A 72,089-nucleotide genomic window follows, 5' to 3' on the forward strand; every position below is an offset into this window, starting at 1 on the left:
TCGAACCTTTTCAAGAAAGTTCTTCATTTATTTTCAGTTATTCAGTATCTAACGACTTAGTACTTCCAATCTCAGAAAGACTTAAAATTTTAGAACAAAATCTCAGATTAGATCACTTAAATCCAGAAGAAAAATATACAGTTTTAAAAATATGTTCAAAATATAACGAGATATTTTTCTTACCTAGTGATAAATTAACATGTACCGATGTTCTAAAACATGAAATTATTTTATTTAAACGTTACAAATACTACTCCAATAACTTCGAAAATTTACAGATTTCCTGAAGTACATAAAAAAGAATTAGACAAACAAATTTCCAAAATGCTAAAACAAAGAATCATTCGAGAATCAGTTTCACCTTATCCTCCTGAGTCCTGATGTCCAATATATTGGACATCAAGTTTTTACAGTTTTTCTATATATGTACTAGATTTGCGGCAGTGAAACCCTCGGTCCAACGTATTGGACGTTCAGGAGGGGGGACTGCACGCGAATCTGATGCAAAACCATGCTGTGTTGTGGTATTTAGTGCCTATTAATAAACGTGGTAACTATGGCGGTCTAGAATAGTTTTAGTTCATAACATTAGTTATTAAACTTAGTTCATATGCTATTGTACTCTGTCCATTTAGTTGGACCGTAGGACGTACTCCGACATTTTTCTCTAGTTGATATTTTCCTTTTCAGCAATTTTTGGAACAAAACAGTATCCGTCTTGGAGAAGACGATGGTAAAATTGAGCAGCTTTTTGATGCCGACTGCTCCGACCTTGAAATTGATGATTCCTCTGACGATGAGGGTGGTCCTGAAGTTCAACATGATGAGGAAACAGAAGACGCCCCTGGTGAATTTTTGGATGACAATGATTCCGATGACGAGCCTCTCAGTGTGGTTCGAGAAAGAATACTTGCCGAACGGGTAGCTGCTATTGGCCGATTAAAGTGGAAAAAATCGGAAAACTTTATTCCTCCGAACTTCGAATTTCAAGAAGATTTCAACGATATCGAAACACGACGTGAGTGGAAAGTTCAAGGCTATTTAAAAATGTATTTGGATGATGAAAATTTTCAAAATATTTGCGACTGTACGAATGTAAGATTTTTTGAAGAAAAAGGAAAACCAATGAATTTAACATTACCTGAAATTAAAAAGTTTTTCGCTATTTCCTTACTCAATAAGGGCTAATTTGAAAGTTGTTATCGATAGTAGCGTAACACAGCAAGAAAAATCGTCTGACCGTTTGTACAAGATTCGTCCTCTAATTAATCGGATCCGAAAGGGATATTTGATGTTACTAAGGCCTCCAGAGGTCGCTATCGACGAACAAATGATTCCCTTTACCGGCGTTTGCAGATTGAAACAGTTTGTCAGAGGTAAACCAAACCCCGAGGGACTTAAGAATTTTGTCCGTGCTGCCCCTGACGGCCTAGTAGGTACTCGACTTTGAAATTTACCAAGGGAAGAATACATTTTTAAATGAAAATTCAAAAAACCTAGGGATTGGCCCTTCAGCCATCATCAGGTTATCTGAAACTTTAAAAGAAGGTACACATATCTTCATTGATAGATATTTCACTACAATACCCCTCCTGGAAAACATGTTTGACAAAAAGATCACGGTGACTTGTACGATAATGAAGTCAAGAATTCCCAGGAGTGTCCAGTTAACATCTGAAAAGACAATGGCAAGACTTGGGCGGGGTTCCTCTGAAATGTCAGTTAGCGTAGATGAAAAAATTTCGATAATACAGTGGTTTGATATGAAAAATGTTCTGCTTGCTTCTACAGGCTTACAGGTAGAACCTCAAGATGAGTGTAAGCGCTGGTCTAAAAAAGAGTCAAAGTACATAGTAATTCCAAGACCAAATATTATGAACAAATACAACTCCTGCATGGGAGGAATTGATTTAATTGATCGGATGATTAGTTACTATCGAATCAGTACAACAAGAACTAAAAAATGGACTATTAAATCTATTCTCCATTTAGTTGACTTGGGAGTAGCTAACTCATGGATTTTATACAGAGCCGATCGAAAAGAATTAGGGGACAAATCTGTAGACATTTTGAAATTCTTAAATTTTAAAATTTCTTACGTCAATTCTTTATTCGAAGAAGCTAAAAGTCAAACTGACGGGGAAAATAGATTACCCTTAATGGTAACAAGAAGCAATCCCTCCCCGTGTGGTTCCAGAACCCCTACATCTGGAACAAAACCGAGGAGTCTACATCTACCAATTGTGGCAACTGATCTGAAAAATGCTGTTAGATGTAAAAATTAAAAACAAAATTTTATTGCGAAAAATGTAACCTATTTTTGTGTCTAACGGGCGGGCAGTAATAATTGCTTCAGAAGTTTTCATTTACGTGTTAATTAGTAATGATCTCGTCCTGATGTCCGTGAATTTATTGGACATATTTTTTTTTGTACTTCCGGATAAATAAAAATTTTCAAAAAAATTCAGTGGCGTTTTTGTACCAAAAGAAACAAAATTTCCAAATATTAACTTCATAGTACTTTAAATGTAGTCTCGGAACTCAGGAGGTTATAATAGTTCACTATGGATTGTTCCTAAAAAATTAGATGCCTCAGGTGAACAAAAATGGCGAATTGTAGTTGATTATAGAAAATTAAACGAAGTAACTATTGGTGACGCTCATCCTCTACCAAATATCGAAGATATTCTCGATCAATTGGGTCGTTCAAAGTATTTCACAACCCTCGATTTAGCTTCCGGATTTCATCAAATTCAAATGAGTGAAAAGGATATTCCAAAAACTGCTTTTTCGACTCCTAGTGGTCATTATGAATACCTCCGTATGCCTTTTGGTCTAAAAAATTCCCCTAGTACTTTTCAAAGGTTAATGAACGCTTGTCTTACAGGTCTCCAAGGTTTGCAATGTTTTGTTTATCTTGACGATGTTGTCATTTTTGCTAGTTCACAAACGTTTTTGAACGTTTTCGTACAAATCGACTTCTCCTTCAACCCGATAAATGTGAATTCATGCGACGTAAAGTAGCTTGAATGAATGAATGTAGTTTGATGGGCTCCCTACGGAGAAGACACTTAGGCCGCTAGCCGGGCCCATTGTGACCCATCACAAGCTAGTACCCCTCCAATTCGGTGGCCCTGACAAAGCTGCAGAGCCTCCTTGGCCGGGTACCTTGAATATCTAAGGGGTTGATCACACTCTTACCCCAAAGCTCTTTTCTGATCGTCGCAAGTGCCGGGCACTGTGTGAGAACATGTGTCGGAGTTTCCTCGTCTTCCTGACACAAGCGACATATCGGATCCTGTGACAGACCCAGAATGTGCATGTGTCTTCTCATCTGACAGTGACCCGTGAGAAGTCCTGTCACACATCTGAGGTCCTTTCTGGATAATTCCATCAGTGACTTCGACTTGTTCTTTGAAAAGTAGCTTATTTGGGTCACATTATAAGTGAACATGGCGTTTCTCCAAACCCTAATAAAATTTCTTCTATTCAACAATATCCACATCCAGAAAACCCTAAACAAATGAAACAATTTCTAGGTCTTATCGGATATTACCGACGATTTATTAAAGACTTCTCCAAACATGCGAAACCCTTAACTAATCTGTTAAAGAAAGATACCCCTTTTGTTTGGTCTTCTGAACAAGAAAGTTCATTCGAATACTTTAAAAATGTTCTCTCAATTACTCCGATACTTCAATACCCCGACTTCAATAGAGATTTCATCTTAACAACCGACGCATCCAATTATGCGATTGGCGCAATTCTTTCTAAAGGTGAAATTGGCAAAGATCTTCCAATAGCATATGCTTCAAGAACTTTAAATAAAGCTGAATGTAATTTTTTAGCCTATTGTGTACCTGTACTGCCGGCGTAGAAAGGCTATTTCGTATTCTAGGAGGTAAAAAAATAATGTCCAGAACTTGTTCCAGACTAAAAGCGTTGCATTTAGAAAAAAGCAGATGAAATTAATGCAACACTTACTTTGCTTTGATTGGCTTGTCAGGCTTGGCTCTGCAATACAATCCTTTCATGTTCTTATTCTGAAATACAGTTTTCCTGAAGGTGTCAGGGCTAAATTTGTGATCAAATTCAAAATCAACATAAACAAACGGACTGACACAAAAAGACAAAAACTGATTGACACAACACGGCTAATTTGATTATCTAATTGATTAACAACACGAAGCTATTTCCAAAGTTGTCTAACAGAGGGCGTATCATGGCTGTCTAGCGTCATCTGTCGATTACGGTTACGCGCTCCGAATTTACACGGATCGCGGTTCTTGAAAATAGGCTTTCAAAAATGTTATCGGCCATTTGCTCTGGTTTTCTGGCTTCAAATCTCCGTTGTTCTATGAGAATGATATTTTTTCAGTAACCGTTATACAGGGTAATTCAAATTCGACCCTCACCATTGGGATCTCAGAAACCATAAGAGATACGAGAAAGTTTAAATTGGGGCAAAGTTGCGCAATTTAAAGCTCAACCAAATGCTGTTTTAAAATTTTTGATTTTCCGAGTACTTCCGAAGGTATCCGAAAAAAACTGAAAATTTGATTTTTTGTTTTTATTTATTTCTAACCTTATTTGAAGAGATATCCCAAAACTAAAAGCATATTTTCATTGCCACTTTTTCCTAGCTATTCGATGATGGATACAAATTTGCCACACGACGTTTCGTTTTCTGTCAGTCATCATCAACTTTCTTTTTTCTTATGGGCGCCATATTGGATTTTCAGCCCACCAAATAGTACGTTTTATTCTGATTTTAGTGATGTATAATAACTTATGATTTGCTTCATAAATAACAAAATAATTCAATAAAAACTATTTTTACTTTAGTTATTGGCTTTGAGTTAATGGGCCGTTTTAAAAAATGTCATTATTTGACAGTACTTGTCAAACACGATAATTCGGACGATCATTAGAGCAAGTCAATCATAGTTAAAAATGTATCTAGAAAAGAAACCCCCGGAGAAAATGTTATTATTATACAAGCATTGCTGAACTATTTAGGTTAATCAGAAAAAGAGATTTGTTAGCATTATCTCTAACTTAAAAGGCTTATTTATGTTTCCAAGAGAAAGATCATCATTTTAAGAACTTCATTTTTGCCAAATTTTAATTTTGTATAATGTTAAGTGCAAGTTTATAGTTATTTATACAGTAAGTGACAAACCATTTTTTATTCATTCATATTTATTCGAGTGAATAAACCGGTTTAAGTCACGTGTCTTATTCAGTATTTTATTAAATTTCGACTTCTTATATTAAAAAAAAAACTAAAATTACAGTTCTATTAAATTTGCACCGCGCCCCGTAGATGTAACATTGATGTTTGTTTGTTTACATCTGTAAATAGGCGAATGTCATTCAGAGTGATTTAATAGTTATTTATACAGCAAGTGACTTAAACCATTTTTTATTCACGAAAAGAACAACTAGGTCCACAAGCGTAGCGAGTGGCCTAAGCTCTTCGAGTGAATAAACCGGTTTAAGTCAAGTCACGTGTACACCTTTGTGACTAAGTATGTTCAGGCCAATTGCGTGTGACAAGTACTACCAAGTAATCTTCATAAAACGTCTCATTAACAAAGCTAACTAAGGTAAAATCTCTAAAAGCTCTAATGATCGTCCGAATTATCGTGTTTGACAAGTACTGTCAAATAATGACATTTTATAAAACGGCCCATTAACTCAAAGCCAATAACTAAAGTAAAAATAGTTTTTATTGAATTATTTTGTTATTTATGAAGCAAATCATAAATTATTATACATCACTAAAATCAGAATAAAACGTACTATTTGGTGGGCTAAAAATCCAATATGGCGCCCATAAGAAAAAAGAAAGTTGATGATGGCTGCCAAAAAACGAAACGTCGTGTGGCAAATTTGAATCCATCATCGAATAGCTGAGAAAAAGTGGCAATGAAAAGGTGCTTTTAGTTTTGGAATATCTCTTCAAATAAGATTAGAAATAAATAAAATCAAAAAATCAAATTTTCAGTTTTTTTCGGATATCTTCGGAAGTACTCGGAAAATCGAAATTTTTAAAACTGCATTTGGTTGAGCTTTACATTGCGCAACTTTGCCCCAATTTAAACTTTCTCGTATCTCTTATAGTTTCCGAGATCCCAATGGTGAGGGTCGAATTTGAATTACCCTGTATATGTATATTTACCAGTCCGAATTAATCGGTTAACCTGGCTAGGAAACGATACACATCCTAGGTTTACCTTATTACGCTTTCACTGTGTCATCTGTCAAAAATCGTGATGTCCATGGCACACTAATTCAGAATTCAAACACCTTGTACTAATAATATAATTGCGTTGTTGTATTGTCAAATAAACTTTCAGTAAAGCCGTAAAGCGACCTAAATTGCCGAAATGAGTGATAGTGATAAAATAAGTTGTACACCACCTGCTTTAGCAGCAATAGCGTCAAATACGCTAAATAATTTGGTTCCTGGCAGGTCCCGCGAAATGTATGAAAGAGCGTACAATAAATTCACCACTTGGGCCACAGAACACTAAGCGGTCAATTTTACCGAAAATGTTGTATTGGCCTATTTTGCCCATTTAAGTAAATCATTGAAGAGTTCGACAATGTGGGCGCAATATTCCATGCTTAAAGCTGAGCTAAATATTGAAGACAGCATAAATATTCTATCGTATAAAAAGGTGCAAGCATTTTTAAAGCGAAAAAGTAAAAACTATGCAGCTAAAAAGTCTAAAACTTTCACCAAGTAGACACTTTTTTAACAGAAGCACCTGACAAAAAGTATTTAGCCATGAACGTAAGATCCGAAACAAAAATGAATTTATCATTTTTTTTAATACCTATATTCAACATTTTTAGGTTGTTTTAATATACGGCATATCAGGGGCATGTCGATGTAATGAACTGGTAAACTTGAGAATTCAAGATATTGAATACATGGAAAAATTAATTCTGGTTAAAATTCCAAACACGAAAAATTACAAGCCCAGAACATTTACAATTGTTGGAGAATTTTACATAAATATTTGTAAAAAATACTTGTCTCTTCGTCCAGATGTTATTGATACAGATCGTTTGTTCATTAAATATCAAAATGGAGTTTGCCACAGAGTTGTAATGGGTATTCAGAAAATCTCAAGTATTCCCAAGGAAATAGCGTTGTTTTTGAAATTGGCTGATGTCAAAGAATATACTGGTCACTGCCTTCGCCGAACCTCTGCAACTCTTCTTGTAGATAATGGTGGAGACATTTGCTCATTGAAAAGACACGGTGGTTGGAGGTCTACAACTGTAGCAGAAAGCTACATTGACGATTCTTTCTTCTTCTTCTTATGGTGCCATCTGTTTATGGAGGTTGGCTATCATTACAGCTATTTTTACTTTGGATGCCGCGGCTCTGAAAAGTTGGAGGGATGTGCATCCAAACCATTCTCTGAGGTTTCTTAGCCAGGACATACGTCTTCTGCCTATCGATCTCTTTCCTGCGATCTTCCCCTCCATTATCAGTCGTAGTATACCGTATCTCTTTCCACGCATAATATGACCGAGATATTCTAATTCTTTAAGAACGACGATTCTTTAAGAAATAAAAATGACACAGCAATGAACATTCTGGATGTAAATGATTGAAATTTAATACCAATGGAGAACAATACCACAGATGATATCAGAGAATCAGTAATTTCAACAAACCCACAACAACAACCTACTTTAAATGTAGACCATGAAGTAAAGGAACAGGAATTTCATTTATGGCAGAATTGAAAATTTGAAAATTGCTTCGCTCATTTCGCTCATTGCTCGGACAATTCCGAGCTCAGCACAATAATCGCCTCTTTCTACGCCTAATAACATAATATACTATATTCGACAATTGAAAAAGAACTTACAGCTATTGTCTGGGTTGTACAACATTTCCGTCCTTATTTGTATGGTAGAAAATTCTTAATTCTCACCGACCATCGTCCACTTACATGGCTTTTCAATAGCAAAAATCCAAGCAGTAGACTTCTTCGATGGCGACTCAAACTTGAGGAATATAGTTACGAAATCCAATATAAACCAGGTAGAGTTAATTCTAATGTTGATGCTTTATCTCGTAATCCAATTGCTATCAACTTGATTAAATCTTGTTGTCCAGTTTGTACGGAATCATATAGCGACTTTACAAAATTTCATTATGAAAATCAAGATCTACCTAACATAGAAATAATACGAGAAGACATTTTCAAATGCTACCCTAATGCTCTCTTTTTCTCCAAAGATTTAGATGAAAACAATACTTGCTTCTCTAATTTAATCGCTCATCAAGACATAAATAAATTAAATCCCGACGAAATAAATTTATACGATGTCAAAAGCTTAACAAATGATTCGAATCAAAAAACTTATTTAATTTATAGCAGTTTTAACCATTTTGATAAGTTGACATACAATGATCTACGAAACGAACGAAATGAGTCTTAAAATTTTTTACCTGGAAAGAATAGTACGAGAAGTGTCCGAAAAAAACGATATTTTGAAAGAAAACAATAGACTGTTATTACAGAGAATAAATATTCTAGAAAACATTTCTACACCGGTTTTGCAAAGAGATCCTAAGCAAGATAATAACATTCCTAGAATATCGACATACAATCTCAACGAGATAAGTAGCGATCTGCAATATGCGGACGTTGCCGGATTTGGTGTAAAGACGCAGAAAGGAACTGAAGAAAAACTCAGTCATGCTGGCGTTTCTAGACCTGGCTGCACTATTGGCAATGCCGGGAAGGATCAACGCTTTCAGGCTAAGGACAATTCCCGGAACAGAGCAAATCAATTTGGAGACAGTCTAAAGAGTAGAAATGTTCATTTAAAAATTCCACATTTACACAGTGCAAATGAACTAACTACTTTTGAAATGGAAAAGTCCGCGACTAGTGAACTGAGTGGTGAGTCTCCTTTTGTCTTTCCTGCCCATCGGAGATCGAGGGGGGGGAAGAGACTGGGCAACGCTCAACCAGAAGCGGACAGCAACTTCACTGGAGGAGACAGACGTGCATGGCTTTATATATACAGAGTGAATAGAAATTGTACCGAAGATATGATTACTGACTACATAAAAAGAAAGGAAGGCTTCCAGGACTGTTCCATAAAGGCTAAGGAAATACCGTCTAAATCTAACTTTTTAAAACGATTTCTGGTAATTGCTCCATTATCAAAAAAAGATGAAATGTACAATCCAAATTTCTGTCCTAAGTTTGTGGGAGTTACTAGGTTCAAGTTTGACATGCATAAGGAATTTTTGAAAGCATCTGGCGATTTTTTTGTTCTGCCATAAAAAGTTGTGCATCCGAAAAAGACTCAACTCTCCAAACTGGGAATGTGGGTTTGCTTGGCAGTGGTGATTTTGTGGTGGCTCATGTGAATATACGGTCAATAATTCCATCATTCAGTGAATTATCTGACATTATTTGTTCGGAGGAATTTGACATATGTGCAGTGACAGAAACATGGTTATCGGAAGATTTTCCGGACAGTGTTTTTGGAATAGCTGGATATCAGTTGCACCGCAAGGACAGAAAGACCAGAGGGGGTGGAGTTTCTTTGTATGTGAGTAGTGCAATTCAAAGTAAAACAATTGGTTTGGAACTCATTGAAAATCCGGAAAATAATATGGGTATTGAACACTTATGGTGTGAGGTACAATTTAAAGGATTGAAGGGTTTGATTGGAGTTGTTTATAGACCACCGGCAGTTAGTTATAAGAGTTTAGAACATGTTGAAGACGTGTTATTTCATTTAGGTCCGTCATATGATTTTACTTTGGTGATGGGGGATCTCAATATAGACTTACTAACTCAAGATAGAGAAGCTACCTATTTCAATTCACTGTTAAACAGTTTCAATTTGGTACAAGTAATTAAAGAACCAACGCGTCTGTCTAGAGTTAGCGAAAGCTTAATTGATCTAATATGTATTGACAAACAATTAAAGGTACACGAATCTGGTACTAGGGAGATGTACAATCTTACTGACCACAGATTGGTGTATGCAAAAATAGATCTGAAAGTAACTAAAGGAACAAGAAGGAAAAAAATAATGTATAGGGATTTTAGGAATTTTAATCAAATCAGTTTCAACACTGATATGTCGAAAATAAATTTTAATAACTGGGAAATGGAAAACCCTGACCTTACTGTCGAAAACTTGAACTCTATTAATTTCTAACTTTCAAACGCATGCCCCAACTAGGACAGTGTGCATTAGCCGTAAACCAAGGCCTTACATTACTGACACAATAAAGGAAATAATTAAATTAAAAAGAAAAATGTACAATAAATACCTGCAATCTAAAAGTACTGCTCATAAGAACTTATACATGGATATTAAAAATTATTTAGCCTTTGCAATAAGAAGTGAGAAAAAAGCTTACATGACATATGAGTTGGATAAAGTAAAAAAGGACCCAAAAAAGACTTGGACTAAACTCGCGAAATGGAATATACACTCTAAATCAATATGTGAATTACCGGGAAATTTAAAAAATATAAATGCAATTAACACGTTCATTGACACCTGATAATCAACCAAGATATTGAACAGGCATTGACGTGATTTGCCGCATTGCATTATGCTTGAGTATGGGCACTGACGGGATATCACGCGCTTGCTTTTTGAGTCGGTAACGGAGCTAGCGTGATACACCGACATTTTCACGTACATTAGATGGTAGGGTGCCGTGTGGAAAGCCATACAAAAATTAATTAGAATGGATAGTACCGCTGTTTTCCCCTTCCTCTGCTTTTAAAGGAGGTTACAACCTGCTCTATGTTTATTCGTTAGTTCTGGCGTTAGTTCGTTTTTAATTGTATTGGGACGTAGTTGTTTATGAATTTACGCTAATATGGATGAACGAGAACGCGAAAAATTATTGCAATGGTACGAAGAATGCGACAGTGATGGTTTCGAGTCTGAGCATGATCCTTATAGCACCGATGAGGACCCTGATTATGAAATAAGTGACTCCGAAATAGATGAGACATCTAGCGACTGCGAAATAAATGATGAAAGTAAAAATACTAAAAAATAGTGTAGACTAAATAAAAAATTACTTTATTTATAACGTTTCACGAGTCGTCGAGTCCGACACACCGTGAGGAAGCTAGTTCACTAGCTGAGAGTGATGTAGGTAACCAAGCGACGTCGGAAACTACAAGCTTGGATTGGGACGCGACAGTTAAAGATCCGGTTGATTTCTCGTTTGATGCGTCCAGCTCTGGAATACAAGTTGATATTCAGAACTTCACACCCTCTCAAGTTTTCAACCTTTTATGGACAAGAGACATTATGAACCTTATTCTTGAAAAAACAAATGAATATGGAGAAAAGCTCAATTTAAAGAATCGACCCAAAAGAAGATGCGAGAGATTTAAAACTTTTCGACCTATCTCGATGGAAGAATTGAGAAAATTCATTGGTTTGTGCTTGTTGGGTGGCCAGCTAAAATGTCGTTCTGTAAGAAAATTATTTTCGCTGGATCCTTTGTATTATCACCCTATATTTTCTGCAACTATGACGGCTCGACGTTTTGAGCAGATTCTGCGTTGCTTCAATTGTTCTAGTGATAACAACGACGATACTTTAGGCAAAGTGATCATTCTGCTAAATAAAATAATAAAAAATAGCCAAGCGATGTTTTACCCAAAAGAAAGTCTGTCATTAGACGAATCGCTTTTGTTATTTAGGGGAAGGTTAAGATTTAGAGTGTATATAAAAAATAAGAAAACGAAATATGGGATAAAATTTTATGAGTTGTGTTCTAGTGACGGCTATATTCTAAACACGGAAATCTATAAAGGCAAAGACAGCAGTACTGACGCGGATTCTTCTAAAGTTGATTCTCTTGTGTTTCGTTTAATGGAGCCTTACTTAAATAAAGGACATCACATTTATATGGATAACTACTACAACAGTGTGGCATTGTCTAGTAAACTTTTAGCACAAAAAACTCATTCAACCGGGACTTTGAGAAATAATAGACGCGGTAATCCCAAGGAAGTCACATCAGCTAAACTAAAACATGGTGAACATATTTGGCGGCGAAATAATGAGATCTACGTATCCAAATGGAAGGATAAACGGGACGTCCTCTCTATTTCAACGGCTCATGTACCTCAGTTAGTCGAGGTACAAAACAACTTTAAAAAAAAAAATTACAAAACCCTTAGACATTGTAAAATATAATGAGAATATGTCTGGGATTGACAGGGCAGACCAGATGATCAGTTATTACTCTTGTCCAAGTAAAACTGTCCGGTGGTATAAAAAAGTTATTTTCCACCTGTTAGATATTGCTATGTGGAATTCGTTCTATAGGTAATTCTATATATAAACATAATTTAGAAAAAAAGCCAAGTTTTATTTCATTTCGAGAAGAAGTGTTAAGAGACGTGCTTGGGATTGAAGGTAAAACAGATGGACGGGAATTTGTTGCAAAAGTTCTTGTAAGAACCAAAAGAAGGTTGACTAGGATGAACGAGAAAGAAAATCATATTTTGGAAGAAATTCCACGACCTGAAAAGTCAACCAGAACCGGAAAATTTTACAAAAGATGTCGAGAGTGTTCCTTAAAAAAAATGTGCGTTTTTGTGATGACACTGGCAATGTTCAGTGCCTACATTCGCAATGGTCCTATGACGGCATATCCCGCGGGTGTCAATGAACGTGTTAATGATCACTTTAGTGATGTGTGTGCAGCGAGTAACGAAAATATTGACACCCTTGTCGAATTCTTTAATAGTAACCGGTACTTGGCACGCGACGTGACATTTTCCTTCAGGGAGATACTGGTTTTTGATGTCTACAGCGCGTTTAACCGATTGAAATCAAAAGCAATGCGAATAGATGGCATTAGCTATGACATGATGCTATTTGGTAAAGAATGGTGAGGTTTTGTTTTTTGTTTATTAATCCCAATCCTCTGACCGGTTTCGCCGTATTACGGCTCATCAGAGAGGCTATAGGGCTTGATAACCAAAGAACAAAACCTTCATTCCAGTATAGTCAACTGGATGCCACATCTGGTGACATCTGTACTCAACTCTATGAGTTAGAAAGTACAGCTGGCGTTCCCAAATCTAGGAACAGCCCCATTAATGCCGCATCATTCGGTATACAAAAATAAATAAAAAACAAAACCTCACCATTCTTTACCAATCAGATCGGTGTTTACCGAATGATGCGGCATTAATGGGGCTGTTCCTAGATTTGAGAACGCCATCTGTACTTTCTAACTCATAGAGTTGAGTACAGATGTCACCAGATGTTGCACAACAACTATGATGCTATTTAGTATACAGGGTTATCCACGACGAAAGACATCGATTGATATTGGAAAAAATATAAATAGGAGAGTTTTGAAAATTTGGCAGGATACTGATGTGGGCATGCCCAATCTAACTAAAATATTTTCAAGATGGTTGAACTTTCGTTTATACCGGAAGTCGATCACAACTTTCTTATTTTAAATAGAACACCCTATATATTATCACATATTTGGATTCCTCACAAAATTCTGATCAACTTTTGTGTACAATGCTCTATGCCTATCTCTAGCCGTTTTCGAAATGTTTGATGTTTTTCCAAAAAAGTGACAGTTGCAACGCTCAACATATTTTTGTACTCTGTCAAAACCGTATTTCATTTTGCAATGAAAATTTGGGTTATTGTAAATCAAGGAACGTTTTATTAAACTGAGGGTGCGTAATGACTCATTCGTATACAGGGTCGTCAAAAAAATATCATAAACCTGCCACTAAAAAAAATTAAAAATTTAAAGTTTTTTAAATAGAAACCCACATTTTTTATGATGGAATCATTTTAAGCATTAAAAATTACTATACGTTTCAATTTACTTGCCTATACCTAAATCCAACCCATTTTGTTTTATTTGAGAATAAACATTTTTTATTATTAAAACTCCAGATTTCTTGAAAATTTCTCTCTCTAATTACGTGTGAATTGCGCGGTGTAAAGTAGATTTTTATTTTCGTTCCATGAATTCGTGTCGCATCTCGTGCCGTGTGTGGCTGTGGCGCTTGGGACGTATCACTTTGCAATGATGCCAAATATCAATTATCATACTGAAGATGGGAAACTTTTTCACTTTGCGTCATTATCTTTGTGTTTATATTAAAGTTATGTAAAATAATAATTAACTCGTTGTTATTATTTTGGTATTTAATGTGTTTAAACGAGTTATTGCACGTCAAACGACATTTGCTTGTGATTTTACAAGAATGAAAATTTACTACTGCAATATTTTGTGGTACACCGCGGCAACATTGTGTCGAGTTTTAACACAACTAGCAAATCGCATACGCGGAACGACAAACACGTGACGTTGTCGGTGTCCAATCCAAGGATCCGAATTTGAAATTCGAAAACGAAAGAGATCTTACGGCTTTCGGCCATTTTGTTTATTTAAGTTCGTTCGGCCGGCGCGGCGTCCTACTCTCTAGCTTAAAGTATTTTATTTATTAGCAAGCTTTAAATTTGCTATTTGCGTGTTGTGCAGTGAAAACGATCTGTTTAATACATAACAACATAACATTTTCCACTGGTAAGTACTGTATACGTATATTATTGTTTAATATGTCTAAGGTCCGACCGAAAACGATTTCTCGTAAAAGTTATAGAGCAGCCCACAAAGAGACAAACGATTTCTTGAATAAAATTCGATCCAGATCTCTTTCTGAGCCTGGTTGTTCAAATTCACATACTAATGCATCTGTTATCACAATAACATCATGTCTACAAGATCCTCGCATTCATCGTTCAATAGTGAAACTGAAACATCTGACAGTGAAATTTCATACTCATTTGAGGATTGCACAGATGGACAACCTACCAATCCACCCAATTTTATAGATACCTGTTCACACATAAGTTCCACCAAATTAATGACAATTTTGAAAATGGTTTTAATATTAGACATGAACTGTCCAAATGGAGTTTGAAGCATAATATTACTCACACAGCTTTCTCAGATTTATTGAAATTATTGAAACAATTAGTTCCAGATCTACCAGGAGACTCAAGAACTTTATTAAAAACACCGCGCATGACCATAACCAAAAATATTAGTCAAGGACATTACCCAAGCAACACAGGCTAGTGTAATATACGGTTAATATACGTTATGTCTGTATAATACACGAATGCAAATTTTATGGTATAAAAAATATATGTTTTTCATATACTACATTTTAACTAAACGTATATAATGCGTATATAAAACATAATTGATATGATTTGGAAATATTAATGGCTGTTCTAATGCATATAAATAAATGGCTACCGTTCACGTATATTTGCAATATTTTTTAACTTTATATTTTAGGTTTACTGTTAACATAAAATAAATGTGAGGTTTGATTTTTAATAAGTATTTATTTATATTAACATCAACCAACAATGTAAAAATGGTCGTTAATAAAATAGTCCATTAATAGTAATATTATTATACTATTATTGTTCACAGCATATATCCTATATATAATATACATATCTTGTATATGTAACATATATCTTGACAATAAACTATAATTATAAAACTAATTATACGGATATGTATAGTATATTTATGCAATATGAATGTATATGACAAGCCATGTAAAACCATCGAATGTACAACAGTGTCTTATCCTTGTCTTGCTCCCAGAAAAGTAAAGTTTTACTTTTTTCGAAATATCCATACTCATCATTTATTTCCGCCATTTAAGAAAAGGGTCAAAATCAAAAACCAACACCACGTTTTCTTTCGGTTTGTGATTTAGGATCCAAACGGCGCGTTATGATTCAAAAGTCACTTGACCTCCATGTGATTTTAAAATCATGGTGTCATGTAATTTTTATATCATAACGCGTTTGGGTCCGAAATCACGGATCGAACGAAAGGGTCTCTGATATACTTATCATACCTAGTTGCCAATTTTTCTTATTAATAAACGTAACTCAATACTAACTAATTTTAGTATTTTTAATACTTCTACACGTTTAGCATATTATTTTATAAAATAAGCTAAAACAAAATTACACATAATAACTAAAATGCTTAAAATATATATATAGTCATGTTAATAGAAAAGCGAATTAAATATTATGGGATTAGTATTAATCTAATACTAACAGTTCAACATGACAACGCCGCGCATGTTTCATCTCTGTTGTCAGGTGGCGCGGGTAACGGCGCGTCGACCGAGGTGGAAGGTGGAAGGGGCAAACGGCAAACGTGGAACGCAAACGTCGTAATCTCGTGAACGCAAAGAAGGTACGCCGCTCAAGCTTTTGTCTTGTGCAAATTGCACAAAGTATTTTTGATTTGCAGCCTACATCGGCACCAGATTTTTTGGGCTACTTTTTTAGTAACTCAGTATTAAGTGAAAAAAGTGTACCAATTATCGCCAACGGTAAGTACAGCTTGCAAAAATTATACGTACCTATAACCACAAAACGTGCATCGTCCATCTTAGCAAATCAAGCGACATTTTCTTTTCACTTGCCTGAAACTTGTGTTCCCTGTTCAGAGTATTCAGTATTCAGTCAGTTTTGCTTAAAATTACCGTCGGTAATAAGGATTTTAGTTAGATGGTAGAAGTTATAATTATATCTATAGTGCATGTGCTTATAGTGGTATATTACACTGATACAGTATACTTATTTTATGTGTATACTGTTCGATATAAATATAAGTAGAAGGAAAACATAATTTCCATTACGACGGTAATTGTTCACAATTAATTTTACACACCAATACGACACCAATATTGTTACAATGTTGTACTTTTATGTAACAGAACTTTAATTATAAGCTCTAACATCGTGTAAATATATAAAGTCGCATATAGGGTGTTACAAATTTGACGCATTTTTTTCAAGTGTGTCTTCATTTAACTAAACCTCGATCTACTACAGTTTCTGAGATAGCAATGCGAATGCATCGAATTTGTAACACGCTGTATAGATAACAAAGATTTTTGGTCTGTAGTTTAGAATGGTAAAGTTAATTTTTTATTTTATTTTATTTTATTTCTTTGACTTTAAATAATATATTTAAACTGTATTTGACAACACTTCATAGTGAGACTACGTTTATAATTTTTTATTTTTTTATTTTAGGCTTTACCCAAAAAGCTTCAAACTCTTTATAGCAAAGGTGAACTTTTTAATAAAAAAACGATAGCATACCAAACATATGTGCTAAAATATTCAAAATGCCTAAATCAAAGCTGATTTCTAAACGACATTTACGTCGTAAAGTGCGTAACGATGTAGAGTTAACGAAAAGACTTATATTACACTCAAGTCCAACTCTACCTTCTCCATATTCCACAAACACGTGTACTACTTCAAATAGTTCTGAAGTTCAAATTAACACATTAGTTGACTCAAATGAGTCCCATATAAATTTAAAAGATTCAAACAGTTTCAATTCACAACTAAATATAATACATGACAATAACGAAAATGTTTCTGTAACTCAAACTACTGATAACATGTATATATTTGATAAATTTTGCAATGAAAGTGAAACTATTGCAAAGAAAGAAGTATTAGAAGAAAAAGCTGATATTAATAATAATTTACTTTTTTTAAAAAAGTTAAAGTCTTGGGTATGTAGAAATAATGTAACACACAAATGTCTAAATGAATTACTTCAGCTCATACGGCCTAAATTTCCTTTTTTAAAAAACGATGCTCGGAGTATTCTTGGAACACCAAGATCAGTAGAAAAATATACTTTGAACAATGGAGATTTAATTTATCTGGGTTTAGAAAAGGGTTTGCGAAATAGGATTGACGAGGGTTTTGAACACAAGCTCATTGAAAACGAGCCTATACCGCTACAAATTAATATTGACGGAATACCTTTATTTAACAATGGTGTAGGTCAATTTTGGCCTATATTAGTGCGAAGCGTAGTATTCAAAAATAAGACACCATTTTCGGTAGCTATATTTTTTGGAAGTGGTACGCCGGATTCACTGGCTTTGTATTTAAAAAGTTTTATAGAAGAATGTTCTTTGCTCTTGCTTCATGGTTTTCAATATTTAAATCAGGTATATCAAATCAAACTGTTATTTTTTACTTGCGACGCACCAGCAAGAGCTTATCTCAAACAAGTCATGGGACACACTAGCAAGGCAGGTTGTGAGAGATGTGTAATAAAAAGCGAATATAAAGACACTAAGCACTTTTATCCTGTTAATACGTATGCTGAATCTAGAGAAGATGACGATTTTATAGGTGATATTGATGCCAACAGATATATTAAAGAAAAATCACCTCTTTTGAAACTTAATGTAAAATTAATCTCAGAGTTCGTATTAGATCCAATGCACTTAATTTACTTAGGGTCCATGAAAAGATTATTAAAGTATTGGGTCGAAGGTAAACGGCCATTTAAGCTACATCAAACGGCAATTATTAATATTAACAAACAACTTGCTATTATTAAAAAACATACTGCAGACGATTTTCCCAGAAAAATTAGAACTTTATCTTTTATCAAGTACTGGAAAGCCACCGAATACAGATTTTTTCTACTTTACTGTGGATTTGTGGTTTTGAAAGACTATTTAAATGATGCTAACTATAAACATTTCTTATTACTTCATTGTGCTGCTTTTATTTTAAGCAATAAGCGTTTAACAAATTCTTACCTTGAAGTGGCAAGATCTGCATTAACTGATTTTGTAAATATTAGTCCAGATGTATATGATTGTTATTTCGTGGTATACAATATTCACTCTTTAACCCATGTTTGCGATGATGTGAGTCGTTATGGGTCTTTAGATGATTATAGTTGTTTTGTGTTTGAGAATTATTTGGGACAATTAAAAAGAAAAGTTCGAGGAAAATATCTTCCCCTTCAAAAAATTTTTAATCGGCTAAACGAAATAGAAAAAAGTTCTCCAAGAAAAAACTTAACAACAAACATTAAAAGTTTTGGTGCTTTTAATATTAACCATAATTATTGTCAATTTAAAAAACTTGAATTAAACAATTTCGTTATAGCTGTAGATGAAAAAAATAATACTGTTGCTTACTTAAACAAAATTCATAAAATTCGCTCAATTTTATTTATTGACGGAATATACAAATGTGTCGCAAACACTTTCAAATACTTAGAAGACTGCTATCATTATCCTATCGAGTCATCAAAGTTAGGTATTTATTTTGGTAGAGGTGAAATTAAAGAACGAGTCACATTTAATGTTTCTGAAATCACATGCAAATATTTATCACTTCCATTTAAAGATGGGTATTTTCTAATACCTGTACTTCATACCTACAAATCATAAAAAAATAGATCATTATACAAGGTGATTTTTATTTAAAAACGCACCTAAAGAAAACTTCTACGTATTCTAATTATATTATATAATTTAAATTTATGTATTTCTTTATATCTTCTGGTATCAATGTCATCTTCAATAGAAAAAAAGTAAAAACAGTGTGCACCATAAGCTAACATATTTCGTTAAAATGAGTGTGTATTTTTGGCAAGCTAAATACATCGAATTACGTTTTTAGTCACTCGGTTCGTTCAGTAATATAATTACTGTATTTTTTCTGATTTAGCATTTTGATTAATTTTACACCTATGTTTATAAAAATATGTTCAAATTACACTTCTGATAAGAATTATCACCAGATTCTGAAAAATGTATGCCATTATTGAGTTTGAGAAAAAGGAATGTGCCATTGTGCCTTTAAGCTGGTTGACAGAAAGCCAAACATTTTGCTACTGCCCACGAAATACATCTCAACAAGGTTTAGATAATATGGTGAAGCTAAACATGGCTCCAAAAAAAGCTTGGCCTCAGTATAATGTGGTAAAACTGTTGAATATGTTAGGTAGGTACTATTTATCTCTTACTTTACATGTATGGGCAATATTAATATTTTTATATTTCCAGATACTTATGAAGAGTCATGTATTTACTTGGAGAAATATATTTCCAACGTTAATAGTACATCTGACAGTGGAAAGATGGTAGTCCAAGAAATGGTAAAAAAAACTGTAGATGCAGACTCGGATTTTAACACCGATGACGAACCCATTGTACCAAATAAGAAAACGTGCTTAACTAGAAACACTGATGGTTCTGAAAATGTATCTAAAACATTTGAAAGGTATAGTAACTAGTTAGTGTTAACTTTGTTAAAGTTTTTAGAATAACCAGCATTTGAATTATAGTTTAAGTAATGAGTCTTCAGAAGAGAACTTTAGCGATGATGAAGATGACAACTTGAAAGATGTTTCCAAAAACCATGCAGCCAATGAAGTGATTCTCAATAAATCAATTAATAGTACCATTCCATCTGCCTCTGGATCACAGATGGGGATGTATTCAAATATTTCCCAGTACTCGGCTTCAATGTTAGATAACATACTAAAAGAAATAAAATATATTCGGGAGGTGCAGGATCAACAGATGATCAAACTGGACATGATTGAACGGAATCAACAGACTAGTGTGATTCAACAACTGCAAAGACCTACTTCAATGCCCAATTTACCAATTTCAAACAAACAAGATTATAAAGCTGTGGAAGAATTTCTTGCAGATGAAAATAATGCTTTATATATGGTAAGTTTGTTTTAATTCCAGCCACAAGCAAAATATGTTTGAAATTATTACTTTAGTCCTAAGTGCCAGGAATTACAAATTTTATAATTTCAAATAATAATGTACTTTTAGCTAATGTACGTTACGTTTGCAGAGACGACGATTAGCGGCGATTGGTGGTTCCAGTGTCCGCAACACTGTGATGAATATATTAAAATTCTTGATTACGAACAAAGTGGCACAGCATTTTAATTGGTCTGGGAGGGACAAACACCCGTTTAAAACCACTCGAATGTTGTCGGTAATCAATGGTAAGTGTCAAAAATTATTTTGCATTTTGGCATAAATACAAATTTTTGTACACTATTTTACAGAGGCAGTCAAATTATCATACTCCGGATGAGAAAGGTCCGATTTGACAGACACAGACATTCATAACGCAGTAAAAGATTGGCTAAAATTAGCTAAGCATCGGTACCTCTATTCCAAAGAAAAAAAATAAAAATAATAAAATGTTTAGAATTTTTATTTTAACTGTAAAATTTAGCTGCTTAAGAATGTTTTTTATTTTGTTTTAGGTTGTAAACGGAAAATCAAACCAAAATGGGATAACGCAACAATGTATAGTAAACAGGAAAATGTTTTGGTTGTTACGTTTGCTATTTAATTTGTCACCTTTCTGTTTGTATATTACTTTGTTACGCCATTCTATATTTGTTTTGTTTTCTGCATAAGTGTTTAAATCAAGTTTTTACAGGGGTATTGTATTCATTATAAATGATTGATTTGTGATATTTCAAGGATTTGAATATATATATTTGTCAACTGTACTTTTGTTTATCATCATAGGTAACATAAACATAAATTAACATTCAATATTATAGGGCATTTCAATACGTATAAAATCAAAATTCTATACAGGAGTATTATTAATATTTCGTATACGTATATAATTATTTTTTGGATTATAGGTATACGACAATAGCAATAAACGTTTAATATAATTTACATATATAAGTTTATCCGCTAATTGTCATACACGTATAAACGAAGTAATAAACAACGTATTTAAAACATTTTTATTCAACTGTAAATCAACGAATTTTGAACGAGTATATTTACCAATTTTGATATATGTTTAACTTTGCTTACACATAATGTATATAAAATGGTTAGTAGTAGAGCAAAAATACACGTAGAAGTCGCGGACATTTTACAGTATATAACACGTTTTACATACACGGTATAGTGAAGGATAGTTGCGGATAGAAATAAACGAGTAATATACGGTTTTGTGTTGCTTGGGTACTTTCATTTTGGATTAAAAAGTTGTCTGGAAACTTTAGTGTCCAAATATTCAAAATTTAGAAACCCAAATTGTTTAGCTGTGTTTATTAATATTGATGGACTTCCTCTAGCAAAAAGTTCTTCAAATCAAGTCTACCCTATATTATGCAGTCTTGTAATAAATCCTACCATTGTGGAAGCAATTGGAATTTATCAAGGATTAGAAAAGCCTAAAGATGCAAATGCCTTCTTAGAAGACTTTGTAAGTGAAGCTATACATCTTATTGAAATTGGACTGACAATTAATTCTCATAAATATTCATTTGAAATAAAAGGTTTTATTTGCGATGTCCCTGCAAAATGTCATATTTTGTACACCAAAGGTCATACAGGGTATTATTGTTGTTCAAAATGTGATATTGAAGGTGTTTATTTCAATGGAAGGGTTTGTTTTCCAGACTTGACTTTTAATCTTCGGAATAATGCCAGTTTTCGACAAAGAACACAAGAAGAGTATCACACTGGTACTTCAATTTTAGAAATAATCCCAAATTTTGATATGGTTCAAAGTTTCCCGCTGGATCCTATGCATTTGCTTTACTTGGGTGTTGTCAAAAAACTAATTTTACTATGGTGTCATGGTAGTCCACCTACAAAGTTGTGAGGTAGACAAATGGAAATGATTTCTGAACCATTAGTTTCATTACAAAAAAATGTATTCCTTGTGAGTTTAATAGAAAACCGAGACCAATCACAGAATGCAAAAGATGGAAAGCAACTGAATTTCGACAGTTTGTTTTATATGTAGGTCCAGTTGTGCTACAGCATGTACTCAAGAAAGATCTCCTTGCTAATTTTCTTTGCTTACATTCCGCAATATTCATTTTATCAAGCAAAAAGTCTTTACTTGTATATTTTGTTGAAACTTTTGCTGCAATATATGGAAAAGCAAATGTGTCACATAATGTGTACAATCTGCTTCATATTTGCAAAGATACAGAATATTTTGGGACATTAAGTGAATATTCTCCATTTCCATTTGAGAACTACATGCAGTAAATTTTAAAGTTGTTGAGAAAAAAAGATAGGCCTCTTGAACAAATTGTTTGCAGAAAAACAGAAAGTGCACAAGTCACAGGTCACAAAAAGGCTGCCTCTGCTAGGTTTTCAATAAATTATTCAGATGGTCCAATTCTAATACCGAATTGTACTCAATATAAACAAGCTTGTTTTAATGATTTTACTCTTAAACTTGATGACGCCAATAATTGTTGTTGCTTAAAAAATGGAACAATTATATCCATTAAGAACTTTGTCAAGCAAGATAATGTTGAATATGTTATTGGTACTGCTTATATTAATTTAAGAAATCTGTATTTGATACCCTGCCCATCATCAGAATTAGGCATCTATGTAGTTAATAATGAAGATGTAAGCCAATTGCAAGAATGGTATGCAGACGATGTTGAATTTAAGTGTATAAAACTTCTAACTAACAATAATGATGTTGCTATTTTTCCTCTGGTGCATTTAATATAATAAATTCATCATGAGGCTATATAAAGTTCACTTTATGTAGCTCATATGAACTTAATTTTGTTACATTAAGTGTCACTTATTATCCTAATAGAATAAATATTTATATAATCAGATTTTTTTAACTTTTAACTGACCAACTATAATAATTATGATGTTGTATAAAATGTCTATAAGCCATAACATAATAAAGATAGTTACTTATAGGTACCTGAAGAACATATTAGCCTTTTCTTTTATAGAAAAATTTGTAGAAAAATGTTTTTCTTATACTTGTAGAATATAAATTTTGTATACTATGTATTACCTACTTTCTAAAGTTAGTTTAGTGTTAAACTTTTAGTATTTTTTAATTTAGAATATCATTTATCTTGAGGTTTGGTTATAATGTGGACCATAGTAGAATTTACCGAGAGTAGAACGGTTGAAGCAGTGCCTGCAAGTTGGATATTCAAAAATGTATGTTACTGGCCAACGTTATCGAGAGATAAACTAATGAATGAAACCAAAAATAATGCACCACCCAACACAAACTGGCCATCATACGAAATTAGGACCTTCAAAGATGGAACATATGGTAATTTACCAAATAATAACTTTCCTATGATTATATTTTTCATTATTTCAGATAACTATTTGCAAGCCCGCAAAAAATGCAAGAGAGCAGAGGAAACTTCAGATTTAAACTCTGATGATAATGAACACCGGCGGAAAATAGTTAAAAAGAAACTATCATAATCAAGCAGTGAATCCGACGATGACGAATTAACCATAAGTCCCCCTCCACTTTTACCATCATGTTCGAAAAGTTAGTATACAAGTCAAAAGTTTAAAGTCCTAAACCAGTATACTGGTTTAGGACTTTGGACTTTTTTTATTATTAGATTAGTAGATTTTCCTACAAATACTATTTTTAGATAAAACTACATCAAAAACGTCATCACTGATAAGTTATTATAAAAAACCAAAGGAAAAGAAAACTACTCGTAAGTATAATAAATGTACTTATGTTAAGGTATTTAATCATTGAATATTATTTTGTGTTTCAATAAGACATACCCAGAGACATACAAAAGCAAATTCCTACTCCAGCAGAGCAACAAACTGAAACAAATGAACCAACTGGGTCCTGTCAATGCTGTCCAGTCCATCAAAACCAAAATGGTAAGTAAATAAGACTGATCTAAGTAGTATTTTTTCATATACAACAGAATATGTCTTTTGCTTTTAATTTACTCTATGTTTTTATTACATTTTGCAGAAATGCTGCTAGCTGAGGTTTTAAGAAAACAAAACTTACTTAGAGTTCAGCTAAACGAAATACAAGTCGACATTAACAAAATTAACAGCTCAAAAAATGAAGATCTAAACAGTGGACAAGATAACATTTTTAAATGCTTTCAATTTCCTATGGACTCTTCTGAAGAAGTCAGTGCAGTTGAGAATTTTTTACTCGAAAAATCAAACTATGAATCAGCGGTAAGTTTAATACGTTATGAATGTGAATGTGATGATTATAATTACGCTTTGAACGTCGTGAAGTAAAATGGAAAAAAGGTATGTAGATGGAGTCATCAAGCAGAAATACGTACCAGCGGGTTACTATACTTTTTTAGCATTCTGCTTCACACTGCACCCTTGTCCAGTACATTTTTTTAAATCATCTTAGTAATGTGACAATTAGTCAAAACGGAAATATCTTTTAAATACTGACAAATTTTACCAGATTTCCTATTTACTTTCAGATTTCTGATGTAAGACCAATTTGTGGCACCAATTCATATGACATAATCAGGAGAATGATGACAAAATTTCTAACTAATAAGCTGGCAAGCACATATAGTTTTTTTGGAACTACCTCAAAGAAACCCTTTAAAAAACTTAAATTGTGTGAACTGATAGTGGGTAAGTCAATACATTCAAATATTTTTTTTAAATAATTGTTTTAACAATCAGCTTTCAAATAAATTATTAATTTCTTTGATAATTACAAAATCGCATTTATTTCAGAAAGTTCTTCACAAGCATGTAAAACTTCTGAGGCAGAAGCACATCTAAGAAAATGGCTAAGGCGTGCCAAAGAAAGATGTGAGAAGGCAAAAACAAATGTATTTAAAGTTTTATAGTTGTTAAAGTTTCAAAAGTTTTAAAAAAGTTAAGTATGTTTTTTTAAGATTTTAGGTTAAGTTAGTCTTTACTTTAATATCATATGCAGGTATGAATAGTTATTTATATGAAATTAATGATATGAAGAGAGTAATATTAAGGTTGGTCAAAAAGTTAAGTGACATCTGAAACTACTGGAGCGGAAGTAGTATTTGAAAGTTGATCACATTACCACGTTAGCAGAATACCTGATTGATTTCTTGTGTGCAACAAATACAATCTATTTTATTTATTAATTTATTTAATAAATAAAAATTTAATAAATAACACATTCGCTGGTAAAATGACAGATGTCACATATGAAGTTTTGCCTCATCTTTTCTCTTCTGACCACCAACTAAATTAGATCCCTAAATTTTCACTACTGAATGTAGATTTGTTTTTTAATTACAATTTAATTCTTATGCAATTATAGCAGGGCTGTGTTGTTTTAAGAAATATATGTATATAATACTTATTCTACAATGGGTTATATTTTATTTTCCAACTTCCAACAAAATAATTTATAATAAATACTAATTTTTAATAGTGACCAATATACATATTAACGATAATGTTTGATAAATGCCATCCATTGTAATTCCTGTGGCAATCCAAAGCATGTAATTGAGCGTCCATTCGATGTCCATTTTTTGATCCATTAGATGTCCATATTGTGGATATCCACTGGACTAATAATTCTGTGACAAACGTAGGATCCAATGGACATCCATTGTATGCCCCACGTCCAAACTGGGTTTTCCAGTGGACAGCCCTGATGTCCAAATGAGGATATGTAATGGATATCCATTGGATAGATCTGTGCTGTTTGGGATTTAACGTTTTTTGCTAAAATCAAAATCAAGGAAGTTAAGGGGGTGGTCAAAATTCAATCAATCACCCTGTACATGTAAACAAATGCTTATTTTTACTCAAATGACTCCTTGTGTAAGGGTTTTGGGAAAAAATCCAGTCTACCAAAAAATCACACAAAAATATGACTCAACAATAGCACAGTTACATCGTTTTGAATGAGAGAAACAACGAAGTAAACGTCACATTCAAAACCCACCCACCATGTCATATCATATGTATATGTCTTGGCACAGAACTGTGTAGCACTTTCAACTGCAGAAGCAGAATATTTAGCTGCTGCTGCTAGTGCCCAAGATTTGGTAAATTTAAAAGGTGTTTTACTTGATTTTCAAATCAATTCAGTTGCTCTACTTTATTGTGACAATAAAAGTTCCATTTCAATGTCAAAATGCAGTGAAAATTCTAAACGTGCCAAACACGTAGACATCAGAAATCATTACTTGAAAGATTTAGTGTTCGAAAAAGTAATATCAGTTGAATATGTGCCTACGGAACAAAATTTGGCTGATATGCTTACAAAGCCTTTCGGGAAAGATAGGTTTGTAGATATAGTGACAAATCTAAATATTAAATAATGTTTAATGAACAAATTAATGTTTAGTATTGTGATTTTGTCGTTCTCATTCGTAGTCGACACTCGAAATCAAGGAGGAGTGTTGAGAAAATGAGTTGTAGGTACCCTAACACACCTAGTCAAGATTGATCAGATCCAACATTTCGAACCAGAAATACAAAAACTAAAAAAGAACTCTCAACTAGACACTAGTAGCAAAATACTCAATCTTACTCCATGGCTGGACGACAATGGAGTCTTACGAGTTGGAGGAAGATTACAAAACTCAATGTTAAGCTACGATAGCAAACATCCAATGATCTTACCATATGCGAGTCACCTGACAAAGTTAGTAATACTGAACGCTCACGCCAATACACTACATGGAGGAAATAAGCTGACATTATCTTATACAAGAAGCCGTTTTTGGATAATAAATGGAAAACGCCAAGTAAAGACGATTATTGGCCACTGTGTAAGATGCTTGCGATTCAAAGGTCAAACAATCGAGCAACAGATGGGAAATCTTCCAGTTCCCAGGATTACACCGTCGCACCCATTTCTGCATTCCGTATTCAGATCAAAACTACAAAAGGCAGAGGATACAGATCTTATAAAGGATATATCTCGATCTTTGTCCGTCTTGCTACAAAGGCAATTCACATAGAAGTTGTCAGTGATATGTCATCAGACATGTTTCTGGCAGCATTCCGGCGATTTACCTCCAGACGAGGACGATGTGCGCATCTCTATAGTGACAACGGCACCAACTTCATAGGAGCCAGTAAGATACTCCATGACGAAATTTACAATACAATACAGAAGTCAGAGATCCAAGACACCTTAGTTGCAGGTGGAACCCAATGGCACTTCATTCCCCCAGCTTCTCCTCATTTGGAGGACTGTGAGAAACTGGCGTTAAGTCTATGAAATTCCATTTAAAGCGAATAATTGGCGACACACCACTAACTTATGAAGAAATGACGACATTACCCACATAGCATAAAACGGACATTCACATCTATAGTATATTCTTAGAATATTTTGAAACGAATATGAGGCACTTGATATTCTTCGAATGTACTTAGTATATTCTAAATCGCATATACATACCTTAGAATAACACGTATAGCCACAGTATATCCCAAAACGCATATTCGGCGCCGGATATATTTTAATATATAGACAGTACATTCTCCAATGGATATTAAATATCTGAAGCTTAACGGTATAAGATACCGTTAATTTTCGAGTTCAAACTATAAATTGAAAGACTATAAAAAAAGCTTTTAAATTTAAATACATATATATGCAATAATTTTAGAAATGAGATTTTAACAACGTATATTATCATTCAATGTCAATGTTCCGTGAATTATTAGGAACAAGTCGTTTTGAATATAAATAAATAATGTAAATACATAATTAATATTTCTGGGTTCTCAGCTTTAGAAATAATAAAGGTTACTGTGCACTGTTCGGTCGTTTAGCGTTTAGCGAATTGGCGCGCTCGGTAACCGTCGTGGCTCGCTGCGCTGGCATAGAAACAGTAGGCAAGCGTTTTGATTGGTCAAACGTCTGTCTTTGGCCTTCAAACCGCCGTCGTGCGACGAGAACCGTCGAAAACGTGTGTTCTAATGAATGCATCGTGGCGTGTGGCGTGGTACAATACTCCATTTTGTTTCCTTGGCGATTTTCTGCGACTTGACGGTATACTTTTACAGTTTTTTTGTGGACTTTCCGTTTTTTCGGTTGTGAACTGTGTGAAACAACGATTGGAAAAGGTATGTAAAATAATATGTTTTTCAACTTTTTAGTTTGAAAATACCTATTTTCCTAGTTTGAATATTTTTTGTTGGCATTTGAACTTTGCATCGTTATTTATTGTGTAAATATGTCTTCACCTGTTAAAACAGCCATAAGATGTGGAACTAGTAAACGATCTTTTCAGAGGGTCATTGCAAACCAAACTGAAATGGATTTACTGGCATCCTGCAGTGACTTATCATATATAAATAATGATGTCAATGTTACTAATAATCCAGTAGCTCCTCCTTTTATTCCTGGTAAAAATAATAATAAATCTACGAACTCATCTGTCTCAGAATTTCTAGATCATCATAGCTCAGATTGTTCATCTTTTATTGAAACATTTAAAACCTCGAGTAATCCTCAAAGACATTTTGAAATTCTGGATGTAGTTAATCAGAGTAAAGAAAGAGATGAAACATGTGAGAAACATAAGTTTAAGGAGCATCTATCGAAACATTTAGTCTTGATAGATTTGCAGAGATGGGCTATAGATAATAAAGTTCCTCATGTAGTATTAAATAAATTGCTGAATGGTGTTCTCCGAAAGCATTTTCCTCATTGTGATTTTCCAAAAGATTCTCGAACTTTACTTAAAACTAATAAAAAGGTAATTCATTTAAAAGTCACAAACAATAATTACTGTTATTTTGGAATTGAGAAATCAATAAATCTTCTTTGTGAGAGACACAATATTCAAATAAAAAATTATGGAAACATTGACTTGGCTATTAATATTGATGGGTTACCCTTGGCCAAAAGTTCAAATAGTGTGTTTTGGCCTATTTTAGGACTTCTAAAAAATATTCCTGAACTCGAAAATGAAGTATTTCTAATAGGTCTTTATCATGGTTATGAAAAGCCTAGTCATCCTAATGTTCTTTTGGATGATTTTGTACAAGAATGCCTTGAACTTGGGGATACTATTAATATTCAAAATGTCATTTTACAATTTAAGTTAGTTATGTTAGTTTGTGATGCACCAGCCAAATCTTTTGTATTACAAATTAAGGGGCCCACAGGATATTATTCCTGCACAAAATGTGTGGTTGAGGGAGATGCTGACAGACATGTATACTTTATTGAACATAATTGTCCCAAACGTACTGACAAGGGATTTCGTGAAAAACAGAATCCAGACCATCATATTGGTAACACAGTAATGGAGCTCCTTCCTAATTTTGACCTAGTACAGAATGTTGTTTTAGACTACATGCATTTAGTATGCTTAGGTGTTGTTAAAAGACTTTTAAGTCATGTTAAATATGGATTTGTTTTTGGAAAGCCACCTTATAAACTCAGAGCATCTGACATTTTAAAAATTAATAGGAGATTGCGGTTCTGTAGAAATTTCATACCTATGGAGTTTTCAAGAAGAACACGTAGCATAACTGAATGCAAGAGGTACAAAGCAACAGAGTTTAGAAATTTCTTATTATATACTGGTCCAGTTGTATTAAAAAATATTTTGAACAAAGACAGATACCACCACTTTTTGACCCTTAGTGTTTCTATATCCATACTGCTCAGCAATGAGCTTGTAAAAAACGAAATATTTCTTAAATATGCCGCAGATTTAATATCTGTCTTTTTATCTCTTTCTAAAGATATTTATGGACAAAATTTTTTTTCTTTAAATGTGCATTCCCTTATTCACTTAGTAGATAGCTGTAGAGAGTTTGGAGCTTTAGATAACTTTAGCTCATTTCCTTTCGAAAACTATATGCAGAAGTTGTTAAAATATGTAAGAAAGGCTCATCAACCTTTACAGCAAGTGATTCATAGGTATACTGAAGAGTATAACTTCATTCAAGATAAAAATAACACTATGTCTCATACGATTAACTGGTCTCAATCACATACTGATGGTCCTCTAATACAAGGTTGTAAAAGTCCTCAATATAAAAAAGTCATACTGACCAAATGTACATTGTCCTGCAACTCAGTTGCCAATAGAATTTTGCTATTAAGAGATGGACATGTTTTTGAAGTAAACAATTTTTGCCATTCTTCTCAAACAAATGAGCCTATGATGATAGGATGCTTCTACAAAAAAATAGCCAGTTTATTTAATAAACCTTGTGACTCTACAGATTTAGGAATATTCATAGTTGAAAAATCTGATACAACTTTAAAAGCAGTACCTTTTACACTTTTCACCAAAAAAGTAATGCTCCTCCCATATAATGAGACAAATAGTAAATATGTTGTTTTACCTTTAATACAGTCCTAATATAAAAAAGTTTTACACATTTTTTACTTATTCTTTTTGATTTAGTTTTGTATGTACAGGGTGTTCCAATAATATAAGCTGTGCACGTGGCTGTTTCTCGAAAATTATACAGAGTTCGGCTTTAAAAAAAAGATTTGCATGGTAAATGTGGCCAAGAGAAAATGCTGGAAATAATTTTCAGCTTTCTAAATCCACCGTTCGATACCACTAAAATGAAAAACTGAAAATTTAAATAGACTTTAAAATAATTTGACTATGAGGTATAGTCAAAATATCAAAAGTGATCCCCTATTCTCTACGAAGAATTTTGCTATTTAACTTTTTTTTCTATCTCTTCAAATAAGGTGGTGGGGGTATAGTTCAAAGTTTGCTCTTAAAGAAATGAAATACCTCGAAAACGGCCGGCTGATCGTAGAGAGTTCGATTTTGCGGCATTTTAAAGAGCATTTTCTGTTCTATACAGATTCCCAAAACAATGTTCCACTTAGTTTTCGGTCTTTTCGGTAAAGGGCGTTTTGCCAAAATGTACAGTTACATCTTAGATATAGTAGTCTAATCTAGTTAATAATGTAATATTTATACGTATTTATAACTGTAAAAAGGCCATTTTTAACGATATTATATTAAAATACTGCAGTTTTCACACAACGATAGATAATCTGATTGCTTATGGAATAAGTAATAAGAATTTACTTATATCATTGCATTTGATTTTTTCGAGATATCTAAGATGTAATTGTAAATTTTGGCAAAACGCCCTCTACCGAAAAGACCGAAAACTAAGTGGAACTTTGTTTTGGGACACTTCATAGAACAGGTAAATGCCGCAAAAACGAACTCTCTGCGATCAGCCGTTTTCGAGATATATTATTTCATTTCTTTCAGAGCAAACTTTGGATTACCCCTAGCACTTTATTTGAAGAGATGGAAAAAAAGTTAAATAGCAAAATTCTTCGTAGAGAATAGGGGAACACTTTTATGATATTTTGACTATATCTTTCAATTTAAATTTTCAGAGATTTTAGACTTTTTTATTTTAGTTGTATCGAAACGCTTTTTAGCGATGGATTTAGAAAGCTAAAAGTAATCCAGATTTTTCTCATTTTTTAACTTATCGAAATAATTTTATATGTATATAAATTTTATATTCGGATTTTGGCGTTTTTCCGGATGACTGACTACAGATAGTTATATAGGTTGTTAGAAAGCTCTAAAAAAGGGCAATTTATTTATCAAAAAATATACTTTAATAATATCCATTAAAAAATACAAGTTTGTACACATTGCGGATAAATTTATGTTATTTCAATTAATACCCTGTATAAACCTGAAAAAAATTGTTGTATACCTGTTTGCCTCTTTCTAACTAGTAATGTACTAGTAATATACGAGTATTAACTTATAATACTGTTTTTTCATGTCATAATCAATCACAAAATATCAAGATATGGATGACTGTGATGACAAACAAAAAATTTGGGTCGTGGTGTCATTTGCTGATGACATGTCCGTGGCTGTGGTTCCTAATATCTGGATTAAAAAAACTCCAAATGGTTGTGTGACTTGCTACTGGCCTCCAAGAACTAAGAATGCGTCCGCTCTAGTAAAGATGCGGAGGGAACCAGTAGATGAATCGTGGAGCATTTACGATGTAAAAATATTAGGCTCATTTGGTAAGTACATAGAGGGAGTGAATAATAATTGTTGAAATAGCTTCAGAATAATAGTTTAAGTTTTAGCAACTGTTTATAAGAACAGTTTTTTTCGGTTTAAAGAAAATATTTTTCCAGTAGGTATAAACTTTTTTGTAGATAACTATGAAAAGGCCATTCGAAAAAGTGTAATAGCGGAAGACACTTCTGACCTATCCTCTTCTGGAACTGAAAGATTCAGGAAAAGGAAGAAGAATTCTAAATATGAGGAAACAGGTGATTTATCTCCAGGAACATCATCATCAGATGATAATCAGTCATCATATAAAGCAGGAAAAAGTGGCATTACATTTCCCAAATTTCCAAAACCTAGTCCAAAGGTAATAGGAATCAATTTGCTACTTGTGGTAATCTATCTACTTTATTCGGCTTTTGGTTTATTTCTAGATAACCAAACCTACGAGCATCAACCCTTCCATAAATAACAGAGCGAGTAACAGAGGGCTAAACTTTTCTCTGCAACCTAAATTGTCAATAAAGGTAAAGTTAATGTATTGGTAAATTAGTTTTGATCTGATACCTTTAAAGAAGAGTCATTAATTACTAATAGTAATTACTTATAGGAAACGTATGAGAACAGGTCCGTTTTGCACCAGGAACAGGATCCTAATAATGACATCATTACTAATTTAACAGAGGTAAGTTCAGCAATCTATAAGAAGAGTATTATAATGTTATAAATATATTTTTAGGAAATGTGGGATGGTTCATTTTCTCAGCAGTTTGATAATGAAGGCACTATGATCTCACCAAAAGTAAGTTGCCCAATTTATAATTTATCATAAACCACTTAATAACGAGATATGAATTTAAAAATTTCTATATTTAATATGCAGAAATCATAATGAAATAAAAATCATTCATTGGAAACCAATGCTAAGAAGCATTATTGTAAATCAGTACGCTTGACAAACAGAGATCTACCAACCAGTTTGCTCACAAGATGATAATTATAGACTCTTTAAAAAAATGATTTTGATAAAATAGTCTTGTGGCCAACTATAAAGTGAAATCCGGTCAACTTAGTTCTGATAGACTAGACAAGGGACTTATAAAGTTTTTCTCCATCTTTGTCAAAAAAGGTCTCTATCTTGAATAATTGTTTTTCCATACCTGCATATAAAACATACATGTTTCACTGATTGAATCAATTGCAACTTTTTTTTTGTATTAAACTAATATTTTGCAAACAGTAAATAATACTCTGCAAAATTAAACTTCGAGAAAGTATAATAAGATTTCATAAATATCTACGAAATATTCATCGGACCCTGCAAATTAGCATATTGTTTTAATTAGCATGTTGTCTATTCCATAAATAATGTAGTTTTCTCTAGGTTGTGGATAATACTATTAATGCATCGTTATCGTCCCAAGTAAAACCCAGTCCATCAGTGCCTTCTGGTTTTGATTCAGGTGTGTGTTTATCTGTGCTTATTTGCTTGTTTTCTTACTAAGTATTTGCAAGTAGCTGCTTAATTAGATATGCGTGCATGGTTAACTGCTAGTGTTAATTACGTGCATATTACTTATTCTATGGGTACTTCAAAAAATAATTTATTTAATGTGAGATGTGGTACAATCAATGTACAATGCACATCAATGGGTACAATATTTTTAATGATAGGACTTTTACCAGGGGTAAACTGGGAACATAATTCTTTTTGACTCAGCAGGCTTACATATATTGCTATATTGCTTAAAAAGTATTGTATAGTGTAGTTTTCTGTGGTCTATTTTACGCATTCTCATTTTCATTAATAGAAAAAATATGTTAGTGGCATGTCTAAATAAATGCCATCATTACTTTTTTTGTCACATATGCGCACTTTTTGATTTCAGATTTTAAGCGACAAATTCTGACAAAAGTAAACATTATAATGTCGCGGCAAACACGTATTCTGGAAACACTCGAATCAATGGAACCACGCCGAGTTTCAGAGTCTGACTGTCAATCAACCGATTTTTATGAAGACTTTTTACCTATCAATGATTATGACCAACTAAATTCCTTACAATTAATCATCACAGATAAACTCAAAGCCAAATGTCTGGTATGATTTTTTTAGAATTAGGACCAGTACTTTCAGTTCAGAATAACTTTATTCTAAGGGTAATTTCTATGGAAACCGTGAAATTAGACGCTGCTATTGGTCAAATCATAGAAATAGCTATCATAGAAATTATCCAAAAAATAAATTTATCCGGGGGTGAAAGTACCGGTCCTAAGTAGTACAAGTAATTAAATATTGATAAAAATGATATTTTAGGCTAAGGACCTAAGCAGGTTAGGGGGCGCCTCAGTTGGGGAGATAACAAAAAAAATTATGTACAGGTTATTGACCAGCGAGTTTGGGATGCTGTTCAGTTGGGAGGGGTGTAAAGGCAAGAAAAAATTTATCGACTTGCCTTTGTCAAAAATTATATTTGGTGAGTTTTTTAATAACTTTATGTTATTATTTTTTGTAAATAAAAAAATTATTTTTACAAATACATACTTCGAATGATAAATTCTTTTCAATACATGTTTAAATTTTTTTACAGATGCTGTTAGAGTAAATGTAAGAACGAAAGACGCTTGTGATGATGAAATCATTATACATATAAAAAAATGGCTTGTAAAAGCAAAGGAACGAGTTGAAAATAAAAAGAAGAAGGAGCAACGGTAAGTAAAAGAAGTTTTCTCCATAACTGAGTCCATAGCATTGATTTGCAATACTTTACTTTCTTTTTACCATTGATTTCCAAAATAGATAATATTGAAATTTCTATACCGCCTGTTTATCAACTTCGGTCACTTTGAATCTATTATATACAGTTCTTATAATGATTTTACTGTGATATAATTTTTAACATGTTCTTTTTTTTTTCAGGACGAATCACGATAACCAAATTTCTTAATTTTAATTGTTTTGGTTTCCCAAGGAAATAAATCATTTATATAGATTTATATACCATAGTTTTTGTTTTCTTTTAATCGTTTTCAGATGAATTACCTCAAATAAAATTCAAATGAGCTTAGTTTTCATAATTTCTATAATAATGAGGGTGTTCCGTGACTCGACCGAAAAAAGTATAGCAGTGTCTTAGAAAGTCATTAAGGAAAAAAAGTTCCGTTTCAACTATAGATAATGCAATTTGTTTTTGTTTTGAAGAAATTACTTATTTTTATTATAATTTTATACTATTATATTTTATATTAACAACTGCTATATACCTTTGTCGATCGAATTACAGAACAACCTGTATATAGTACCCACAATATTTATATAGTAGGTAATAAAATGTGTGTAACATTAAATGTTTTCGGAATTTGCGATCTGATCAAAATAAGATCACAAATCCAAATTATCCCTTTTTATTGATTATTGCGAGCGCTTAGATCAGTGATCTTATAATGATCTGATCGCAAATTCCGAAACCCTTTATCATAAAATTTGATATAAGTATATTCCTAAATATACGATAGAGTATATTTGATGCTTTTACTCATATTTTCCGAATATCCCTTGAATATAGTTCGAACATAGACGCATATCCTATGAACGTGCATGCATATACGCATTTTAACATAAGATATGCGCTTACGCATAACCGTAGCACATCCATATTCGTGCCATACTAATATCCTTTGCATATCCTTTGGACATTCTTGGAATATTGACGCAGATCCCATGAATATGCGCCACTGATATCCTTATTCCAAAATGCATATCCATAGTACATCTTACGAATATAAATTTGCTATGTGGGTAACTCACCAAATAGAAGCTTGCCTTAACTCTCGACCTCTGTGCCCACTATCTAATGATCCAGATGATTTAGCAACCTTAACTCCAGGACATTATCTAATTGGAAGAGAAATTATATCGTTTCCCGATCCAATATCTACAAACATAAACTCGGACGTTGTTGGGAGATGGAAACTTGTTTAGAAAATTAAGAAAGACTTCTGGAAGAGCTGGACTAATGACTATCTCCATCAACTTCAGCAGCGTTACAAGTGGAAGAAGCATCAAGATTCACTGAACATTGGAGATCAGAGAAAGATCAGAATATCAACCCAAGCAAATGGCCATTAGCCCGAGTAACTGAAGTGCACCCAGGTAAAGACACAAATGTTAGAGTGGTCACTATAAAGAGAGCAGAAGGAGTTCCCATCAAGAGATCTACACACCACTTAATTCCAATAATATCAAACACCGAGAATGAAAAACCACTATTCCACAACAAAAACAAACAAAGCCCAACACAACACTGGAAAAAGGTATTGATCGCTGTTCTTTTTGTTGTGATGATCCAAGCGTCCAAGGCAACTCAATATTCGATCCATTATCCTCCACCAGGACTATACATTGAGCACATGGGACATGCACGAATAGACAGGGGCACCTTCAGAATTGACCTTAAGTACGAGAAAAGTAGAATGGTGAACGACTCAATAAACGTTCAAGATGCAATTAATCAGATAGACAACCTCTGTCAACGAGCAAAATCAATAGCAGGGGACACACAATGCATATCACTGATACATCATTTAAAAGAGAAGGAAAAACAATTTCAATGGACACAAAACGGATTACAAACTGTGGTATCCAAGCGTGAAAAAAGAGGAGCGTTGGGAAAACTACTTACCGCTGTATTCGGAGTAAATGATGAGATCTACACAAATATTGACGAATTAGATAAAAACCAAAAGGAGCTAATCAAGGCATCCAACCACCAAACCAAATTCATGCTACATGCTCTATCTACTTTTAATGACACCGAATCCAGAATCAACAATCAACTCGAAAGATTCCGGGAGAAAATCAATGAAGGCATTGCTTCAATAAATGAAATGGAAGAATGGTATCGAATGGTGGATACAAATAAACTGACAATTAACATTCTTAGTTCATATCAAGTGGTCTCCAATTACATAGATGAACTGTTGGACTATTATAAACGATTGTTAGATGTTCACTACCACAAAGATCACATATATGACTTAATATCTCCGACCCACATTGAAGAGATTATAGCAGCTGCGTCCAGAAAGATTCCTTCCAACATCGAAATAATATCCTATCCTGTGCTCCAGACCAGAGTGGGACACAGTGAAGAATTTATCCACGTCTATGGATATTTTGTGATGATAAACCACAACGAATTTATGCTAATCAGATCGACTCCAATTCCACTGAAGACAGAAAATAAGTCCTATTGGATCCTGGATATTCCAAACGAATTACTAGCAATCGACTATGATTCACAGTTGTACTTCCAAATTTCTGAATATGAGTTGAACAACAGTCTGAACATTGCGGAAAATGTCTTCGTATGTTCACCCACTACAACAAGAGGCATAGAGACTAGTCCAAATTGCGTAATAGACCAAGTATACCAGCGAGAAGAAAATACCTCATGCAAAATCACACAGCATTCCATATCATCAATAATATGGAAACAGTTACACACTCCAAACTCATGGTTAGCAATTACGCCTGAAAAAACTAAAATTGCCATTATTTGCGATGGAATCCGAAACGATGTGTCTCTAAATCAGACTGCTATTATAGAAACAACTCCAACTTGCCTCATTCAAACGAAGAAGAACATCCTAACGCCTAAGAGGTCAGACAGTGTCACTGTCTTAGAGGCATTCTCCAAACCTATACTACAAAATATATCATTATTCCCAGTTATGCACGGAAGAGAAACCACGCTAATTGACGAACCTGTAATTGACGCATCCAACAAGCTTAATGAAGTCAGGAGTGAAGAAATGAATACCAAACGACAACTTGAAACCACGCATTGGGAGACAGTCAAAAAGCACTTTCTAATCACAAGCCTTAGTGGTACAGTGATAACTATACTTGTTGTTATCACACTTATGGTGCTATTCGGGTTCTACAAACGACGACAAAGTAACAGCTCCAATACGAGAAGAGACAGAGATGCAGCAGACATTCTATTAAATACAATCAGAGCTGCCCAGCCACCCACAGAAGCGATTGTCCTCGAACCAGTATTTCCCCATGACGGCGCTGCATATTGATGGCATGGCAATAGACTGCCCAGAATGTCTAAATTCACATTTAGTCATAAAAAATATTATCAGTTTATATATTTCATAAACAACACAAAAGTAATTAACTAGGTTATTGCGGCTAATGCACCGCCAGCAGGTCACCGGGCAACCAGGTACCAAACGCAGCGTCAGCAGGAAAATCACCAAACCTTCGAATGTGGAGCACAGAATAATATTGGTCAGCACTTATTATTTTCATTTGTTTATAACGTTTGTAAATGTGTATAAACCTTAGTGGGGGTTACATTTACACCTAGTCAAGATTGATCAGATCCAACATTTCGAACCAGAAATACAAAAACTAAAAAAGAACTCTCAACTAGACACTAGTAGCAAAATACTCAATCTTACTCCATGGCTGGACGACAATGGAGTCTTACGAGTTGGAGGAAGATTACAAAACTCAATGTTAAGCTACGATAGCAAACATCCAATGATCTTACCATATGCGAGTCACCTGACAAAGTTAGTAATACTGAACGCTCACGCCAATACACTACATGGAGAAAATAAGCTGAGCATTCTTCCTGAATTCCATTACAGGAATTTACATTGGTCCTTCGAGCAAAAAACCTTCATAAAACCAACTGATTAGAAGTCGCTCAAGCCTGTGCGGTGCCCAAGTATACCTTGGGTGGGAGTGGTTCTTCTCAGTTAATTCCCTTTACAAATAAACACACTTACCTTCCTTCCTGCTGTAACAAGTGCCTTGTCTGGTTGCAGCATTCCAAACTGATTAGAATTCTATCAAGCCTGTGCGGTGCCCAAGAATACCTTGGGTGGTAGTGGTTTGTTTTCAGTTATTCCTTTGTATAGCAGGTGCACTGTCTGGTTATACAATTCTTGACCAAATCATACCATCCCCAACCAAACAAAGAAATCGGTTGAGATACCAGCAAACAACAAACCCGAACAAAGAAATCGGTTGAGATACCAGCAAACAACAAACAAAAAAAAACACCTACTAAAATCATAAGAAGAAGCCAGTACATACAAACCTAGAAGAATGGAAGAAGCCAACGAACTCGCCAAGGCACAAGAGATCTTGGGTAAAAAATTAAAAACCCTATTTACCAATTACAAAAAAGACGCCCATGCGAGGAAAAATGAACAATATTTTCTCAAGAAAACTGCAGAGTTCGAGGCCATTTGGGAAAGAATTGAAGAAAACCATAAACAGCTTATAAAGCTTGACGTTCCGACGCATCCGTATTTCACAACCAGTTATTTTTATCAACTACAAGAGCTACTCCAAGAAATTACCAAACATATTTCCGATTCCAAACAAAAGTTTCTTCAGGCAGCCAAACCACTCGCACAACAAGAAGCCTTATATTATAATCCGAACCAGTGTCAAGCACCGAAAAATCGTTTAAAAGAAGAAGAGGTCCGAGTACACCAGATGAGTCAAACCTTAAGAGACATCTAAACGGAACTAATCAATGAGCAGTCTCGAAGCCGATATCAGTTCCTACTAGAGAAGTTATCCAAGCAATGGGACGTTATCTCTGAAATATACATCGAGCTTCAAGTTCAGGAAATTGACCATACCATCAAGAATCCCATACAAGACCTTGAAAAGCAGTACGAAGAAACAGTACAAAACCTACAAGAAGAGGAAAGAAGAAGAAGATTCAAGGAGTACAACAAACTGTGAGACAATGCAATATAGTCTTACCTCAAATCAAATTGCCAAATTTTGATGGCCTATACGAAGAATGGGTCACATTTCGAGATATTTTCATCAAAGTGGTTCATGAAAATCCAACAATTACAACAATAGAGAAAATGCAGTATCTTAAAACGCATGTCAGAGGGGAAGCTGGAAGACTGATTCAGCACTTGTCCATAGCAGAAACCAACTATAATCCTGCTTGGAATATTCTCAATGACAGATATAGCAATGATAGACTCATAGTCTCCAAACTAATAGATAGGATCTTAGATCTTCCAGTAGTTCAACATGAGTCACCATCCAAGATAAAGCAGCTTCACGATACAGTTGTGGAATGTCTTGAAGCCATCAATAATCTAAAAATTGATACTTCTAATTGGGGACCTATTATCAGTCGCATCATCTGCCGAAAATGGGATCATGAAACCAACAAGCTTTATGAACAATCGCTAAGCAAGCCCCATGAAATACAGGACTTTGTTGAAGTTAGAAGATTTCTTCAAGCAAGATTCCAATCATTAGAAGCAATGTCAGATGCACAAAAGAAAAATCCATACAACTCAAACAACAACAATGACAATAACAAACCCAGAAGTACTGATGCCTGCAAGAACTGCAATGAAGCCCACTTGATTTACCACTGCACAAAATTCAAAGCCTCATCATCAGAACTTCGACTAAAAGCTGCCAAGGACAAAAAGCTATGTTTGAACTGCTTAAACCATGACTACAAATCCAAATGCTATTCATCAATGAAAAGCCGCATTTGCAACAATCACCATCATACATACTTACACATCGATTCATGGAAACCACCACAGAACAGAAGACCAGCGTTCAAAAACGAAACAACAAGCCATGTTAGCCGACAAGATGAGATGGTTTTTTTGGCAACAGCACTCATTAGAGTTAGAAATGTTTATGGAAGCTATGAAAATTTGAGAGTTCTCATCGACCCTGGCTCCCAATCAGCATTCATAACCGAAGAGGCTGCAAGTCTACTCGGCCTGCCCAGACAGAAAATTCAAGCACAAGTTACAAAACTTGGCGCAGGAGAACCACAAGTGTCAAAATCCCAGTTACAGCTACTAATTAAGCCGAGATTTTCCAACAGTTTCCAGCTTGATGTTGTTGGAATTGTTCTGCCTAAACTAACACGAACTCTTCCTGGAGTAGACCTTGACGTAGACATATTACAATGGAAGAACGACGTCCTTGCTGATCCAACATTCTACAAACCTGGCCTAGTAGATATACTTCTTGGAGCCCGAGAATATGCCCAGTTAATCTTGGAAGGCATACGAAAGACTGAAGATGGTTTCCTTGGCCAACAAACAGAATTAGGATGGAGTCTTTCCGGAAACTTACCAACAAATTCAGATAACAAATTACAAGTTCTTAGCATGATAACCTGCATTGAAGAAGATAGACAATTAACCAAATTTTGGGAAGTCGAAGAGGTCTCACAAACACGTCCGTTATCAGAAGATGATGACTATTGCGAACAACATTACGAAGCCAACACCACAAGAAATAGCGATGGAACATACACCGTTAGAATCCCATTTAACGGAAAAGAGAGTCTATTAGGAATGTCAAAATCACGAGCTACTGCACGACTGTTCCAGTTAGAAAAAAGAATGAGCAGTAACAAAGAACTGGAAATCGCCTATAAGCAATTCATGCAGGAATATCTAAATCTTGGTCACATGAAAATGTTTCCACATACAGAGCTGCAGCATCGATATATTATCCCACATCAACCGGTATTCAAGGAATCCAGCACTACAACAAAATTAAGGGTGGTTTTTGATGCTTCCAGTAAAACTTCATCAGGATTGAGCCTCAACAATACCATGTATGCAGGTCCCAGATTACAATCAGAACTATCAGACATAGTACTACGCTGGAGATCACAGAAAGTAGTGATCACAGCTGACATTGAAAAAATGTACAGGCAGATAAAGATTCACGCCGACGACCTGAAATATCAGAAAATCCTATGGAGATTTGATAGCGACACACCAATAAATGAATATTGCTTAACGACTGTAACTTATGGGACAACAGCAGCACCGTACTTAGCTATTAAAACGTTACAAAAGCTTGCCCACGATGAGAGACACAATTTTCCAAATGCATCCAAAGCAGCAATGAGAGATTTTTATGTCGACGACTTGTTATCAGGTGCTGATAAGATGACATAAGGAAATCGCTAGGTATACACTGGGCTCCGTATGATGACACATTTAGATTCAAAACCGAAATATCGACCAGTGATACCATCACTAAGAGAAGCATCCTCTCAGAAGTTGCCAAGTTATTCGACCCCCTAGGATGGTTAGCTCCAATGCAGAAACTGAATTGGATGATCCTGTGCCACTCGTCATTAAAAGCAAATGGGAAATGTTTCGAACAGGGTTAAAAAATGTCGAAAAAATTACTATATCCAGGTGGACCCACCAAGTCAAAAGCAGTCAGGTGGAACTACATGGGTTCTGTGATGCTTCCGAAAAGGCATATGGAGCCGTAGTCTACATGAAAGTAAAGAATTCTCAGGATAAAGCAGAAATAATTCTGCTAATTGCCAAATCCAAAGTTGCACCGGCAAGAATGAAAGTTACGTTACCAAGACTAGAATTATGCGCTGCCGTGCTTCTTTCACATCTAATAAAAAAGACTGCTACAACCTTATCAGTAGAAGATAGCCCCGTACACGCTTGGACAGACTCAACAATAGCACTATCGTGGATAAAAGGGGACCCGTCCAGGTGGAAGAATTTTGTAGCCAACCGAGTAGCAGAAATCACCAAACTAGTTCCAAACCAACATTGGCACCATGTACGAACCGACGACAATCCAGCTGATATTATATCAAGAGGAATAAGCCCAACTCTATTAAAAAACCATGCAATGTGGTGGTCTGGTCCATCGTGGTTAAAATCGACCATCGTAACGCTGACGAACCAAATAGAAGTCACCACAGAGGAGGCCAGAATGTGTCACCATGTTACAATCGCAACTCAAAACAGTGAAACAAAAAATGAACTTATAGAGCGATTTTCTTCATTAAACCACATGACTCGAGTTATAGCATACTGCAGACGATTTATTCAAAAATGCAGGAAACAAACGAATTCGCATACACTACTCACAGTTGATGAATTGGGAGATACCCTAACACACCTAGTCAAGATTGATCAGATCCAACATTTCGAACCAGAAATACAAAAACTAAAAAAGAACTCTCAACTAGACACTAGTAGCAAAATACTCAATCTTACTCCATGGCTGGACGACAATGGAGTCTTACGAGTTAGAGGAAGATTACAAAACTCAATGTTAAGCTACGATAGCAAACATCCAATGATCTTACCATATGCGAGTCACCTGACAAAGTTAGTAATACTGAACGCTCACGCCAATACACTACATGGAGGAAATAAGCTGAGCATTCTTCCTGAATTCCATTACAGGAATTTACAGTACTAGATAAGCAAACGTTGTATCATACAAGTAATTTTATAGCCATCATTTGATCTGAAGAATTGACACTGGATTTTATATGAATTAGATTATTACTGTTCCTTCAAACATGCATTTAGATAACACTACACATACAGTGCTTTTGTAACATGCATACTGCCTAAGTTCAATAAAATTAAAAAGACTAACTTTTCACAAAAATTCTTGGAACCCCATGTTTTTAATTTTATTTCCGTCGACCACGTATTAACAGCTTTTTTAATGGACGATAACGGATACAAAATCGTTTATTAATGAGTCCCATTTATGCATTTTTCATTTTTTTTTTATTTGCATATTTGCACGGAAAAATGTTGTAACCAACTCATATTAATGAGCGATTAATAATCTCAATTTAATTAACGCGTTCACTGCGTTCACGCGTTAAACCATTTTGATTATTAATCGCTTTCATTAATACACTCGTTGGTTAAATAACTATTAACCGCTGGTTGTGTTATATGAATTGGAATTATACAGGGCCCAAAAACTGGGTATTTAAAATAATTTTGATCTTTTAAATAGCAACACTTCTTTATTATTGTATAATTTAGATTTTAGAAACAAACAATTCTAAGTATTGTTCCATGCAACTTGTACCACAATTGTCCTCTAAATATTAATAATTTTTCAAGAAGTCAGATTAACATCCCCAAAAATTATTGATGACATTTTTTAAAAAAATTGATTCTATTCTTAGTACTAATATTAATACTATTACTAAAATTAAATTTTGTTTTATAAACTAGGCTTAAGTTCCTTCCATTTCATCAAATTTATGCAGTACCTACTTTACAAAGACACTGTATAATACCTATTAACTTAAAGTTAAGCAATGCAGTTTACTAAAGTGTATAATAGTTATTTAACCAACAAGTGTATTAATGAAAGCGATTAATAATCGAAATGGTTAAATTAAATTTAGATTATTAATCGCTCATTAATATAAGAGTTGGTTACAACATTTTTCCGTCGACTGTAGTTAATAATAAATGTTTATTATTCTAAAAAGTTTGAAAAAAACTAATTGTCAGTTGTATAGGCAATACGGCAAACCAAAATCATAAGCACCCTTGATAATGACAGTGACAGTTGGTTCTGTCGTTAATGGTGGATGTCAACTGAATAATATGCGTCTATTCTCTCTGTTTAATATAAATAAAGTAGAATGGAACTATACTATGAGACCTATTTGGTTGCCTTTGATAAAATCGTGCATTAATGGGACTCATTAATGAACGATTTTGTATCCGTTATCGTCCATTAAAAAAGCTGTTAATACGTGGTCGAAGGAAATGATAATTATTAAACATAAAACAATAATGAAAACTGCATTGGTTTTCACTTGTATGGTAATTTAAGTAAAATCAATATACTGACCTTAAAACTTGTTTTTTTATTCATTGTTCTAATGTAAGTAGTTGAACCCATTGCACACAATTTCACTCTTCAACTTGATTGATATGTTGCAATCTTCTTAGTGGGTAATTTGTTCTTCGCTTCGCTCTCGTTATATTTTCTCATCCACATGGAAAAGTAGTGAAGTATTCAGCATATACAGGATACAGATCTGTGAAATAGTCCCAATTTGTTAGTTGAACCACCCTTAAAAATTTTGTAGTAAGGTATACAAATGATGCATCAGCAGAGTTTTTCAGGTTACGTACTTGGGTATGAAATTGCCATTGTAATCTTACCTGGGCTAGGGAGGCGTTGTATGCATCATGACCATTGAAAAATATACATTTATCTCAATTTAGTGTATAATCTTCGCCAATTATTGGATTAATGTGTTAGAAATATTTTTCATATACCTATTTGGTTAACTCCTTAACTAATGTAAAAAAGAAGAGTGAGGTTAGAAATAATTGAAGGACTGTAATAATACAATAACGACTCCATATTTTTAGTACTTTGTTAAGTTTCCATTTTTTCCTTTAATGTTTATTAAATGTATTAAAATCAAAGCAGAGTTTTAATGTTGACTGCGGAGAAGTAATCGTAACAGGTTATGGGCCCAGGCTACGTTAGAAATACGCCCTAGTAGGAAACCAGACTTTAAGGTTATGTGGAGCATTTTGGAGACCCTTTAGTATCAAAATATCACAAACAAGAGGTACAGGTAACACTGGAAGCTGTTTGCAGACAAAATGAACTCCATACTACATAATTTTCCGCAATTGAGTTCCATCAATTTCAATAATTGGAAGTTTCGGGTACATGCTTTGCTTGAAGAAAGAGGACTTCTTGATGCTTTAACGTTAAAAAGGAAACTTTTGACCCTGAAGTGTGCTAAAACTGATAAATTGGAGGATCACTTTTTGAGGTTTGACACTTTAATTAGAGAATTAGAAGGAGTAGGTTCCAAGGTTGATGAATCAGATAAAGTGTGCCATTTATTATTGACACTTAATGACAACTATAGTGCTGTAATTACTGCTATATGGACAATAAATACCGATGTTACCATGGATTTTGTCAAGTCAAGACTATATAATAGTCCTCATCTATAGATGAGGAGTTGAAACTTAAAACTAAAAAGGATGTTTCTCCCAGTGAACAACAAACAAGACAGGAGCTAAGTTTTGCTGCAAATCAAATTATTTGCTATCAATGTGGAAAAGCAGGTCACAGGAAAAGCCAATGTTATTGACAGGCCTATAATAGAAACTTCAGAGGACAGAGAGGCACATTCAGAGCCACAACTAGAAGTCGAGGAACTGGAATTTATTCTCCCCAAGAACCAAGGCAAAATGCAAAGTTGATGGAGGAAGTTCAAGAAAGACCAGTTTCATTTATTGCTTTGAGCTGTAGTAACCTACCAAGTCTCAAAAACAATTTTGTGCTGGATTCGGGTGCAACTGTACATCTAGTTATGGAAAGTTTGGAGCCATTTATGAAGAATATTGACGCGTTGAAGGAGAAAATCAACATCAACACTGCTAAAGATGGAGATGCATTAGTGGCAACAAGAAAAGGGACTTTGAAGGCTGTTTGTATGGACATTTCTGTAGATGCTCTGATTGTTAAGGGATATATCACATAATTTTCTGTCAGTTTCTCAGCTTTTAAAAAAGGGTTTCAGTGTTAAGTTTAACATCAGTGGTGCTTATTTAATGTTGAATGAAAACATGTCATTTAAATGTGATGTAGTGGAGATTTATTCTTTTTAAATATTACTTTTCCATTTAAAGAAAGTTGTTATAAAGCAAATCAAAGTGAGTTTGATGATTTATGGCACCAAAGGTTAGGTCATCTCAATAGATATGGATTAAAACTTTTAGGTCTACCCTTTAGTAATAAGATTTGTTCAACTTGTATAGAAAGTAAAGCTACACGTAATGTTTTTCATAACAAGGAAAAGATAAGTTTACAGATTGGTGACATCATCCACACTGATATTGCAGGTCCTGTTACTCCAGTAACTGGCTATGGTGAAAGATATTTTCAAATCCTGTTGGATGATTTTTCAAATTTTGTAGTTGTTAAATTGCTTAAAACTAAAAGTGAAGCTGCTGACAATGTAATCGATTTTATAAATCTTATTAAGAGTCAACATGGAAACAGTACTAAAAAGATACGATGTGATAATGGTGGTGAGTTTTCATCTACCTATTTTAAAAACTTTGTCGCAAAAAGGGAATAGAAATACAGTATACTATGGCATATTCACCTCAGCAGAATGGCAAAGCTGAAAGAAAAATGTGTGAAAAAATGCCTGAAAGAATGAATAGAACTCTAATGGATAGGGTTAGAGTTAAACTGATATCTACTGGATTGCCAAAAGAAATATGGGGTGAAGCAATACAATGCTCAGCATATGAACTAAATAGATCACCGACTTCAGCTAATGGAGGTGCACCCCCAGTATTGAGATGGTACAAACAGAATGACTTATCGAAACTTAGAGTATTTGGTAGTCATGCATGGTCAGTGATTTCACCAAAAAGAAATAAATTAGAGCCTAGAGCAAAACCAGTAATCATGGTTGGCTATTGTGGAAGTGGTTACAGATTGTGGGATCCAATAACAAATGAAATAATTCTTTCTAGAGATGTATCATTTGATGAAAGTCAGATAATCTTTAGAAATACAACAAATGAAAGAAAGCAAAGTAAAAATAAATTAATAATAGAAGATAAAACAGAAGAAGAAAATGAAGAACCTTATGAAGAGAATTTGATACATAATGAGTACAGATGAAGAAACAAAACTTGGCTCAAATGATGAAGTAGACAGCCGAGAAGAATTAAGTCATAAAAGAATAATAAGAAAACCTAAATACTTGAGTGAGTATGAAATATACAATGCATACTGTTTAATCATGTCACATGAAGAACCAGAAACCTTTCTGAAGCCATTCAAAATGAATTAAAATCACATCAAAAGTTAGAAACTTGGACAGAGACAGAGCTACGGGAAGGGATAACTCCAATAGAAACAAAATGGGTATTTAGAATAAAAGAAAATGGAACTAAAAAGGCTAGACTTGTCGCCAAAGGATTTCAAATTCAGGAGGAGAGCTACACAGAGCCAATGTATGCTCCTGTAGCCAGGTTATCTACTGTAAGGCTTCTATTGTCCATTGCCTTTCAAGTAAATTGGACTGTAAAGCAACTAGATATCCCAACTGCCTTTTTAAACGGCAAATTAAGTACAGATTGTATATATTTATCTACCTGATGGTTTACAAACAAATCACTTTGCGTTAAAACTAAACAGAGCTCTATATGGTTTGAAAGAGTCGCCCAAAGTATGGAATGACACATTTCATAGCTTTTCTGAGGCAAACAATTTAAAAGGCTAAGTACGATTCATGCTTATATGTGGGAGAGAAAGTTTATCTTTTACTTTATGTTGATGACATTTTTTATAACAGGCGATATAAGAAAAATTGATATTTTGATTGACAATCTTAAAAATTCTTTCAATGTAAAAGAACTAGGAACACTAAGTTCTTTCTTAGGCATGGAAATTTTAAATCAAATGGGGAATTACAAATTACTCAGAGTAATATATTCAGAAACTGTTAGTAAATTTCAGTATGGAAAACTGCAAACCCAGGTCTACACCAATGGAAAAAGGATTTCAACTTGAGGAAAACAGTGTAATAATTGATGTTCCATTTAGATAACTTATCGGAGGACTTTTATATTTAAGCACATGTACAAGGCCAGATATGGACATATGCTGTTTCATATTTGAGTAGATTTTTGGACAAGCCTACTACACAAGTTTGGATTGGAGCCAAGCGTATTTTACGTTATTTACAGGGAAGTAAAGACAAGGGAATCACTTTTAGATGTGATAAGTCTTTAGACATATCTTTGAAAGCATTCTCTGATTCTGATTGGGCTTCTGATCGTTTAGACAGAAAAAGTGTTAGTGGTTCAATAATTCTACATGGTAAAAATCCTGTTTGTTTGTTTTTCGAAGAAACAAGGATGTGTGGCACTATCACAGCCGAAGCAGAATATGTGGCTGCTGCTGCCTGTGCACAAGACTTAGTGAACTTGAGAGGCATGTTGGAGGAATTTGAACTTAACACCAACTCTGTTCTATATTGCGATAACAGAAGTACTGTTTCTATAATTAAAACAAATGAAAATTCCAAGCGTGTAAAACATATTGATAATAGAAATCATTTATCAAGGATTTGGTAATATCAAAAATAATCTCTGTGGATTATGTACCCACTGAAGAAAATTTAGCAAATATTTTGACTAAGCCTTTGTGTAAAACTACATTTGAATATCTTAGAGCCAAATTTCTCGAAAGTCTTAAAAAAAAGTCTTAAGTTTGTTTAGTTAAGATAGTAGTTAGATTTTTTTTTTGTCCGATTCTCACTGCGTTCAAATGTTCGAATCGAGGAGGAGTGTTAGAAATATTTTTCATATAGATCATTTTGAGTCACGTGGTTTGTGACACTGACTTTCGACGGCAGCCATATTGCTGGAGGGGCACACAACTGAATTTAGCTGTATTGATTTTCATTGTTATTTGTGACCTCGTGGTGTATAGTTTGAAATTTTGATCCTTTAAAGTTATCTTTTGGTAAAGTTGTACAAGTATGTCTGTGAGTGAATATTATATGTCCCTCCTGGGAGACGTAAAAGAGCGATACGACATTAAAACGCGAATTATAGGCTCTATTGATCCTTACGCAATTCCCAATGTGACCTAAGCAAAAACTTAGATATTTTGCCTGTTGGTAGCCTTATGGACATGGTAAACTATTTAATTTTAACTCATAGTTTTTGTACTGGACAGCAATTAAAGGCATATAAGTCTCTGCAAGCTTATAAGTACTAGGAGGCTGGGTTTGTTCAAGATGTTATGGTCAAGAAAATTAATGAACAATTTGTTGTTGTGGAAAGATAAGCTATTTATGCATAATTAGTTCTATTTAATTTACTAATTTTTGTATATTTTGTAAGGTGAGACATTCTCAAAGGACAAGAGAGAAGCCCTTACAAGTGTGGGTAATTATTTTACCAGATGGAGGTGTATCTTCAGCACATTGTACTTGCATGGCAGGCTTGAGTGAAGTGTGCAGTCATGTGGCAGCAGTTTTGTTTTTCCTAGAAGCACGACCAACTTCTGCAGAAGTCTCCTCTACCGAAACACTATCACAGTGGCCCATACCTTCTGCTAAATCGGTAGACATGGTAAGAATTCGGGACATGGATTGGTCAAGGAAAGCAAATTCATCAGTATCTGGAGTTTCTGTACCACCCATGAAACTGAAAAATAATAAGTATGGTTCGAGGATTCCAAGAAATTAATATTTCATCAGCCATTGCCAGAGTGTTTGAACCATTTGCATCAGAAATGCATCAACCTCCAACACTTTTACCAAATGGTTTAGAGACACTTTTGATGTAAAGTACCTGGGGTATTCATATCAGCAGCTCTTGGCAGAGTCCATAGCTTTAAATATGAGTATTGAGGAAATTAAAGCTATTGAATTGGCTACTCGAGACCAAGCCCAAAACAACATTTGGTTTAAGTATAGAGATGGCAGGATTACAGCTTCCAAATTCAAAGCAGTATGTAGAGCTAATTTGGAGAGGCCATCATTATCATTGCTAAAGGGAATATGCTATCCTCAGAAAGTTATATTTTATTCCAAACAAACTTCCTATGTTACAAAACATGAAAGAATAGCCTTGAAAGAATATTTGGATCAAGCTAAGCAGCAACATAAAGATGTTTTATTGAATCCAGCTGGTTTCTTCATTTGTGATGAATATCAACAATTAGGTGCTTCTCCAGATGCAACTGTTATGTGTAAGTGTTGTGGTTTTGGTTGCGTAGAAGTGAAGTGTCCATATTTGTTGCAAGAATTGACTTTAGAGGAATTTGCACAAAGGAAAACTTCCTGTTTAGTGCACCATGGTGCTAAATTTTCTTTAGACCGAAAGCACATTTATTATTACCAAATTCAATTACAAATGTTTATCACAAAAGCCAAGTACTGTGATTTTGTAATATGGTCAACTAAAGATCTCTTTGTTGAAAGAATTATTTTCGATAAGATGTTTTTTGAAGATTGTCTGAGTAAAGCATTAGATTTTCATAAATATGTTGTGAAGCCTGAAATACTGGGAAAATATTTTACCTCCAAAGGAGGAGCAGAAAAAGTTGAAACATGGTGCCTCTGCAAAAAACCTGATGACAATAGACCAATGATAAAATGTGACAATGAAGATGTATTTTACAATGGTTTCATTTTGAATGCATCGGGATGGTAGAGGTACCAGAAACTATCTGGTTTTGTGACACTTGTCAGTAGTTTTTTTAAGTTTAAGTTTTAAATTGTAATAAATATAAGTATTATATATTTTAATTAGTAAGTCAAAGTTTGTAATACATTATTAAATCTACAATTACCTTAAAATTTGTTTTTTGTTAGTGAGTCACTGAAATAGAATAGTTGTAGATTTTTTTCTGGACATTTATTTTACAAAACAAGGCAAAAAACAGCTTACAGGACAGGACTGATCTAAAAATTAGACAAATAAAAGGATATGACATTATAATAATCTTTATTATTTTCTGACAATGCAAAACCTCACAATTTGATTTGTATTGCTATTAATAATTATAATAATTTTCTATTAGACAATAATTTAAAATGGAAAAAAATATATACTGTAAATTTATACATAACTAAGAAGTTTAATCCATGGGTATAACAGATGGACACAAATTTGTAAACGCACTACAAACAACCAGAATTTTATCTAAGACTTAATCATCTCTAAAGGCTGATAACATAGAAATAGGTATGGGACCTTGACAAATTTTAAATTTTCTCCTCAGCAAGCCAATTACTCGTTCCACATGTATTCTCACATTGGCAATCTTCCGTGTCGTTTCTATATCAACAGGATCAAGTTGATTTTTTCCTCTTGTAAATGCTGGTATTTCCAGGTGACCTTTAAGAATTTCTACAGAATCTGCAATTAAAAAACCTCTATCTGCTGGAATTACATCTCCAGGTACTATCAAATTTAAAAATCCACAATTTTCAGTCAAAAACTTATCACTAGTTCGCCCTCCCAAAGCTTCTGATATATATGATATAGTCCCTTGAGGAGTGATCCCAATTAAAAACTTAACGGTCTGATGATGTTTATAATTAGACCAGCAACGAGCTGCATTCAACATACCTGATGGTGTTTCAGTATAAATTTCAAAGCAGTCAATAATTACTGCTACACGATTACCAAAATTTTCCTTAAAGCATACAGGCATATTTTTTTGTAAAATTTCCCTATCTGGCCAAAAAATTGTTGGTTGGTATGCTGTACAGAATATCAATACATTTATAGAATATATCTGAGGTAGTTGATGGAGCTATGGCAAATTGATAAGATAAATATTTAAATGGAAGATTAAGACGTAATTTAATAACCATCATAGTCAAAATAAACTGTTTAAAAGAAAGCAGAGTACATTTAGTTGAAATGTAAGGAGAGACACTGTTAAAAACTAAAAACATCATCTGTGCTTTTGGAAAGCCAGTAAAATATAATGTTTTTGAATCATTATCTTTAAATGATTCTTCTGACAAGTCAGATGATTTTAATTTTTCTTGCAATGTATAGATTTTTTGATTTGCAAAACTGAGATCTTGGAGTAGACAATTTATATGGTTCTGTAACAAAGTTACGAATATTTTTTGGTTTGTTTTCTAACCGTCCGTTAGTTCTGGGGCGAATTGCAGATAAATGATCTATTAATAGAAGCCGTTTAGTAAAGTAACCAGTGCTAGTACATTGCCAGAATACGATAAGCCGTATTTTTAAGTTATTACATTTTCTCAGGATTGGCCAGTCGGATTTTTACCACTCTTGTTGGAAACCATTGGTAGAATTACAGGGTTTACAACAACGCTGCAGTATGTAAGCTCGTAATAGGAAATTAATGGTTTACGGCTTTCCTTGTAATTATAATTCACCAGTTGACGTAGCCGGTTAGGTTGGCCGAAGCGTACCGCTTTCCTGCAGTACTGCGGTTCTGTACGCGTCACTCGAGTAGGGCCGTGTTTCCCACTACCCGATAGTGGGGAACCGGACTGTCTATAAAACTGGCGTGCGCCGCCAGTTCGTGGTCTGTTGAGATCACTAGCTCTCCCCGAGCAACACCGCAACCTCCCAGCAGCACCGACCCATCACAGTAAGTATACCTGTTTGGTGGCTAGCCCTCCTAGTGCACTGTGTACCTGTTATTTGAACACCGAGCCTTGCTAGACCGGGTGTTCGTTCCTTGTTTACTCCAACCCTGTACCGCCGTTTGTTGTAGCGTCGTGGTTTGCTAGACCGGGCGCTACCTTAACGTTCACGTCACCAGTTTTCATTGCAAACGCTACATGGTTCGCTAGACCGGGCGTTTGCACCGTTAGTCCCTGCCCGGCCATTTTTCCGGCCCTTTTACTTCAGTAGCATCGTGGCTCGCTAGAACGGGTGCTACGCCATATATCCGGCATTGTAGGTTTCTATACAAACACTACATGGTTCGCTAGACCGGGTGTTTGTATACTTTCCCCGATAGGCCAATTTCCGGCCCTAGTTCACTCTGTACCGTCGAGGTTCGCTAGACCGGGCGCAACACGATAGTTCCGCATTCAACACAAACGCTACATGATTCGCTAGACCGGGCGTTTGTGTCATTTAGTAGTCAGGCCGCACGTCCTGACCCTGTCTTTTGTTGACTACGCTACATGGTTCGCTAGACCGGGCGTAGGAGGCAAGTTTCTATATCCTGTTGCCAACAAGAACCACTACAAGGCTCGTATAGACCGGGTGGTTCAGTAATACCCTCTTCCGACTCTTTTACCGACCCGTGACACCGTAACTTTATTTGCACTAGGACGGTTAATTGCTTAGTTGTAAACGTAGACCTGCATTGTCCCCGTAAATAACTTGGAATCATCTTGTACCTGTAACATTCATTGCATTGCGTGGCTTTTTTTTAACTTTCTGCATTATACCGTTGACCTGTCTTGCATCGCATCCGACCCGTACCGTAACTAAGTTGAACACTCCCACTCTCGTACTTGTCTAATTAAGGGGGGGGATTTAAGATACGCTTACTTGCATAATTATTTGGTTTAGTTAAGTTTGCTGGCATTTTAAGTTAAGCAAAGAGAATATACGTTAGTTGATTGGTACTTTTGGCTTTTATTAGCGTTGTCACCAACTGAACCACTGTTACCACAGATTGACGAGAACCTTGTCTCCAGCTGTTTAAAAGCTACCAAGGCATACGAATTGTGTTTCCTGGTTCACATTTCGAAAACTCTAAATACTTTCTTAAAACCAGGTGGCGCCCAAGGCAATTCTCATTAACTTTTGTTCTAGAACACACTTTAATTCGAATTCGAATAAAAAGCGTCACAAAATTGGCGCCCGAGCAGGGACCGTATTTCTGTTTTCTGATTGTGACAGTGGGACAGTACTTTTCTTTCAAGAGCAGTACAATAACTTTGTTTTTTTTTTGAGTGTGCAACTTGGTTAGGGAAACCCAACATAACTCGACCGCCTGTATTATAAAACGTCATTGCTTGTAACATTTTACACCGCCGGCCTTTTACGCACGTTTGCTTTGGTTTGGTTGCTAGTTAGCTTGTTAGTTGCTATTTAGATCCACAAATAGAGTAGCCCCCTGTTCCTGTAATATCCTATCATGAATACCGAACAGAGAGAGAAACCTAGTTTTCCGATGCGTGGATTTTGAGCTTCGTTGTAGATGGCGGAATTGCGCGGTATTAACAAAAATCAATAATTTCATCGCGATCTGGCACCTTATGTTGAGGACAGTCACTAGACGCCCTTAATTGTACGGAATTGTAATTATTCTATTATTACCATGAGTCTAAAATTCTAAACAAAAAAATTTAATTTTTAATGTAACGTCATGTACGGGGGAAGCCAAGATAGTTTGTGGCGTCGTGCGCCTCACAATTACAACACGCGGTTAAATCCCACAAAAGCGACCTATACAGAGGACAAACATCTACCACCACCGTACGCTGAAGCGGGGGAGCTCCCCTTCCAAACGGGAAGCGGAGAAGGACCGAGTGGCGATCCGACTGTTCGCGGGCTGCTACGGACTTACCTCTTACCTTCGTCTACTCCTCGTTCGAGTCCTTCCTTCCTTCCTTCTTTCATGAACCCCCCAACAGGGGGGGTTGGCCTCTGCTGCTCCCTTTATGGGGTAATTTGCCAGGGGTTTTCTTTCTGCCCAGGATTTGTCTGACTCTAAGTCATCCCCAGGCAGGCCTCTCGTTGCCTTTCACAAAAAATACTTTACACACACAAAAAAGTCAAAAAAATCGATTAAAGGCACAATCCGAGTAAACATATAGTCCTCGTGGAAAGTATAACCGTCACTGTCACATCCACGTGGTCTTCTCCTAGGTTTTCACCCTTTCCGTCTCTTGGAAGTGCACCGCACAAGACAATTCCCCGTAGATTTTTAGGAATCGAAGTATCCACTTAACACGTTAACTCCCGCGCGACACATATGTGTGACATGTATGTTCTACGCAAAATTGAGTCATGTCACACATATGTGACATGTAAGTTTAGTGGTCGGAGGCTCGTAAAAGTTTCAGGGCACTATTTATCGACTTCGTTCATAGGTGGCGTGAGTGTTCTTACATGTTTTTATTACCAGATCGCGTGGTCTGCACCCATTCGATTGTTTTCGATTGTTTTATAGGTATTCTGTTTTGGCATCACTTTGCAGTGGCACCTTTATTAATTTTCAATGAAAATAAGTGTATATACATTACGGGTGTATAGAGCTTTTTGGTATGTATAAGTTGATAAATGCAATATGAGCTTTACAAATAACGAAGGTTAACTTTTCCAGGAAAAATTTTTACTTTTCTTTTTGATGCCTATCAGACAAACGTTTAGTTTCTAGTTCAACCAGTCTTTTCGAGTATGTATTTATAAGCAAAAATAAAAACAGTGTTATTTCGAAAGCTTTTTTTACGAACAACTACGTATTTTCATAAATGGACAGGAACCGTCCCTTGAGTGAAAAGGAGCTGCATGCGCTTCTTATGAACGACGATGAACCGAACATTTCTGAAGATAATATGCAAACAGACGATAACATCAGACGTTGAACCCTATCAGGATTCGGGAAGCGAGTATGAACCGTCAGAGTCTTCAAGCGAAGAGGAAAGCGATGAAGCTGCAATCAACGTAGATCAAAGTAGTGCTACCAACAGAAATTCGGGAAATGAGAACGACGGTGACTGGACGGACACGGAGGATGACCCTTTCATTTTTCCTTTTACTGGAGTAGCAGGTTTGAAAAAGAATTTTCCATCGGGTGAATTTCTTGATGTATTTTTGCAAATATTTGACGAAAATCTGATCGCAAAAATTGTGAATTGGACAAACGAAAGGGCCAATAAATTCAAACAAGCATGTCAACGTAGAAAATCTTCTCTGAGTAAATGGGAAGACACTGATATAGGAGAAATGAAGTGTTTTATAGCTTTATGTATTTTGATGGGAAATGTCCATATGCCTGGTATAAAGTCTTACTGGTGACAGAATCCGCTTTATCTTCATCCCATATTTGGTAAACAAATGAGTAGGAATCGATTTGAGCTACTCATGAGGTGTGTCTGCTTTTATAGCGATGTTGACGATCAATCCAGCAAACTACATAAAATTGATCAGGTTCTTGACCACTTATTGAAAAATATAAAAAATATATACGCTCCATCAGAAAACTTATCTCTGGATGAAGCTCTTTTGCTTTGGCGTGGCAGATTGTCTTTTCGCCAATATATCCCCAATAAAGCTGCAAAGTACGGGATAAAATTTTATGAGCTGTGTACTCCAGACGGTTTTGTAGTGAATACAATGATATATTGTGGAAAAGGCACAGTAGGCAATTCAGTTGGCCATGCAAATGCAGTTGTCAGTAAACTCATGGAAGACTACTTGGGAAAAGGCCATACACTTTTTGTTGATAATTTTTATACCAGCATTCCATTATGCTCCTATTTATTAGATAGAAAAACTCATCTAGTAGGGACGCTGAGAGCTAACAGGAAAAAGCTACCTACTAAAGTTATCAAAACAAAACTACAACGTGGAGGGTATATTTGGCAAAGACGTGGCAATATCTTAGTCTTGAAATGGAAGGATAAGAGGGATGTTTTAGCAATATCCACAAAAAACACAAAGCAAATATAAAGAAAATAACAAATAAACGCGGGGTCGAGAAGGAAAAGCCTGAGCTAATTCATGATTATAACCAGAATATGTCCGGAATTAACAGAACCGACCAAATGGTCTCCTATTATGTAACTGCCAGGAAATCTATTCGGTGGTATATGAAGGGGTATTTTCATCTTCTTGATGTTTCAATATGGAACTCATGTTGGCTTTATAATAATTATGTAAAATCTCGCAACACAAGAAAATTAACGTATTTGGAGGCTAGAGAAAAAATCATTGAATCATTCTTGGTAAATAGGACTCCGAAAAAGAAGAAAACTGGACCAGAACAATTGCATTGCATTTTCCGAAAAGAAAGCGCTGCAGAGAATGTTATAAAAACAATAAGAAACGGCAAATGACTTGGTATGTATGTTCCATTTGTATGGATGATAACCAAAATGAAGTTGGCCTTTGCGCTGATCCATGTTTCAAGAAATTGCACTGCAATTAGGTAGTAGTTAGTAAGTTTTATTTTTATTTTTGATTTTCCTTGTAGATACTTTTCCGTGTTTGCTTACTAATTTACTGACTGGAACAAAGCTCGTTTGTTTCGTATTTGAATTTAGATACTACATTGACACATTCAGAAAAAAATCAAACAAAAAAATCATGTCACAGTTGTGTGACATGCATTGTGGACATGTCGCCAACATGTGAATCAAAATCGTACTGTGGGCCCAGTGTCACACCGGTGTAACACAGTGTTTTCTCGGTATTATCGTGTTCACCATGTGTGACTTGGTATAGGGTAAAGGGAGGTTAGATGGACCATGAGGATAGACGGACCATCGGTAATATTTTTAGAGATATGGCACCAGCGCATTATTTGACCGGCACACGTGTTTGTTTTCATCAGTTCACCTTGAGACAGATACAAACACGCCGTTTTAAGTACTAACGTGTAAGATTTTTACCAAAAATAAATCTCGTCTTGGTGAAAATTATATTTAAATATATTTAGTGGTATTTTCAAGACATCTAGGTAAGTCTAGCCCGTTTTTTTTTGTTATGGAAACTATAAACCCCATGCCTTGCTGTCTTACATAACCTTAAAAATGAAAATAATGTTTTCCCGTTTGGTAGTTTTCGAGTGGTCCGTCTATCCTCCTACTTGAGGATAGATGGACCAATATAAGGGAGGAGAGTTGGTCCAATGATTTTTTTTCTAGTAAAATGCCCAATAAGTACGTACGTAAAAGGCATGTTTGTGAACGAGGGTATTGGACCGCTGATGCGTTGAATAAAGCTGTAAATGCATACAGAAATGGCGAAATGGGTGTCAATGAAGCCGCTAAGGCATTTGGGATACCGAAAACCACATTTAAAAGACGGCTTAAGTCAAATAGCTTCGAAAAAACCAACCGCCTGGTACCCGACGCTTCTTTGGGTTCAGATACTGAGCGAAAAATCGTAAACCATATCAAAAAACTCCAGAAATCAGGTTTTGCACCGACGAGAACTGAAGTAAGGATGATGGCATTTAATTTAGCCAAACGATTGGGAATACCGAATAAGTTTAACCAAATTGAAGGTAAGCTATAAAACTTTAAAATAATATACCCACGTAATATTATCTGGGTTTTGGTTGGAGTTGTTTTTGCGCCGACGCCCTGAAATATCTATAAGAAAGTCTGAAAACACTTCAATAGCACGATCAATTGGAATGTCAAGAGAAGCCGTTGAAGCCCATTTCGCGGACCTTGAAAGAGTTATGACAGAACATAGCCTTTTTGACAAACCTGGGCACATATACAACACTGACGTAACGGGTTTACAACTAAACACCAGAGCTGGGCACGTCCTAGCCGAAAAAGGTTCTAAAAGTATTCCCAGTATCAGCCCTGGTGAGAAGGGAGAAACAGTTAGTGTCATAGCATGTTGTAATGCCGAAGGAGGCTTCATACCGCCTTACTGCATTTTCAAAGGCAAAAACAAAAAAGAGGAATGGCTTGACGGCATGCCACCAGGTTCACAAATCAAAATGTCCAAAAAATCCGCTTACGTTAATGGTGAGATATTCTTAGATTGGTTACAGACCCAATTTCTGCCAAGAAAACCTTTAGGAAAGGTGTTATTAATATTAGATGGATATACCTCCCATACAACCAACCTTGATTTACTAGAATTTTCAGAAGAAAACAACATAATTTTATTCTGTTTACCCGCCCACACAACGCACTACTTACAGCCATTGGATCGAGCTTTTTTTAAGTCCCTGAAAGGCCACTATTATGATGCATGCCGACACATGTTGAGAAGTAACCCAAAAAGAGTTCTGAACAGATTGCAATTTGGAAAGCTACTGGGTGAGGCTTGGGAAAAATCCGCCACTGCCCAAAACGCAATTTCGGCGTTTAAGTCGACGGGAATACTGCCGTCGACCCCCTTAAGGCGGATTCACGTCCGTACTTACAAAGTCATTGTCGTAAAAAGTCGCACACGTAAAAAGTTAAATTGTATGTAATTATATGAGGCAGTTTTCAGTGATGCGTGGAACGGCGCAACATAGAAGTTCGTAATACGGCGTACTTCTACGTGACGTAAAAGTATGTACGATTTCAACTTTTGACGTACAAATTAGTACGTTTTTACTCCTAATTGAAGTTGACAGTCGCCTGACAAGTGGCAATGAATCAAAATTTGGCGGCGTCGGCCGGAAATCTGTCGCAATTAAACCTAAATTGTATCATTGTCTTTTGAAATGAATGTTATGTTTATATGTATAGCGTAGGGCAGGTTTCATTGTTTAAAAAATTTTACTTGGCACATTTCATAACTCGTGCGACAGACGTTCCGCGTACCAAGAGAAACTCCATTTGTATGCTTTAATAATTTCTACGCATATCTACGTTATAGTGTTATACGACTTTTTACAACAGAGAAGTCTCAAGTGTGAACGTGAATCCGCCTTTAGTATACCCGATTACGCATTTTTAAACCAAAACCCGGTTTGCGCTGTTCAAAATCCCGTTAATAATGAAACAATTCCGGCAAGACCTGATTGTCCTCAACCAGGCCCCTCAGACATTCAACATCAATACACCACCCCTAACAAATCAACAGCTGCTGATAATATCACTCCTAGTAAAGCTCTGGATGAAGTTTCTCCCGTACCTGTCATATCTTTTGCTGTGAAAAGAGCGCGTAAAAAAATATCAGGAGATCTTACTCCACCTGAATTTATTAAAAACAAAAAAGAGAATATGACAACTACGAAAAAATCTGTTTCGAAAGTGGCAGTAAAATCACTACGTAAAAAAACAAGAAAGAATAAGTATTCTAGTGAATCTTCATCTTCCGAAGACCAGTCTGGCGATGGCGGCGTCTTATTAAATGACCATTCTAGTGGGGATGAACAGTTTAGCGACTTAGAAAATGAGTGTGTTGGCTGTAATGAAGATTATCGTTTGACTAAAAAGAAAGACGAATGGTTCCAATGTATTTTGTGTAAGCGCTGGTTGCACGAAAGTTGCACAAGTTTTATGAATCTCTGCCAAAACTGCGGTAACGTAGCTAGTAAAAACAGAAAAAGTAACGACGTCCAACTCTCCTACCTTTTAAGGTCCGTCTCACCTCCCTAAGGTAGGATAGATGTGCCGTTGACGTGTCTGAGATTTTTGTTTATTTTTCACTTGTGCTGATGCTTTTTTTAAGTTAGTAACTTTTCCAAAAAGGGTACCAGTTTAGTTGATCTGTGTACCGTTTTTGCTTTTTTGTACTTTGTTTAATCAAGAAATTATATTTATTTTTATAAAAGGTGGTCCATCTCTCCTCTCTTTACCCTACAGATTTTTTAAAAAATTTTTTGTTAAGAAATTAAGTGAGATACAGTATTGGGCTGTCAGTAACTCTTCTCGAAAATACAGTGGTAGTGAACGTGTTAAAGATTCCACCATCTCCATTCGACCGGCTGCGGAATTCGGTCGTCAACTTCAAATTTCCCTGAACACCGCTTCAAGAAACGTAGTTTCTTAGTGGCAAAAAATGGCACCCACGAAACTGACGTGCGGTACGTTCCAAGTTGACAACCAAACTCCCCCTCGTTCGAGTCGTTCTATCGTCCACGTTCTAGAGGAGGCGCGGAGATCGTTCACGTCCCCGCGATGAATTAGACGCGAATGGGCGGTACTCGGATCCGTTGCGCAAAACGTTTCGTTTGGGGGCGGGATTGCATTCCGCGCCCTCTCGTGAGCCGATGGATGAACAACGCCGCGTTATACCGTTTGTACGACATCGTTAGTTACTCGTAAAATTACGTTATTTGAATTGTGCAGGCTGGTATTGGTAGTGATTCTGGTCTGTGTGTGTTATTTTCTTGATGGTAAACCTGCAAAGTAAGGTAAGCAGCAACTCTCTGTGTGTCACATGAAACATTGTTAAGACAATTTCGGTGGGAAACGCCCAATGGCCGAAATCGGTTAACCGGTCATGCTTTATATTCAAAAAATAACCAGCTAGCTTAGCGCCGGAAGTGGTCGAGGGTAAAAGTTGGAGAATTCAAACAAATAACAGCCGTATCTAAGTGAAATTCGATATTCTAGTTTATCCTTAATCAACGTAAATAAACGTCTTTGCGGTGGTAGTACTGGGTAGGTGTCCCGAGTGACAGCTGTCTACAGTGTCAAACACAAATAATCAATGACAAATGTCAAAAACAAATTAGAGGCTTAAAGAGGCACCCTCTAACCTACCCATCTAACCTGCTATTAGTAAGATAGCAAGTAAGCTCAAGCTCAAACAAACAGTTCTAAATGGCAAACAAATGCTCGCAACAATGTGGTTGGTGATTTTTAAGAAGGTTGAGGAACTGAAACTTTTAGTCAATTTACTACAAGTAATGAGGCACCCTTGAGTATTGTATTTATACTCTGGGGTTGTGCACTGTTTTTGCTTGGATATGGTTTCGTCAAGGCATTTCAAAAGTGCAATTTTAAAATTTCTGTATGATTTTAAATGTTGTTGCTTAACTTGGCGGAAATGGCCGTTATTTGGTGCCGTAGTCAAAGACTTTAGTTTCGTTAGTATGCATGCTGTGGCCCGAGCATTTGAGTAATATCAGTTTGCAACATCATCTGAGCGAATGTTACAATCAATTGACTCACCACGATGACGAGAAGGGTGTGAGTTCATCTTTCGTTTTGTTACATTTATGTTGTGCTCATGTTATAAAAATGGTTTCTAAGGAATTGAACACATTTTGTAAAAAATGTGTTAACATAAAACAAAATGTATTATGTTAACAACACTTAATGATGTTACTGTATGGTTTGAATGTATTTGCATTCTGGTTTTATCCAACACGAAAATCAACGTGTCATTATGCAAACTCGAAAGTTGTGACACGGATAATAATGACGAATCGGCAAGTATTGTAATTCAAGTAGAAGAAGAATTGTCGTCTTCTGATAATGCATTACACAAAGGTAATGCTCAGTTATGTACTCCTAAATTAGAATAATCTGTCATACTGTCAGATAGTGAAAATAATAAAAATGAGAGAGTGGGCAAATGTAATTACTTTAAAATACATATATGCCTTTTCTTAACTAAAAAATATACACAAATTACTGAACAGATTGCTCTAAGACTATTAACAAAAATACGACATCCTGCAAACCCACTACACAACCCATCCAACCAACTTCTCTACGAACGTACGAACATGACTAAAATAACTGACAGACTCATACAACTACAAACCAAGTGGGAAAATAACCCAAACAACTGGACAATTGTAAATCCACTATGCATAACAAGACAGACTAGACAATCCCGTTATCTTTTCCCCGCTCTCACCCTGTTAGAACATTTTAATTAGAACATTTTTTTGTTCAGTGTATAATTTGTATATATTAATTAGAAATAAGATTACCTGTACATAGGCAGAAAGACCGTAATGGTCGATAGCCGTTTTTTCTTGTTGGAAAATAAAGATTGTTTATATATTTATATATTTTTTATTGTTTTTTTTTTTTTTATATATATATTTTCAAAATGGTTGCACTTCCGTTCATACCGGAAGTCGATCACAACTGTCTTATTTTAAATAAAACACCCTATATATTATTACATATTTGGATTCCTCACAAAATTCTGACCAACTTTTGTGTACAATGCCCTATGTATATCTCTAGCCGTTTTCGAAATATTTGATGTTTTTCCTAAAAAGTGACAGTTGCAACGCTCAACATCTTTTTGTACTCTGTCAAAACCTTAATTCATTTTGCAATGAAACTTTGGGTTATTGTAAATAAAGGATCGTTTTATTAAACTGAGGGTGTGTAATGACTCATTTGTATACAGGGTCGTCAAAAAAAAAAAATCATAAACTCGCCACAAAAAAAAAAGAAAAATCTCAAGTTTTTTAAATAGAAACCCACATTTTTTATGACGGAATCATTTTGAGCATTAAAAATTACTATAGGTTTCAATTTACTTGCCTATACCTAAATCCAACCCATTTCGTTTTATTTGAGAATAAACATTTTTTTATTAGGCTGTATGGTTGGGATTAGCTGGTACTCTAGTTGGCCATGCTTTTGACACACGGTGATATTGGAGACCTGCAGAGCATGTTAATAACACTAGTGACTTGAGTGTTTTGACAACTGCAAATATGCCGTCGCGGTTACGTTATTCAAACCAAGATTATTTAAATCTGTTTATTATTTACGGAGAATGTGATAAAGTTGTGAGTTGATTTGTTACCGATTGTGTTAGAGATTAGTTACATGTGAGGTATTTGCAGCTCAACCTCTTTTAAGTGTTGCACTAATTTAAATGAAAAATGGTGAAATTTATGTTTCTTTAGGATCCTCTGAATTGAACTTTTGGATATGCCTGATTCTACGGAAACTTGTCTTATTGACGAAGTTGGATTTTGTTACGTACGAAATAGCGCATTTGCACTTTGTGCACATTTTGTTGTTAATGTGGGTGCGTGACCTGATAAGTTATCAGGTGCCGTAGTCACGTGTTTTCGTTTTTTGTCGGGGAAGCGTCGGTTTGTGGTCGTGTTTCTTTGTGTCAGGTGCCATGTGGCCTATTTAATCACCCCACTTTGTGATATCGGCCTTTTTTTACCACTACAGCACCCGAACTGCCGACATCTGACCTAGGCTCTGAGCGTTGTGGCACGTGTGTGACTTAACATTTTTTAATCCGTGATCATCTGGCCGAATTACAGGTAAATTGGTTTTATTGTTGGTTCTTTTGAATTATTTTGTACCGGCCCAATTTTCCAACAGTACTGTGTTCGGCCCGACCAGAGATCTAAAGGCTTTCCAACCAGAGATCTAAGGGCTTTCCGACGAGAGATCTAAAGGCTTTCCGACCAGAGATCTGAGGGTTTTCTGACCAGAGATCTAAGGGTTTTCCCGACCAAAAAACTTTCCATTCGGGGATTGAATAAACCTAACCGGGACTGCTCCGTCCAGAGTTTTCCGGACCAACCCACGTGTTGGAAAAGCCGACCAGCAGCCACAGAGTTTAAGGTCTTTAAGAACTGGTAAGGGCAGTTAGAGACAGTTTGACACTGGGAAAACTCTTCCTGGTTTTTTATTTTCTTCAATTTCTTTCCTTTTTGTTGTCAGTTATTTGGTTCTCGGCAACCTTGTAAGTTTTGTGAATGTAAATATTGTAGTGTTTTTTTTTTATTGTAATATACACGTGGACATATACAACTAACGGTTCGTTTGATTTCCTGCAGAATATCCAAATGTGTTCATTTATAGCTAATTATGAACTCATGCAATTAATCCACGACCTTGAGCAATCTAATTGAAGAGTGTTGGAATCTCATTAATGTGAGGTTTCATCATAACAATTTGCAAAAAAATAGCCCAAAATTGCAATTTCTACATTTGTATTGTTAGGGATTGGTTTTGTCCCGTATTCTTAAAATTTTCAATTATTTGCTTGACAGCTTTTGGTGATGGGTTTGGTTTTTCTGGATAACGAGCGGCAAATACCTCACATGTTCTACTTACAACTTTATCACATTCTTCGTAAATAATAAACAGATTTAAGTAATCTTGGTTTGAATAACGTAACCGCGACGGCATATTTGCAGTTGTCAACACTCAAAACTAGTGTTATTAACATGATCTGCAGGTCTCCAATATCACCGTGTGTCAAAAGCATGACCAACTAGAGTACCAGCTAATCCCAACCATACAGCCTAATAAAAAAATGTTTATTCTCAAATAAAACGAAATGGGTTGGATTTAGGTATAGGCAAGTAAATTGAAACCTATAGTAATTTTTAATGCTCAAAATGATTCCGTCATAAAAAATGTGGGTTTCTATTTAAAAAACTTGAGATTTTTCTTTTTTTTTTGTGGCGAGTTTATGATTTTTTTTTTTTGACGACCCTGTATACAAATGAGTCATTACACACCCTCAGTTTAATAAAACGATCCTTTATTTACAATAACCCAAAGTTTCATTGCAAAATAAAATACGCTTTTGACAGGGTACATAAAGATGTTGAGCGTTGCAACTGTCACTGTTTTGGAAAAACATGAAATATTTCGAAAACGGCTAGAGATAGGCATAGGGCATTGTACACAAAAGTTGGTCAGAATTTTGTGAGGAATCCAAATATGTAATAATATATAGGGTGTTCTATTTAAAATAAGAAAGTTGTGATCGACTTCCGGTATAAACGGAAGTGCAACCATCTTGAAAATATTTTAGTTAGATTGGGCATGCCCACATCAGTATCCTGCCTAATTTTCAAAACTCTCCTATTTATACTTTTTCCAATATCAATCAATGTCTTTCGTCGTCGGACACCCTGTATAGTGACCCCCTCGTTTTTCCCTAAATTTCAGGAAATCTTAATCTGGCTATGAGGCCTTTGTAACCGTATCATTGATTGGTCGGTTATTGGCTGTTGGAGGTTTTAATAACCGTCATGACAGTTTAAATTCGATGTAAGAGTTTGATGTTAAAACCAATAAGTGGACATTAGTCACATGTATGCTTTCCCAAAAAGGTAGATTTGGGGGAGCAGTGTTGGATTTGGTCAATTTAGAGCACCTCGTGGGACAAACTAATACCTAGTTAATGAGAACAATGTGATATGTACACGGTGATCATTTATAATGTCCCCCTTCTCAACTTTTTTATTTTTCACATTAGAAAAAAATTATGAATAGAAAAGTTGTACGAGATGATGCAAGCTATTTGCAGAATATATTGTTTTTTATACAGGACGTTTCAGAAATGCGTGACAAGTCAAAGTTATATTTTTTCAAATGGAACACCCTATATATTTTCAATTTTCTAGAATTATCAAACAATTCTGAACATTTTTTTTATAATATATCCTATACCTAAATGTAATGGTTTTCGAAATATTCGCATTTCCACTAAGCTGCTAGATTCTAGAAAATATTCGATAGATTCCAGTTCTAGGTGGCGGTGAATTACGCGGTCACAAAAAAACAAAAACTTTGTTTATTACTGACAGTAGTGACAGTTACACCTTGCGGGAATATGAATTATTTTTATTAAAATGCCTTATTCTGAAAAAGAAAAACAATTTATTCTGCAAATATTTATTAAAACAAATAATAACGTTAAAATTGCTCAAAGGGAACTCCATAGAATTAACCCTCGGATGCATATTCCAGATAAGAAAACATTTTATAGGATCTATGAAAAGTTTCAACGAACATCCAGCCTATTGAGACGAAAAAGAACAATGGAAAGAGATGAAAATATGGATTTGAATATTCTGCTAAAAGTTGAATAAAATCCAAATATTTCTCTGAGAAAAATATCGAAGAGTTTGGAAGAAGAGCATGGCGATTCAAAAATACCTCTTATGGGAGGATACAAAACACTCTCAAGAAATCAGGATATAAAGCATTCAAAATAAGACCCAGAACAAAATTAACGCCGAAACAAAGGGAAAAAAGAGTTGAATTTTGCCAAACCATGTTGGAAAAAAATAACTTGAATAACAATTATTTCAAAAATGTATTCTAGACCGACGTGTCATCATTTGCGACCAGCGGTATGATTAACAGGAAAAACACCAAACAGTGGACTTCCCTGTAGCAGTGGAGTAAATCCCCACTGCTACAGGGAATTTCAATTTCAAAGTCGCCAAACTGTCAATGTTTGGTGTGCTATCCTGAACAACAAAATAATAGGTCCCCATTTCTTTACCGTTACTTTAAACGGAGATGTTTATTTGAATTTTCTCCATCAAGAACTAAAGGACTTTTTTGATTAGCTTCCGTTGGAACAAGAGAGAAACATTGTTTTCCAACAAGCTGGCGCTCAGCCTCACACTGTGTCGTAGCTGTTAAAAACCATCTAAGTCAAAGGTTCAATGAATGGATTGGGAGGGATGCAGCGATAAAATGGCCTCCTAACAGCCCTGACTTGACGCCGATGGATGCATTTTTATGGGGAACGCTAAAAGATCGAGTGAATGCACATAGCATTGAAAATACTGAACATTTGAAAGAACTTATTAGAATGGAAATTCAAATTCTGAATGAAAATTATAACCAATCGATCACCGCCGCGTTAGAAAGGTTACTTGTGAAAACTACATGCTTTATTATAGTTGTATATCTATAGTTGTTTCAGATATTGAATTTCACTCCAAAATAAAATCTTTGATATTTTCTTTATAAAAAGATCATGCATAGTGGTCTCGTATTGATGACTAATTCACCAATTCACTAATTATTCACAGCTACAAGAACGAGAACTTGTTTTTTTTCGAATGTAGCCGCTTAGTGGAAATGCGAATATTTCGAAAACCATGACATTTAGGTATAGGACATATTATAAAAAAAAAATGTTCAGAATTGTTTGATAATTCTAGAAAATTGAAAATATATAGGGTGTTCCTTTTGAAAAAAATATATCTTTGACTTGTCACGCATTTCTGAAACGTCCTGTATAAATAACTCCTGTGGTGGTGGTGGTCAAAATTCAACCAATCAACGACGCTGCTGCGGAAACAGTTGAATATCGATACAGACATTTTACATCAATTAGGCCTAGAATTTGACGTAGAATTCAAATATCGGATAAAAAGTTGGTCATCGTATTTAAAAAAACATAAGTTTGGTTTATTACTAAAATTTGGGACACCCTGTATAATAACTGTTTATCTAAAAATAAAGTAGATCTAAATATCTACTGGTTTTGTATTTAACGTTTTTTGCTAAAATCAAAATTAAGAAAGTTAAGGGGGTGGTCAAAATTCAATCAATCACCCTGTACAAACAAATTGAACAAGAAACCATCTCTATCACAGATTTCAAAAAATCCGTCGTAAAATATGTGACATCTTATAAACATCAAACTGAAATTTTAGAAAAAGGCGCGTAAGAAAAGAAGTTTTAGTCAAGAGATTAATCGCAAGGAAGGTACAAAGTCATTTCATCATTTTATCAGGTACATCATCCCTGTCTGTAGAAAGAAGGTACAAAATAAAATATTTACCGAACTTAAGGTACGTTTTCCACTTATGCGGTGAGTTCTTTAGAAGATTAAGATTTTTACAGCCTCTGGAGATGAGCATCTATATGCTTGAAACATGTCAGGCGTTTTGACTTTCACCTCAGTTTAAGGGTCTAATAAATATATTGTGGAGAAGGTTGCTTGTTTTTTCACCACTTTTACGATTTTACCTCCACTGCGAGTAACATGGACTACTACTTCACTCCGTAAAAATTTAAGTTTCAAAGTCCCAACCAATATCATCGAATCATGACTCAAGTCATGTGAAAAAGAATGATTTTATATTTCTTTCTCAAAGAGTGTTTCAAACACGTTCTAAGTTTGTATACACATTAAAAACGCGGTTTTCTAACCATAAACATTCTGGCTCGTTCTTAGAAAACACACGTGATAAAAGGTTGATTCTTCGATATAAATCGGAACTGGGCCGATGCAAAAAGTTAATTTTGCTGTAGGATGTTAATCAGTTGGAAAATAAATTGTACGTTTGATAGATATTAATGACTGATTGCTGGTCTGGTTCAATTCCAATGTCAACTTCTGCACAGTTACTCAGTTCGCCATGCGTAGATTGACATTTAAAGGAATGACACTTCTTTTAAAACATCCCCATTTAGTCGGACATTAAATAAAAATTATGCGGCCAAATATTGTGGATAGAAAAATGCTGCATATGGCATAACAGCAAATCGAAATAGCAAATAACTACACAACCCGCGCCCCAATCTTTAGTTTATTAGTAAAATAAATAAGAATTCCAGCGTTCCCCTGTACGACTTTTAATGCATCTCGCTTCACCGGGAGAATATCTGAAACAAAGAAAATAATATTACGACAAGAACATAAAAAACGTCAACGTGTTTTAACCGATTTCAGCTGAATACCTAACAAAAAAATTCAAAAACTTTTCATTACATCCAGAGATTTCCGAGAAAAACCGAAAAAGTCAAATTTCTATTTGTTTTTTACCACTTTATTAATGATTATTTTGGAATTTACTCCGGATGTAATAAAAAATTTTCAATTTTTTTTAACCAAGTTAGTTAGCAATAAAATGCGCAACGTTGTCTGCATTTAACTAAAGCTCTATCAACAATAGTTTCTGAGATATGTAGTAAACTATTTGTTACAATTTAATTATTCGCGCCATTATCAAGTGACGGGTGTGACATGACAAGTGAAGTTTAAGCGGGGAGAGAGAGAGACAGGGAGAGAGATTAGGTCGGGGCGGCGGAGCGGTCACGTTTTTTTCAATTTTGCCTTTGAATTTTTTATAATAAATATAGTTATCTCAAAGTGTGCCTTTATTGAGTCATCCAGACAAGCCATCCTACCAGTTTCAGAAGTGGGATTACGGATTACGATTACCAGGATTATCGCAAAAAGTGGAATAACCTCGGTTACTATCGAAAAAGGCCCTCAACCTCAAAATTCGTTTATGTCGTTTATGATACGTTTACATCTTAATAAGTTTTATGACCCGATTTTAAGTGAACTTAAGAAATGGCAAATACAGGGGACGAAAACTCTGAATCAACCCATGAAGTGGAAGCGGAAGATCTGGTAGGTCTAGCTGTTAGGGCTGTTTTAGCAGCACAACGACAAATTGATGGCAGCACAACCCCTCGTTTTCGGAAAGACGAATTAGCTGCATTATTGCCTGAGTTTAGTGGCCACCAGGATAATGTATGCAATTGGATTCAGAGAGTTGATGCAATTCAAGCAACATATGGAGTGCCCAATGAAATTATACAGCTGATTGCTATGGGTAAGCTGACTGGCAATGCTCGTACTTGGTATCATTCAAAACCTGATTACATTACAATGGATTGGCCCATGCTTAAAATTGAAATACAAACTATGTTTGATTCCCGGCCGAACAAAATAGTGCTACTCAAGTCTATGGAAGCTCGCCGATGGAAAAAATCAGAAAAATTCTCCACATATTTTACTGACAAGGTTATGATGTGTAATCAGATAGGATTACCTGATGATGAGATTATTGAGTATGTTATTGATGAATTTAGTGACCCTCACCTTCAATCACAAGCCAGAATGAAGGGATTTACAAGTTTGGCAGAAGTTTTGTCCACAATGAAATCAGTCACTTCTGAAGACAGATCTACTTTTGTTCCAAGGACTTACCACCACCCAAGGACTACAACCCAGGCATCCTCTGGAGATTCTCGTCCAGAACGACCTTCCCCAGTCCGCTGTTTCAATTGCAGCCTGACAGGGCATAAGGCCACTGAGTGTACTCGTCCTAAAAGGACAGTGGCCTCAAAGGCTCTTGTTTTGAGTGTGGCTCCATGCAGCATCAGTTACGAGACTGTCCAAGAAAACGTAGACCTGAGCATCCACCTGCAGATTCCACCACCCACCTGGTAAGCCCAACAACATTAACACCAGCCTGTAGAACTGTTGTGAAGATGAGACCACTGCCAGGTAACTTAAAATTTGAAGTAAATGCTTTTCTTGATTTGGGAAGCCCTGTATCTTTTATTAAAGAGGATTATGTACCATGTTATGTTACTTTAGCTGAAACAAATGATAGTTTTGCCGGCATGAATGGTAGTGGGTTACGGATTTTAGGTTATGAAGCGGAAATTGATGTTGACCAAATTACTTCTTTATTAACCAAATTTTATGTCATACCTACAAGTGCAATGTCAGATTCTTGCTTATTAGGTAGAGATGTGTTGTGTAACCCTATTGTTAATTTTACTATTAATCAGGGTAAAGTATATTTAAAATTTCTTGATAATGATGTGCATTATGTTGA

At 35.0% G+C, this 72,089-nt stretch overlaps 6 protein-coding genes and 1 long non-coding RNA gene across 7 annotated transcripts in view; 6 read left to right on the plus strand and 1 right to left on the minus strand.

Annotated features, from left to right (window-relative positions):
* The first annotated feature begins 20,425 nt into the window (after window positions 1-20,425).
* Window positions 20,426-21,192, plus strand: LOC145735640 (uncharacterized). The gene is made up of 3 exons (XM_081989631.1): window positions 20,426-20,648; window positions 20,782-20,938; window positions 21,002-21,192. Exons 1-3 carry the CDS (start codon window positions 20,436-20,438, stop codon window positions 21,028-21,030), a joined length of 399 nt encoding a protein of 132 aa, XP_081845757.1. The 5' UTR covers window positions 20,426-20,435; the 3' UTR covers window positions 21,031-21,192.
* Window positions 21,193-24,193: 3,001 nt separating this feature from the next.
* Window positions 24,194-26,081, plus strand: LOC145735421 (uncharacterized). Its single transcript, XM_081989322.1, has 6 exons — window positions 24,194-24,258; window positions 24,368-24,436; window positions 24,504-24,614; window positions 24,712-24,929; window positions 25,196-25,355; window positions 25,461-26,081. The coding sequence occupies exons 4-6, from the start codon at window positions 24,714-24,716 to the stop codon at window positions 25,574-25,576; spliced, it is 492 nt and encodes a 163-aa protein (XP_081845448.1). The 5' UTR covers window positions 24,194-24,258; window positions 24,368-24,436; window positions 24,504-24,614; window positions 24,712-24,713; the 3' UTR covers window positions 25,577-26,081.
* A 2,597-nt stretch (window positions 26,082-28,678) lies between these two features.
* Window positions 28,679-36,253, plus strand: LOC145735420 (uncharacterized). Its single transcript, XM_081989321.1, has 11 exons — window positions 28,679-28,808; window positions 32,512-32,739; window positions 32,878-33,098; window positions 33,166-33,258; window positions 33,342-33,416; window positions 33,471-33,533; window positions 34,116-34,194; window positions 34,621-34,832; window positions 35,049-35,208; window positions 35,323-35,443; window positions 35,652-36,253. Exons 2-11 carry the CDS (start codon window positions 32,514-32,516, stop codon window positions 35,677-35,679), a joined length of 1,278 nt encoding a protein of 425 aa, XP_081845447.1. The 5' UTR covers window positions 28,679-28,808; window positions 32,512-32,513; the 3' UTR covers window positions 35,680-36,253.
* A 4,389-nt stretch (window positions 36,254-40,642) lies between these two features.
* Window positions 40,643-42,736, plus strand: LOC145735665 (uncharacterized). Its single transcript, XM_081989647.1, has one exon. It carries the CDS (start codon window positions 40,643-40,645, stop codon window positions 42,734-42,736), a length of 2,094 nt encoding a protein of 697 aa, XP_081845773.1.
* A 130-nt stretch (window positions 42,737-42,866) lies between these two features.
* LOC145735666 (uncharacterized) lies at window positions 42,867-44,021 on the plus strand. Its single transcript, XM_081989648.1, has one exon. It carries the CDS (start codon window positions 42,867-42,869, stop codon window positions 44,019-44,021), a length of 1,155 nt encoding a protein of 384 aa, XP_081845774.1.
* Window positions 44,022-58,987: 14,966 nt separating this feature from the next.
* Window positions 58,988-61,395, plus strand: LOC145735668 (uncharacterized). Its single transcript, XM_081989649.1, is given in 3 exon segments — window positions 58,988-59,357; window positions 59,416-60,255; window positions 60,671-61,395. Coding segments are annotated over 3 exon segments (1,935 nt in total).
* A 4,765-nt stretch (window positions 61,396-66,160) lies between these two features.
* The window catches only part of LOC145735660 (uncharacterized), a 14,672-nt gene continuing 8,743 nt past the window's right edge, over window positions 66,161-72,089 (minus strand). Inside the window, exon 3 of the long non-coding RNA XR_014179731.1 lies at window positions 66,161-70,116. This is a non-coding gene — a long non-coding RNA (uncharacterized LOC145735660). The remainder of the gene's footprint in view (window positions 70,117-72,089) is intronic.

The sequence above is a fragment of the Ips typographus genome, linkage group LG11 (assembly GCF_016097725.1).
Source record: "Ips typographus isolate SLU linkage group LG11, UJ_Ityp_2.0, whole genome shotgun sequence".
NCBI lineage: Eukaryota > Metazoa > Arthropoda > Insecta > Coleoptera > Curculionidae > Ips > Ips typographus.

What these genes read in the sequence shown, in the direction of transcription:
- LOC145735420 (XM_081989321.1), top strand. Translation starts at nt 32,514, where the DNA reads ATGGATGACTGTGATGACAAACAAAAAATTTGGGTCGTGGTGTCATTT. An exon ending in GCCTTCTGGTTTTGATTCAG is followed by an intron (nt 34,195 to 34,620) that starts GTGTGTGTTTAT and finishes TTTTGATTTCAG; the next exon opens with ATTTTAAGCGACAAATTCTG. An exon ending in TTTGTCAAAAATTATATTTG is followed by an intron (nt 35,209 to 35,322) that starts GTGAGTTTTTTA and finishes ATTTTTTTACAG; the next exon opens with ATGCTGTTAGAGTAAATGTA.
- LOC145735421 (XM_081989322.1), top strand. Translation starts at nt 24,714, where the DNA reads ATGCTGCTAGCTGAGGTTTTAAGAAAACAAAACTTACTTAGAGTTCAG. An exon ending in AATCAAACTATGAATCAGCG is followed by an intron (nt 24,930 to 25,195) that starts GTAAGTTTAATA and finishes ATTTACTTTCAG; the next exon opens with ATTTCTGATGTAAGACCAAT. An exon ending in ATTGTGTGAACTGATAGTGG is followed by an intron (nt 25,356 to 25,460) that starts GTAAGTCAATAC and finishes CATTTATTTCAG; the next exon opens with AAAGTTCTTCACAAGCATGT.
- LOC145735665 (XM_081989647.1), top strand. Translation starts at nt 40,643, where the DNA reads ATGCAGTATCTTAAAACGCATGTCAGAGGGGAAGCTGGAAGACTGATT.
- LOC145735666 (XM_081989648.1), top strand. Translation starts at nt 42,867, where the DNA reads ATGGTTAGCTCCAATGCAGAAACTGAATTGGATGATCCTGTGCCACTC.
- LOC145735640 (XM_081989631.1), top strand. Translation starts at nt 20,436, where the DNA reads ATGTTAGATAACATACTAAAAGAAATAAAATATATTCGGGAGGTGCAG. An exon ending in AAAATAATGCTTTATATATG is followed by an intron (nt 20,649 to 20,781) that starts GTAAGTTTGTTT and finishes TTACGTTTGCAG; the next exon opens with AGACGACGATTAGCGGCGAT. An exon ending in AATGTTGTCGGTAATCAATG is followed by an intron (nt 20,939 to 21,001) that starts GTAAGTGTCAAA and finishes ACTATTTTACAG; the next exon opens with AGGCAGTCAAATTATCATAC.